This window comes from Orycteropus afer, unplaced genomic scaffold (genome assembly GCF_000298275.1).
Source record: "Orycteropus afer afer isolate SDZICR_OR568_19922 unplaced genomic scaffold, OryAfe1.0 scaffold00065, whole genome shotgun sequence".
In the NCBI taxonomy this organism is placed as follows: domain Eukaryota; kingdom Metazoa; phylum Chordata; class Mammalia; order Tubulidentata; family Orycteropodidae; genus Orycteropus; species Orycteropus afer.
The window spans coordinates 9,173,011-9,237,280 of record NW_006921652.1 but is presented as its reverse complement, the minus strand read 5'-3'; the positions used below and the strand labels follow the sequence as shown (position 1 = coordinate 9,237,280).

At 38.2% G+C, this 64,270-nt stretch overlaps 2 protein-coding genes and 1 non-coding gene across 3 annotated transcripts in view; 2 read left to right on the top strand and 1 right to left on the bottom strand.

Moving 5' to 3' along the window:
• The window catches only part of PCYOX1 (prenylcysteine oxidase 1), a 47,212-nt gene extending 45,794 nt beyond the window's left edge, over positions 1–1,418 (bottom strand). The window contains exon 1 of the mRNA XM_007940104.2: positions 1,307–1,418. Within this exon, the coding sequence (XP_007938295.1) occupies positions 1,307–1,418 (112 nt within the window). The remainder of the gene's footprint in view (positions 1–1,306) is intronic.
• Positions 1,419–14,917: 13,499 nt separating this feature from the next.
• Positions 14,918–14,988, top strand: TRNAG-CCC. The gene has a single exon. It is a non-coding gene; the product is annotated as a tRNA-Gly (tRNA).
• Positions 14,989–26,041: 11,053 nt separating this feature from the next.
• Positions 26,042–45,850, top strand: TIA1 (TIA1 cytotoxic granule associated RNA binding protein). Its single transcript, XM_007940102.2, has 12 exons — positions 26,042–26,131; positions 28,934–29,032; positions 29,675–29,729; positions 29,902–29,934; positions 31,152–31,239; positions 34,354–34,429; positions 40,684–40,792; positions 41,180–41,275; positions 41,393–41,477; positions 41,877–42,000; positions 44,465–44,610; positions 45,724–45,850. The coding sequence occupies exons 1-12, from the start codon at positions 26,120–26,122 to the stop codon at positions 45,848–45,850; spliced, it is 1,050 nt and encodes a 349-aa protein (XP_007938293.2). The 5' UTR covers positions 26,042–26,119.
• Positions 45,851–64,270: the final 18,420 nt, after the last annotated feature.

The window sequence follows — 64,270 nt, the reverse complement described above, 5'->3', positions numbered from 1 at the left end:
TCCTACTTCCGTAGTGATACTGCCTCGGAAACCCAAGGAGGGGTCACTATGAGTCGGGGCCGACTCGATGGCAAATAACAACAACAACAACAACTTCTGTAAAGATTTATTTACAGCCTCAGAAACCCAATGGGGGTTGCTAGGAGTCTCAATCAACTAGATGGCAGCAAGTTTTTTTTTTCTTTTTGGTTGAGGCCCAAGAGGAAGGAGCTCTGGTGGTGTAGTGGTTAAGGCACTTGGCTGCTAATCAAAAGGTCAGTGGTTATAACCCACCAGCGGCTCCACAGAAGAAAGATGGGGTAATCTGCTTCCATAAAGATTTACAACCTTAGAAGCCCAATGGGAGGTCACTATGAGTTAGAATAGACTCTTGGCAGAGTTTGGTTTTGAGAGGGCCAAGAGGAGGGCAAGTGAAACTTGCAACACTTTATGGAGGCAGACATCTACTCCAGACAAAAGTGGAAGTAGATTAATTTATAAATTGATATTAATCAGACCTTTCCTTTGCCAGATGCCCAAAGATTCTCAGTCCTCTGTTGACAGGGCACCAAAAAGCCTTCTTTATGCCCTACTCAAGCAGATAGAAGAGGCTGGGCCTATCCAACAATCATTTTAAATAAAGTACCCTCCATTTTTGCCTAGATTTATTCTCACTTATTGATGCAGATAGGTTAATGAATCCAAAGAATACAGCATTTGGGGGAGTGAGGGGGAGGCCCAGGGACCTAAAAACCCAGAAAACTAGAAAGAGAATGGATTCTTTTGGCATCTGTAGTGTCATGTGCAGAGGAATTGTACAAACCAGGGGCCTCTGACAGTAGAGCTGAATGGGAGAAGGGGGTTCAGCCCATGAAGGGAAACAACCAGAGTCTGCCTGTTCAGACTGCACAGTGTGCTGTGTCATCCGCCAATTGGGAGAGGCCTGTAGCTCCACGACGAACTAGAAGACTAGTCCCCCAAAAGGCAGACTACAGGAAGAAGGTGAGAGGGGCCCCGGCGTCCCCGGAGCCCCAGACCTCCGAGACAGGGGCTGCGGGGGACACTTGGCAGTCACTCCGCCCTCCTGCCCCAGCCCTTAAGCGGCCCATTCCTCAAGTGGTTGTATGCTGCCAGGACACGGTCCCATACCTGGGTGACCGAAAGCGGCCCAAAAGCACAAACAGGAAAAAGCGCGACCTGCGCGGAGAGCTCGGCCTTCGGCCTGGCTCCGTGTCGCACCTGTGGGGCCTGGGTGCACCACATAAGAACTGCCCGGCGTGGAGCGCACTCCAGCACCCTCTTACCCCTCTACAGCCTGCTCGCCTACCGATCTTATCTGGCGGGGGCCGCGGCTCGGCGCTCCCGGGGCACACGCAGCTACAGAGCAGCAGCCACAGCCCCAGAAGCGAGGAGAACAGTTCCGCAGTGGTTGATCCCATAGTCTTCCCAAGCATAGCACCCCACCCCGCGCGCCCTACACTCAGCCAGGCGCTGCACGATTGCGCACTCCGCCTGCCCCGCCCCCGGGCTGGGCTCGCCCCTCTGGCCCCGCCCAGGTCCTTCCCACGCCTCCAGGGTTCCCCCTGCCGCCCCGCCGAGCCCTGGACCCCTCGTTCCCTAAAGCCCACTCTCCTCTTTAGAATCACTGGCCCCTTATGATACTCCGCACCTTGATCGACTCTGTCCCCCAAGCCTGCCCCGCCCCTCCGAAGCCCACTCTGCTTCAGGGAGCGATCAAAGGCACATGAGGAGACACCCTAGCTCTCCTCTCTCCCACCCATCTATTGCGGTGGAACATCTTATTTCTTCACTAGTGCCCTCACCTGTCCCTTCAGTCTCTATCTCTTAGATAATTCATACTGCCGGTGGCTGGCAGAAACAGCTGCTGTTGTTGTTAGGTGCCATGGAGTTGGTTCCACTCACAGCGACCTTATGTACAACAGAAGGAAACATTGGGCGGTCCTGAGGCAGCCTCACAATCTTTGCTATAGGTGGGCCCATCCTTGCAGCCACTGTATCAATCCATCTCGTTGAGAGTCTTCCCCTTTTTCACTGACCCTCCACTTTACCAAGCATAATATCTTTCTCCAGGGAATGGTCCCTTCTGACAACATGACCAAAGTAGGTGAGAGGAAGTCTGGCCATTCTCTCCTCTAAGGAGCATTCCTGGCTGCACTTCTTCCAGGACAGATTTGTTAGTTCTTCTGGCAGTCCATGGTACTTTCAGTTTTCTTCACCAACACCACAACTCAAAAGCATCAACTCTTCTTAGATCTTCCTTACCCATTGTCCAGCTCTCTTATGCATATGAGGTGACTGAAAATACCATGGTTTGGGTTAGGCACACCTTAGTCTTCAAAGAGATATCTTTGTACTTCAGCACTTTAAACAGGAATGAGGGACATCATTGCTGATGTCAGATAGATTTTGGCTGAAAGCAGATGTTCTGGTTACCTAGTGCTGCTCTGACAAGAAATTATACCACAAATGGGATGGCCTTAACAAACAGGAGTTTATTATCTTGCAGTTTGGAGGCTTGAAGTCCAAGTTCAAGGTGCCAGGCTCTAGGGGCTGGGTGAAAGCCCCTCAACCTTGGGGTCCAGCTCTGCATCCTGCTCCCAGCCCACTGGAGCTAGAGACGTTTCTTCACTCAGACAACTGCTGGCTGCTGAGGCTGAGAAGCCCAGGTTGACAAGTAAAAAGGCACAGCCCCGATGTTACCAAACCACACAGCAGGCCATTAACTTAAGTCCATTGTAAGTCCCAAGGTCAGCAGAGCATAGCAGGCTGCTGAGCAACGAGAAGGCTACATGCAGGGTCCAAGCGTGCCATAAGCTAGAGACCATTCCCAAGGCTTCTCCTTATATACAGGAAGCAGACTACATCCTAAAGGCAGCTACTCGGTTGCTTGTGATAGATCCCACCATGGAGTTTATTGCCAATCTCATCACGGGGAATAACTACCACCAGCTGCCCAGGCACTCAGCCAGGCCCAGCCAAGTTGACACGAAAACATAACCACCACAGTTCCACCCTTTGTCAACTTGGCACCTGTACAGATCTTCAATGAGTGGTATCTGTATAGATCTCCACTGGGTGGCTCCAGTCCCCTAGTTCCTGAATGGTGACCTCACCCCCTTGGCCTGGCAGCCCCGTTCCTCTCCCTCTTGGGCATGGCAGCCCCTCTGACAGATCCCCAAAATGTGGAAACAGGAGTGGAGTGCATCCTTGACCCAAGACCCTGGCAGAGAGACCCCCGGATACGGCATGACAGACAGCAGGAGCAAAGCAAGAGACCGACATGAGAGACAGAAGGAGCAGAGACAAGAGAACCGGCATGAGACAACTACAGCCTTACCGGCCCACAGAGGAGAAAGCGTGATGCCTTTCGGTAGGCGGCTTCCTGGTGGAGTGGGTTGCCTTCAGGAGTTAATTGGTGAAGAGACTGGCACACAATGGAGTAGCAAGTCGGCCGGCCCACGGAGCAAAAAAACCCAGTGCTTTTTGGGCAGGAAGATTCCTAGCAGAGTGGGTTGCCCTCGGGCATTAATCGGCAGAAGCAGAGAGACCAAGGAAATGGAAGCAGAGCGGCCTCAGCCTGAAAGGGTAGGACCATGGCCTTTGGGGGTGGAACGATCACAGCTCCCTACGTTTCAAAGAGCCAGGCCTTCACCAACTTGGTTCTGGAGTGTGGGGCTGCTCATTCATGTGAGCCAGTGGGATGGAGCCATAGCCGCTGCCCAGGAGTGAGGAGGCGGGGCAGGAACTAGGGGACTGGAGCCACCCAGTGGAGATCTGTACAGATACCACCCATTGAAGATCTGTACAGGTGCCAAATTGACAAGGGGTGGCACTGTGGTGGTTATGTTTTTGTGTCAACTTGGCTGGGCCTGGTTGAGTGGCTGGGCAGCTGACAGTAGTTATTCCCCATGATGAGACTGGCAATCAACTCCATGGTGGGATCTACCACAAGCAGCTGAGTAAGCTGACTTTGGGATGTGGTCTGCTTCCTGTACATAAGGAGAAGCCTTGGGAATGGTCTCTAGCTTATGGCACGCTTGGACCCTGCATGTAGGCATGTTGTTGCTCAGCAGCCTGCTACACTCTGCCGACCTTGGGATCAGATGACTATGTTTTGAACAGCCAATCTGTTGAGGGGGTGTTTCCCTGGGGGTGTGGCCTGCTTCCAGTGTGTTTGTGGACATCCTGGGAAAAGAGACAGTCTTCTGTGGATCAGGATTCTGTTGTGCTGCCTACAACTGTCCGTGAGCAAACAATCCACCATTCGGCCTAGAGATCTTGGATTCGTCATTCGTTGGAGTCAATAGCCAGTATACTGCCTGCCAATCTTAAGCTCCTCAGCCCCTGCAGCTGCATGAGTTGGGAATAGATTCCAGCTTGACGTCTGTTTGCCAGCTTCTATAAGTGTATGAGCCATTTTCCTAAGATAAACTTCTCTTTCTCTCTCTATATATAAACTTAACTGGTTTTGTTTCTCTAGAGAACTCAGTCTAACACAACAGAGAGTACCAGAAAGATGTTTACTTGGGTTTTATTGCAAAAGCATTCAATTATGTGGATCATAACAAATTATGGATAACATTGAGAAGGATGGAAATTCCAGACACTTTTTTTTTTTTTTTTTTACCAAACTGGTAGGTAGAGAGGTGCAGATAGATATAGATATATGCGTATATGGCAGTTCAAACCCACCAGCCACTCCTCAGAAGGAAGGCTGGGCAATCTACTTCCATAGTGATACTGCCTCAGAAACCCAAGGAGAGGTCACTGTGAGTCAGGTCCAACTCGACAGCACATGACAACAACAATATATATTACAGTGTTCCCTCCCCTCCCCTCCCACCCCTATAAACCAACAAAGAAAGTTTCCTTCCATATATAAACCTTTCCATGATTTTTTACAATAATGAATTAATATAATATTTGTCCTTCTGTGATCGACTTATTTCACTCAGCATAATGTCCTCCAAGTTCATCCACATTCTGTGGTGTTTTGCAAATCCTACATTATTCTTTAGGGTTGCATTGTATTCCAATGTGTGTATGTACCACACAGAGCTCTCATGGTGTAGTGCCTAAGTCATTTGACTGCTAACCAGAAGGCTGGCAGTTCAAACCCACCAGCCACTCCTCAGAAGGCAGATTAGGCAATCTACTTCTGTAGTGATACTGCCCAGAAACCCAAGGAGGGGTCACTATGAGTCGGATCCAACTCAATGACAGTGAGCTGATTTGTTGACTACGTACCACAATTTGGTTATGTAGTCTTCTGTTGATGAGCACCTATGTTGTTGCCATCTTTTGACTATTGTAAATAGTATTGCAATGAACATGGGTGTGCATATATCTATTCTTGTCCTGGCTCTCACTTCTTTAGAATATACGCCTAGTAATGGGATTGCTGAATAAAATGGTATTTCTAGGACTTCCAGAACACTTAATTGTGCTCATGAGGAACCAGTATATAGACCAGAAGCTGTTGTTCGAATAGAACAAGGGGATACTACATGGTGTAAAACCAGGAAGGGAGGGTGTCAGGGTTGTATCCTTTCACCATACTTATACAATCTATATTCTGCAAATAATCTGAGAAACTGGACTGTATGAAGAAGAGCGTGACATCAGGATTGGAGGAAGACTCATTAACAACCTGTGATATGCAGACGACACAACTTTTCTTGCTCAAAGTGAGGATGACTTTACTTACTGATAAAGATTAAAGACTACAGTCTGCAGTATGGATGACATTTCAACATAAAAGAAACAAAAACCCTCACAAATGGACCAATAAGCAGCATCACATAAATGGAGAAAAGATTAAAGTTGTCAAAAGACTTCATATTACTTGGTTCCACAATCAACACCCACAAAAGCAGGCATAAAAGAAACAGGCTAGTGGGGAAAAAAAAACCCTACTGAGTGATCACTATATTACAATGATTCTTAGATAAGAGGTGAATGGATAAATGGTGGTAGGTGAAAGGAAAGCCAAGGGAGAGTTGGAATGAGAGGTCCAAGGATAAGGAAATGGAAAAGTAGCAACAGGTATGAGTACAAGTACTGTACCCATACCGTGGAACATTATGCAAGCACTGAAAAGAATACAAAAACACAAACTCACTGCCATCCAGTCGGGTCCAACTCATAGCAACCCCTCTTAGGTTTCCGAGGCAGTATCACTACGAAAGTAGATTGCCCAATCTTCCTTCCGAGGATGCCTTAAGCACTCACTATCCCACCAGAGCTTGGGTATGTAATTATCGTCCTGGGAAATCTGGTAGCATAGTGCCTAAGGCATTCGACTGCTAACCAGAAGGCTGGCAGTTCAAACCTACCAGCCACTACTCGGAAGGAAGATTGGGCAATCTACTTCCGTAGAGATAAAGGAAACCCATGGAGCTCTAGGTATGATTCCAATCCACTCGATGGCAGTAAGTTTGGTTTGGTTTGGTAAACTGTTGTCCTAATAATGTTGAGAAAAGCTGTTGGGTGAATGACGAGTATTATATGATTCCATTTCTGTGATGTTGTATGCCCAGAGTTGAATCTGACTCATAGTGACCTCCTGTGAGAGTAGAACTGCCCCATAGGGTTTCTTAGGCTGTAATCTTTATGAGAGCAGATTGTCAAGTCTTTCTACCGTGGAGCTGCTGGTGGGTTTGAAATTCTGTCTTTTTCAGTTAGCAGCCAAGTGCTTAACCATTGTGCCACCAGGTCTGCTTGTAATTATAAATAACCCCTCCTTCCATGAAAAAAGAAAAACTAGTATATGAACATGAGAACTAGCATGGATAATAAGAAAGTGAGTTGGATAAAAAAGGCTAAACTTGGAGAAAGGGAGTAGAAGAGTCAGGATAAAAAGCATTCATTCCTTGGACAAATAATTTATTGAGTTCCTCCTAAGTGGCAAGCAATGTTATAGATGCTTCAGAAAAATCAATAAACCAAACAGATTTTTAAAAATTCTACTCTGATGAGGATGACATCCTAGAGGAAGATAGATATAATTAAATAGGTAAATAATTTTTTTTTTTTTTTTTTAAGTAAAACATCTTAAATGTGTTGCCATTTTAAATAAGGAGGTCAGAGAAGCCCTCCTTGAGCATGTGGGACTTGAGCAAAAGCTTGCAGGAAGTGAGCCATGTGAATTTCTGGGGGAAGTGCCTTTCAAGCAAAGAGAATGTTTAGCATATTTGAGGAACAGCAAAAAGGCTGCCTGTGGCTTTTACCTTCCATTTTCCAAACTATATTATGTCTACAATCCCTCAGTGCATTAAGCCTAATGGTTATTGTTATGTGCCTTCCAGCCAGTTCCAACTTATAGTTATTCCATGTGACAGAGCAGAACTTCCCCATAGGGTATTCTTAGCTATAATCTTTAGGAAAGCAGATTGCAGGCTTTTCTCCCATACAGCTGCTGGATGGGTTCGAACCACCACCATTTCAGTTAGCAACCATCAGCTGAACCATTGAGCCACTGGTAGGCCTTCAATAGGGTATATGTTGGTGTATTAGAATTGGCTATGTTAGTGACCCTGATGTTGTTATGTGCCATCAAGTCATCTCTGACTTACAGCGACCCCATGCACAGCAGAACAAAACACCGGCCAATCCTGAGCCAGCTCCATGATCCTTGCTATACTTGAGCCTATCGTCACCGTCACCATGTCAATCCACCTTGTTGAGGGCCTTCCCCTCTTTCATTGACCCTCCACCTTACCAAGCGTGACATCCTTCTCCAGGGAATGGTCCCTTCTGACAATATGACCAAAGTATGTGAGACCAAGTCTGGCCCTTCGCCTCCAAGGAGCATTCTGGCTGTACTTCCTCCAGGACAGACCTGTTAGTTCTTTCAGCAGTCTATGGTACTTTCAGCATTCTTTGCCAACACCACAGCTCAAAAGCATCAACTCTTCTTCGGTCTTCCTTATTCATTGTCCAGCTCTCACATACATTATGGGGCAATTGAAAATCCCATGGCTTGTGTCAGACGCACCTTAGTCCTCAGGAGACATCTTTGCTTTTCAGCACTTGAAAGAGGTCCTTTGCAGCTGATTTACCCAGTGTTATAGTCGTCTGATGTCCTAACTGCTGCTTCCATTGGCGTCGATTGTAGAACCAAGCAACGTGAAGTCTTTGACAACCTCAATCTTTTCTCCATTTATTGTGATGCTGCTTATAGGTCCAGTTGTGAGGATTTTTGTTTTCTTTATATGGAGGTGTAATTCATACTGCACATAACAACAACAACAAACAATTCATACTGAAGACTGTATTCTTCAATCTTCATCAATAAGTGTTTCAAGCCATCCTCACTTTCAGTAAGCAAAGTTGTGTCATCAGTGTATCGCAGGTTGTTAATGATTCTTCCTCCAATTCTGATGCCACGTTCTTCTTCATATAGTCCAGCCTCTCAGATTATTTGTTCAGCATACAGTTTGAACAAGTATGGTGAAAGGATACAGCCCTGACACACTCCCTTCTTGATTTCAAACCATGCAGTGTTCCCTTTTTATGTTTGAATGACAGCCACCTGGTCTATGTACAGGTTCCTCATGAGTACAATTAAGTGTTCTGAAATTCCCATTCTTCTCAATGTTATCCACAACTTGTCATGATCCACACAATCAAATGCTTTGTCAATAAAACACAAATAAACATCTTTCTGGTATCCTTTACTTTCAGCCAAGATCCATCTGACATCAGCAATGATATCCCTCGTTCCACGTCCTCTTCTGAAACCAGCTTGTATTTCTGGAATTTCTCTGTCAATATACTGCTGCAACCATTTTTGAAATATCTTCAGTAAGATTTTACTTGCATGCGATACTAATTATATTGTTTGATAATTTCCTCATTCTTTGGGATCACCTTTCTTTGGAATGGATACAAATATGGATCTCTTCCAGTCAGTTGGCCAGGTAGCTGTCTTCCAAATCTCTTGGCATAACCGAGTGAGTGCCTCCAGAGGGGCATCCAAATGTTGAAACATCTCAATGGGTATTCCATCAATTTCTGGAGCCTTGTTCCTCACCAGTTCCCTCAGCGCAGCTTCAACCTCTTCCCTCAATATCATTGATTCTTGATCATATGCCACCTCCTGAAATGGATGAAGATCGACCGGTTCTTTTTGGTACTCTGTGGTACTCCGTATTCCTTCCATCTTCTTTTGATGCTTCCTGCATCATTCGATATTTTGCCCCTAGAATCTTTCAATATTGTAACTCAAGGCTTAAATTTTTTCCTCAGTTCTTTCAGCTTAAGAAATGCTGAGCGTGTTCTTCTCTTTTGGTTTTCTAACTCTAGATCTTTGCACATTTCATTATAGTAATTGGCTTTGTCTGCTCAAGATGCTCTTTGAAATCTTCTGTTCAGCTCTTTTATCTTGTCATTTCTTCCATTTGCTTTAGCTACTCTTCACTCAATGGTAAGTTTCAGAGTTTCTTCTGACATCCATTTTGGTCTTTCTTTCTTGTCTTTTTAACGACCTCTTGCTTTCTTCATGGATAATGTTCTTGATGTCATCCCACAATTCTGGTTTTCAGTCACTGGTGTTCAATGCATCAAATCTATTCTTTGGATGGTCCCTAAATTCAGGAGGGATATATTCAAGGTCATATTTTGGCTCTTGTGGACTTGTTTTAATTTTCTTCAAGTTGAACTTTCATATGAGCAGCTGATGGTCTGTTCCACAATCAGTTCCTGGCCTGGTTTTGGCTGAAGATAATGAGCTTTTCCATCTCCTCTTGCCACAGATGTAGTCAGTCTGATTCCTGTGTACCCTATCTGGTGAAGTCCACTTGTACAGCTGCAGTTTGTGTTGTTGAAAAAAGGTATTTGTAATGAATAAGTCGTTTGTCTTACAAAATTCTATCATGAGATCTCCAGCGTTATTTCTGTCACCAAGGCCAAATTTTCCAACTACCAGTGATTCTTCTTTGTTTCCAATTTTTGCATTCCAATCACCAGTGATAAGCAACACATCTTGAGTGTATGTTCAGTCAATTTCAGACTGCAGAAGTTGATAAAAATCTTCAATTTCCTCGTCTTTGGTGGTTGGTGCATAAATTTGAATAATAGTCATGTTAACTGTTCTTCCTTGTAGGTGTGTGGATATTATCCTATCACTGATAGCATTGTACTTCAGGACAGATCTTGAAACATCTTTTGTGATGATGAATGCCAGGCCATTCCTCTTCAATTTGTCATTCCTGGCATAGTGGATCATATGGTTGTCTAATTCAAAATGGCCAAAACTGCTCCATTTCAGCTCACTAATGCCTAGGATATCAATCTTTATGTGTTCCATTTCATTTTTGACAACTTCCAATTTTCTTAGATTCATATTTCATACATTCCATGTTCCAATTATTAATGGATGTTTGCAGCTGTTTCTCTTCAATTTGAATTGTGCCACATCAGCACATGGAGGTCCTGAAAGACTTACTTTATTCATATCATTAAGGTTCATTCTACTCTGATGAGGCAGCTCTTTCCCAGTCCTATTTTGAGTGCCTTCCAACCTACAGGGCTAGTCTTCCTGCACTGTGTTGGACAATGTTCCCAAGCTATTCATAAAGTTGCCCATTAATGAATCAGACAGTGTTTCTCTACTATTCATAAGATTTTCCCTGGTCAATTTTTGAGAAGTGGATGGCCTCCTCCTTCTTCCTAGTCTGTCTTAGTCTGTAAACTGCATTGAAACCTGTGCACCATGTGCAACTCTGCTGGCGTGTGAAACACCAGTGGCACAGCCTCAAGCTCACAGCAACGTATAAGCCTCATAGGATGACAAACTGACAGACAAGTTTGTCTCCCTTAGCTGTTGGAAACCTCTGCACCCTCCTCTTACCTAATTCCTACCTGAAACCTGCCACTCTGTTGTCCCCAGCCACTCCTAGTTCCTCCCAAGCTCTAGAGGGCTTAGGGCCTACCCTTGCCTACTGCCCCTTTTAACTGGATAGCCTGCTGCTCCTGAGGTCCCTGAGGCCACTCCTGGTCTCTCCCTTTTCTGGCTCTAGGGGGCTATTTAGAAATGTCCTATTTGGAAACTTTTTCTTCTGCTACTGAAACTTTGGGAAAGAATTTATTGAAAGGATAACTGATGAAACAGCATAAAAAATATTCAAAGTGGGAGGACATCAAAGACTTTCCCATTCTACAACCTTGCCCTTTCAAAAATCATGCTGCCCTTGAAACTAAAAAAGAGTTTTAGAAAATCATGTTGTTGTTGTTGTTATGTGCCGTCGAGTCAGACCCAACTCATAGCAACCCCTCCTTGAGTTTCTGAGGCAGTATCACTACAGAAGTAGATTGCCCAGCCTTCCTTCCGAGGAGTGGCTGGTGGGTATTATGGAGGGGGGAATTTTACCATAAAGAGGAAGTATGATAATAAGGTAATAAATTAATATTTATTTAAAGGAGTATTGTTCAAAAAAGCAGTCTCCATAAACTTTCAGATCTGTAATTCTGCTACTGCCACCATACATCTTTTCTCTTCTTTTAAACTGCCTTGAAGAAAAGCAATCTCATACTTTCTTACTACCTCATATCTTGTTTTTTTTCTTTTTCAAATGGTCTAGATGATTAAAAAAATAAATAAATAAATGAGAAAAATATTTACCACTCATGTGACAGACAAGATTGTGGTTAAAATTATAAATGTACAGAGTTTCACAAATTGGTAAGAAAAGGTACAAAAAAAAAGCTCATGAATAGGAAATTCACAAAAGAGAGAGTGCTAACAGACAAAAAAACATATGAAGAGATGTTCAAGCCCAGTAGATTAAAGGAGTGAAAATTAAAATGAGGAGCTAACATTTTTTCATGTATGGTATTGGCAAAAATTAAAAAGACTGATAACACCTTTTTTTTCTTTTTTCAAATTATAAGAGCTTGTTTTACATTGAACGGTACATGTACATTTAGTTTCACTTCTCATTTACCATGTCCAATCCTAACACAGCTTCTTCCCCTCCTTACCCAGTAACCCACCTCTTGTGCCCCTCATATTTATGCAATCCTGTTTGTCCTGCATTTTGCCAATTTGAATGTTGGTCCTCTGGTGCCCTGTGGTCTATTGCTCTAAGGGATGTATTAGTGCTGTGGTTATGTTGTGTGTCAACTTGGCTGGGCCTGGTTGAGTGGCTGGGCAGCTGGTGGTAGTTAATCCCCATGAGGAGACTGGCAATCAACTCCATGGTGGGATTTACCACAAGCATCTGAGTGGCTGCCTTTGGGATGTGGTCTGCTTCCTGTATATAAGGAGAAGGCTTGGGAATAGTTTCTAGCTTATGGTACCTTGAACCCTGCATGTAGCCATGTCATTGTTCAGCAGCCTACCATGCTCTGCCGACCTTGGGACTTACACTGGACTTGAATTAATGGCCTGCCGTGTGGTTTGGTAACATCGGGACTGTGCCTTGTTACTTGTCAACCTTGGGTTTGGCAGCCTCAGCAGCAAGCAGCTGTTGAGTGAAGAAAAGCCTCTAGCTTCAGTGGGCCGGGAGCTGGAGGCAGAGCTGAAGCCCAAGGCTGAAGAGTTTTCACCCAGTCCCTAGAGCCTGACACTTTGAATTTGGACTTCTAGCCTCCCAAACTCCTATTTGTTAAGGCCATCCCATTTGTGTTATGTTTCTTGTTACAGCAGCACTAGGTAACCAGAACAATTACCAAAGAGTATGTGAGTGTGTCATCCTGGGTTGAGTGGTCTGCATGTACATCTTGTTAACTATTGGGCTGAGAGCCAGCCCTGGGACTGAGTTTTATTCCAGGCACCGAATTTACTCCAGGGCCACAGTATTGGGGGTCTCATCAGACTCCATCTGACCACTAATTCTGGTCATTATTGAGTTTTTGGATTTTGTTCCACGTTTTCCCTCCCACTCTATCCAGGATCTCCAGATTTGATCCTTTCCTGAGTGGTTGGCATTGGTAGCCAGACACCATCTAGTTCTTCTGGTCTCTAGGGCCATCGTGTCCTAGGGCTTATTGCTTCCAAATGCCCTTGTTTTATTTTTTTTGCATTCTTCTTAGCTTCTGAAGACTCATTACATCGTAATGCAGAAGAAAATTGGGATGAGGGGTGGGTCTTGGGGACTGACTTTCAAACGTTGTTGATGGAAGTGTGCACTACTACAGCCTTTTTAGAAAACAGTATCTATAAAGATTAGCATTTAATTCAGCAATCCCACATTTGGAAATCTATCCTGCAGAAATAAAAGAATCAATTCTTAAGAATGTATGTACCAGGATACTTATTGCAACATTGTACTGGTGGAAAAAAAAAAATGGAGTAACCTGCATAATATCAATATCTATACCACTGATGGTTAATTACCATTTACTATGGACTAAATTATGATACATTCATTCTGAACCATTCTGCAACAACTGAAAAGCAATAAATTAGATCTGAATCAGTTGAACTGAAGAATATCTATAATGTAAATTTTAGTGAGTAAAGTTAAGTTGTAAAGTCGAATCTATGCCATGATCACAAAATAAAAAATCCCAAGTACCTACACGTTTATGCATAAAGATATGGAGGCTTATAGACTAACCTGTTAATATTAATTACCTCAAGAGTTTAGAAGAAGGGAATTATTGATCTTTTCCTATGTATCTGTATCATTTGACTTGACACTATAAGCATGTATAATATTACTTTTGTAACTTAAATAATTTGATAAAAATTTTGAAGCTTCAAGGAATACATGTGCTATATTCATGCAATGGCATTTTATTCAGCAATAAAAAAGAATTAAGTACTGATACATGCTACAACATGCATGAACTGAAAGCATTATGCTAAGTGAAAGAAATCAGTAACAAAAGATCACATATTGCATGATTCCATTTATACTAAACGTCCAGCATAGACAAATCAATAGAGACAGAAAGATTAGGGATCTTTAGGTAGAATGGAATGGAGAATGAGGAGTGATTACTAAGTGGTAAGGATTTTCTTTTGTTGGTGATAAAAATGTTCTAAAATTGCTTGTGGTGTTGGTTGCACAACTCTGTACATCAATATACTAAATATCACTAAAATATACTAAATATCACTAAACTATAAACTTTAAATGAATGAATTGTACAGAATGTGAATTATATCTCAATAAAGATTTTTTTAAAAAATACTATCCATTAATAATAATAAATTAGCATTTATTTTATCTTTGAATATTATAGTAAGAATGTGCCACAAATCTAAAGACAATTTTAAAAAATAGAAATTAAAAAACGTATCATAATCTAAAAGAACTGCTTTGAAAGGGACAATCACGTTTTTGTTTTTAATTAAAGCAAAGAGTTTTATTGAAGGAACGAACATCATGTTTTTGGAGGTGCAAATTCTTCTGTGTTTGACAATAGTATTTTACATTAACTTTAAAAAAATGCAATGAGAAATCCATAGTAAGTACACTGAACAAAATTTCAGAACACTATTTTTTCTGCTCCCTGAAAGAGGACTGAAATTAATATATTTTCTGATTCGTTTGCTTTTAAGATTCTTGTGATCTATTTGCATTAAATAATTATTTCTTAAATGCTTTGTATGTTGCATATTCCAAAGAAATCCAAGTATCAACAAAAATCCAGCAAAGATCTGTAAATATCTTCCTGGATCTCAAATATATAATTAAAAAGAGCAAAATCTTATGAAGACCTTTCAGTAAAACATTATGGTATTTTCTGTACAAAGAAGGTAGAAACATCCATTCAATTGTGTTGGGATGAGAAAAAACAAATTGTTTCTTATATTAATGAAAAATAACACATTATAGGCTATCAAGAATTTATTTTTAATGAATGAAAGAAAAGTATATATACATATATCAACGTTAATCTTTCTAAGTAAACATTTGCCTGTATTTTTACCTCTAGAGGACTTTGGAAAGCCTATTCCGCAAAAGCGCCGCTGGTGTAGTGGTATCATGCAAGATTCCCATTCTTGCGACCCGGGTTCGATTCCCGGGCGGCGCACGAGGTCTTTTCTTGTTACCCCTTACGATAACGTAACACGAAGTTTCCCAATTCTCCCTTTACCTACTGGTAGTTAGAACTTTTCATTTCTCTGCCAATTTCTATTTCATTATAACACTTGAAAAATTATAAAATTGAAGTTGGAAGACAAGTTTACACAAGCCCTGCAATAGTTAACACTCGCGCCTGCGCACTCTGAAACATCCCTGGCGTCTACTGGAAGAGCGGCTGCGCAACAAGTGAACCTATGGATTGAGGTGCTGTCTGGCGGCCGGGAGGTTGAGAGTGCAAGGTTATTCTGCGCCTGCGCGACTCGGGTCACTTGGCTGGCCGCTCCAAGGCTCCCGGCTCTCCGCCATCTTGTATTGGGGCTTCATTGTTCGCGCTGGGCCGGGCGTTTTAGTGTAATTGCCGCCAAAGAAGGAGGCGGAGTAACCTCCGGTCAGCCGAGAAACCCCGCTATTCCGCAGCCATAGCCACTCAAAAGGTTTCGGAGGTAGTAAAGGGTAGGGACCTGGACCTGGAGGCCCCGCCGCGACAGCAACAGCCATGGAGGACGAGATGCCCAAGACTCTGTGAGTCTGGGGCAGCGATGAGGGGAGAGGGATGGGGGTCGTTCGGGAGTGAGCCTTCGGCCGGGCGCCGCTCCCCAACCTATTGTTCTTCATGAACGCAGCGATATCATGGTTTCTCTCTCGTTGAAACACATCTGGATACTTACGGACCGAGACCTGGGCTATGAGAGGGCAAAGTGAAGGGAGAGAGGGTTCACCCTTTAGATAAGTACCTTCGCTTCAACTACACCATAGCTTGGCTTTTGGCCACACCTCGGGCCTGATGTAGTTTCGGGCCAGGCGAAAGGACTTTTTCATTTAAACCTCCTTTAAGAACTCCGTGAATGTTTTGTCCCCATGCTTTCCTTCTCTTTTTCCCGCCCTGCCTCTTGATCAACATCTTTATCTTTAAAACCTTCTTAATTTTATTTTTCTTTTCTTCTGAGGCTCTTTCCTTCTTGTTGATAAAGTGTTTTTTTTTTTTCCTTGAGGTTACTTGTACTTATTTTCAGTGAGGTAAACTTTATTCTCTCAGTTGCCAACTGGGAAAAAGGCCAAATATTTAACTATTCTTCGGCTTTCCTTTTGTAGCATACCCTTCTCCCCTACCAAGGAAACCCAAGGATTATGAAACTGCTTTTTAAGAATGGAAATCTCAACTGAGGGGAAGTGGACTTAATGCATTTTTTATCATCTCTTGCTGGTCGTGATTGACATGTTACTGAACCAGCGGGCAGTTTTTATGAAGCAACAGTTGATAATTACCTGAACATTTTTAGTGAAGGCTAAGAATTTTTGGAGGTAATGTTAAATGATCTCATCTTGCGATATTTTCTTTGTCCTGTAACTTCCCACTGCATTCTCTTTTGTTTTTCAAAGCTGAGGTGATTCTGCCTTTGTTGCTTTTCTCAAAAAGAAGAAAAAGGCCAATAAGTTCTTGACGTGGCTCTTTGTTTTACTCCAGGAATGCTGGCAGTTTGAGAAATGTATGCGTTAAAAATATAATTTTAGCTTTCTTTTTGTAACGTTCTAGATATTGTAGCTGTTATGAAGTACAATGTAATCGTTACTTTTTCATTTCCATAAAGTTTCAATTTTAAGTTAATATTTGTAATCTGAGAAAAGGCACACGTTTCTTTAGTTTATCTGATAATTTGCTAGTTACCTTGAAATATCTTTTTACTAAGATGCAGTGAATGACCTTTGTTTACTGAAAGATTTTCTCTGTAGGTGATTAAAAATAAATAAAACAAAACTCATTGCCATGGAGTCAGTTCCTACTCACAGACCTATAGTGCAGGGTAGAACTGCCCTTGAAGGGTGTCCCACAACTGTAATCTTAATAGAAGTAAGTGGTCACATTTTTCTCCTGCTTTGCAGAAGGGCTGTGAGTTTGAACCAGTGACTTTTTGGTTTGCAGTCAAGCATTTAACCAGTGCACCACCAGGACTACTGTAGATGAGTACTCCCTAAAAACATGAAGCTTATTGCTTTTTCCCACTTGCTTCTGGCTAGAAGTTTGATAGCAGTATATTGGGTTAAGCACTGCTCAACTTTTGTAACATTTTTCAAGATTATTATATTCTGAAATTTTTTAATTTCTGAAACTCCCAAAAACGTTTGGAAACTTAACCAAATAGTATGTTGATTTGGGAATATCAAATAATGGAGACAACTTCAGCTTTCTAAGGCCAGTCTACAAAAGCAGGTAGTTAAATGATACTAGCAGGGTACCAATCACTGCAGCAGAAATAAAGTTTTATCCAACAAATAGTTATGGGTACTTATTATGTGCTAGCCTCTGTGTTAAGTGCTTTACTTGTTCATTTCATCCTCATTAGAACTCTGAGGTACAGTTACTCCATTTCACAGCTGAGGAAAAGGTACGTTTAGAGTTTTTGTAACTCACCCAAGATCATAGACCTTTTTGTTCTTCATCCTGCGACTCTACTGTCCTCATCTCCTATTGCACTTATGACTAATTTTGCCTGGTATCCCTCACTAGGGTATCCCATTCAGGTTCTCTTTTCCCTAGAGTATTCCATGCTCTAAAATTTCCTATTATCCCCTCTCCTGCTTCTACGTCCCTTAACCAAAACTCCCATTCTTGCAGTTGGGCTAGTCTTGATTAGATGTAAATAGCTGCTGATCCCTAAGGAATGAATAGTCTTAATCAGTGTTTTTACTTTCAATGTAAAATGTTTGTTACAATACCTTTGGAAGTCAGGGGCTTTTTTCTATAGTCTCAGCACCTAACACAGTGTCTGGCCCATGTTAAGTGATCAATAAATTTGTTTTAAAAACCTGTACAATTTTAGCAGCGAATTAATAGTTTACTCATTCTTGAGGGTAAGATAACAGTCTGAATCTCAGTCCAATCTGTGTACCTAAGTGGCTCAGAGAAAATACCCTTATTTGTCACATATGAGTGTCCAAGTATCATTATCACCTTGTAAATTAGAGATTGTTAGTATTCAATTTCATGTCAGCAGTACTCTGGAAACATATGGTGAGAAGAAAAATAGAAAAAGAAATTCATAAAGAAAGATTATTTTGAGGAATAATGTAAAATTCAGGAGCTCTGGTGGCATAGAGCCTAAGGCATTTGACTGCTAACCAGAAGGCTGGCGGTTCAAACCCACCAGCCACTCCTTGGAAGGAAGGTTGGTCGATCTACTTCGCTGAGTTCAAACATTTGTAGTGAATGGTTGGGTGATGTATACATACTGCTATACTCATGTATAAATTAGAATTTTCCATTAATAATAAAAATTAAAACAGGTATAGTGAGACAGAATTGGCCTTTGGTCACTTTGAAGTCATTATATTAGTTAATTAAAAGCTACACACTAGACTGAAAAAATATTGCTGGTGTTAATTAATGGAGGTTAATTCTCCAAAGTCCAGGCATCCTTAACATACTCTGTGTAATTTATTCTCAAATACTTAATGTGTATGCACTCGTTTTTGTACAGTTATACGATTTATGAGATCTGATGGTTCAATGGTTAAATACCTGGCTGCTAACCAAAATGTCAGCAGTGGTTCAAACCTACAGCTGTTCCGCAGAACAATGTGGCAGTCGTTCTGTAAAGATTTTCAGCCTTGGAAACCGTATGGGGAAGTTCTGCCCTGTCCTGTAGGATCACTGAGTCTCATCCAACTCAACAGCAATGGGTTTCGGTTTGGGTTATACAATTACTGTATAGCTTTCAAGTTTGCTAAGAACATGAATCTGTAAATTGTAGACCATCTTTTGAAGCCTGCTACTAAATAAGTGTTGTGTGCTAATGTAGACCTGGGAGCTCTGGTGGCATAGTGCTTAAGGCATTTGCTAACCAGAAGGCTGGCAGTTCAAACCCACCAGCCACTCCTTGGAAGGAAGGTTGGTCAATCTACTTCACTGAATTCAGACATTTGTAGTGAATGGTTGGGTGATGTATACATACTGCTATACTCATGTATATGTTATACTCACTCTTCGGAAGGAAGAGTGGGCAATCTACTCTCTACTTTGTAGAGATACCACCTCAGAAACCCCAGGAGGGGTCGTCGGGTCTGACTCAACGGCACATAACAACAACCCATCCCGTTCCCCTCCATACACCTTTGGCCTAGTAATTTGTACGAAATGGCACTTATCTGTGTGTTGATTGTATTGAATTTGCCTTTTCACTGTTATGAAATTATTAGATTGAAGGCAAACTTGACTAAATATTTATTATACCCTCCCTTCACTTACTGAATATTTCAGTATCCAACATTTGTGTTTATAACAATAGTAAAAAATCTGACTATTTTGCACATTAGCTACATTTATCTGGCAGTAACAAAGGCTGAGGTGCAAAGCAAGAGTAATGCTGGCTGTGATGTTTAAGATTGTGTGAGCCGTGATTTTCAGTGATTTGGCATCTACGTAAAGATGTCATCCTCCATTCTGTGATCTGATGTGGTCGTCCTCCATTTTCACATAACACCAATTTTCACATGATGACTTGATCTCTGGAATCTAACCACATCAATAAGTGAAGAGGGGGGTGTATTGGATAATATTTATTCTGTTTACAAATATCTATTAGCAACTATTGCTAATTAAGAACATGCTGGAAGCATTCATTTGAACAGTATTTGAGAGCATAACACCTGACTGTCACAGCTCTAGGTGCTAGGGATACAGCAGTAAATATAACAGACCTTTTAAGAGCTGACATTCCAGAGGAAGAGAGAGTGAACAAATAAGTGTGTTAGATGGTGATAAATGCTATAGAAAAAAATAATTCCAGGTATAGAAGATGGAGGAACATTAGTGTATATAGAATTAGTAAAGAAGGCCATTTTTTGATGCCTGACATTTATGTAGAAGACTGAGGTGGAGGGTCATGCATATTTCTGAAGGAGGAGTATGCTAGAAAGAGCAAGTGCAAAGGACCTGAGGGGAGATAACCGGAGAAGGGGAATAAAAGATGAAGTCAGACTGATGAGAGAATGATAAGGAAGTAGGTAATACCAGGTCATACAGAGTTCTGGTGGTGTAGTGCCTAAGGCATTTGACAGCTAACCAGAAGCGTGGTGGTTCAAACCCACCGACCACTCCTCAGAAACAATACAGGCAATCTACTTCCATGGAATTACTGCCTCAGAAACCCAAGGAGGGCTTGCTATGAGTTGAGACCAGCTTCATCGCAGTCAGTCTGGTCTGGTCTGACAGGGCCATAGGCGGCCTTTGTGTTTTAACTAAGTAGAAATGGAAACCATAGCGTTTTAAGTAGAAAAGTGATACTACTCTCCTTAAGCTTAAAGGGAACAGAAACAAGTAGACTAGTCAAGATGTTTTGACAATAATCCAGGTGAGAGATTATAACAGGATTATATTGGTGGAGGTGAGAAGTAAGTGGATGCTGGGTATGTTTTGAAAATACACCAACAGGAATTACCATTGGATCAGATGTAGGATGTGATAATGAAGTCAGCAATCAGTATTTTACTTGCAAAGGTTTAATATCAAGAGAATGAAAATTAAAACAAGTCCATGAGAGCCAAAGTACTACCTTGAGTATATCCCACCTGAATTTAGAGACCATCTCAAGAAGAGATTTGGCATTGAACGCTAATGACTGAAGACCAAACAAATTGTGGGATGACATCACATCATTAAAAGACAAGACCAAAATGGATATCAGAAGAGACTTTGAAACTTGCTCTTGAACATAAGAGTAGCTAAAGCAAATAGAAGAAATGATGACTTAAAAAAAGCTGAGAGGCCAGGTTAAGAAGACAAAGTAAATTACTATAATTAAAGGGTTGTAAAGACCTGAAGTTAGAAAACCAAAAGGGAAGAACTTTCTTGGCATTTCTCAAGCAGAAAGAACTGAAGAAAAAAAGCAAGTCTCAAGTTACAATATTGAAGGATTCTATGGGCAAAATATTGAACAACACAGGAAGCTTCAAAAGAGATGGAAGGAATATAGAGTCTCTGTACCAAAAAGAATTAGTCAATGTTCAGCTGTGTTAGAAGGTTAGCATATGATCAAGAACTAATGATATTGAAGGAAGGAGTCCAAGCTTCACTGAAGGGATTGGTGAAAAAACAAGAATCCAGAAATTGAAATGTTTCAACAAATGGATGCGACACTGGAAGTGCTCCCTCATCTATGCCAAGAAATTTGGCCAGCCAACTGGAAGAGATTTATATTTGTGCTCATTCTAAAGAAAGGTGATCCAACAGAATAAGGCTGATGGTTCAAACCCACCAGCCACTCTTCAGCAGAAAGGTTGGGCAATCTACTTCCGTAGTGATACCGCCTCGGAAACCCAAGGAGGGGTCGTTGTGAGTTGAGTCTGACTCGATGGCACATAACAACAACATCATTCATATCAAGTGCAAGTAAAATTTTGCTGAATATCATTCAAAAATGATGGCAGCAGCACCTGTAACAGGGAACTGCCAGAAATTCAAGCCAGATTCAGAAAAGGATGTTGAATAAGGAATACCATTGCTGATGTCAGACAATTTTTGTCTGAAAGTAGAGAATACCAGAAAGATGTTTACAGGTGTTTTACTTACTATGCAGAGTCATTTCAGTTCTGTGGATCATAACAAATTATGGGTAACATTGCAAAGAATGGGAATTCCAGAACACTTAATTTTGTTCATAAAGAACTTGTACATAGAACAATAGGCAGTCATTTAAACAGAACAAGGGGATACCGTGTGGTTTAAAATCAAGAAAGGTGTATGTCAGGGTTGTATCCTTTCGTTATACTTATTCAGTCTGTATGCTAAGCAAATAATCTGAAAAGCCAGACTATAGGAAGAAAAAGGTGGCATTAGGATTAGAGGAAGACTTGTTAACCACTTGCAGAATTGTAATAAGGAAAAAGAGACTCCAGATTCGAACAAGTTCAATAGAGACACTTTTTACTAAGTCTTGCACAGGACAAAGACTGTCATCCAGGATGAGGGAAATCATCAGCATGTACACAGTACAGAAAGCTAAAGGGAGTCTGCTGAGTCATGGCCATGATTGAAAACAAAGGGATTCACCACAAAATCGTGTTTGGTGGGGATCAATTCATCACTGTTGCAGGTGGGACTACAGAAGTGGGAATAGGATCATAATTGGGATATGCACATAATTGAAGATTCAGAAGGGCTACAAGATTGGTTCTGGGGTTTGACCACCTGGCTATGTGGTGGTCCAGATATGACTCATGACCGTGCAGCCTGAGTCACAGCCACAACGTGGCTACAAGATAATACCAGGACCCCAGTCTTAATTTAAATTAGATGAGGACACACCCAGGCAAGTTCCTTGTTCTTTGTATGAGCATAATCTATTTTCAGTCACAGACTTCCTGAGGGCCAACTGCCTGTCCTTAGGTTTGTCCTAGAACTTGTCAGTGCATAGCCATGATTTTAGTCTGAAGGTCAGAAAGAACTTCTGAACTTATGTCAAGACTCAAAATGGAAGTAGGTCTCCCACTGTAGACCACAGCCTTCCACAAACCCGGGTACTTTAGAATTTAAGCTCTAGCATAGTGCCTAAGACACTTGACTACTAACCAGAAGGCTGGCAGTAATCCACCAGCCACTCCTCGGAAGGAAGGTTGGGAAATCTACTTCCGTAGTGATACTGCCTTGGAAACCCAAGGAGGGGTCACTATGAGTCGACCAACTCTACGGCACATAACAACAACAATACAGTATGCAAATGACACAACCTTGCTTGCTGAAAGCAAAGGACATAAAGCACTTACTGATGAAAGACCAAACATTACAGCCTCCAGTATGGATTATACTTCAACATAAAGAAAACAAAAATCCTAACAATTGGACCAGTAAGCAACATCATCGTAAACAGAGAAAAGATTGATGTTGTCAAGGATTTCATTTTAAAGTGTAAAAAGCAAAGATGACACTTTGAGGACTAAGGTGCATATAACGCAAGCCATGGTATTTTCAATCATTTGATGTGCATGTGAAAGCTGGACAATGAATAAGAAAGACCAGAGAAGAATTGATGGCTTTGAATTATTACATTGGTGAAGAATATTAAATATACCATGGACACCATAAGAAGGAACAAACCTGTGAGGATGGTGAGACTTCATCTCATGTAGTCGGGGCATGTTATCAGGAGGGACCACTCTCTGGAGAAGTATATCATGCGTAATAAAGTAGAAGGTCAGTAAAAAAGAGGAAGACCTTCAAAGAGATAGATCGACACAATGGCTGCAACAGTGGGCCCAAACAGCAACGATTGTGAGGATGATGCAGGATCAGGCAGTATTTTGTTCTACATAAGAGTCTCACCATGAGTTGGAACTGAGTAAATGGTGCCTATCAACCACTAATAATAAGATATAGCAAAGAATTTGTAGGCATATGCTAAAACTACTAGTTCATTGATTAAAACCAATAATTAATGTTTTAAGGCAATGCAAATATTCTTTTTCTCCTTAAAGTTTTATCAGCTTATGTTAGTTAGCATCAGTGGATGGATTTTGCCTGCAGCAATTTTTTTTTTAGGCATTTTCTTCATTTGGGGTAGTGCAAGATGCTCGAAGTTCATCCATGCTCATTTTGTATATTCCCTGCACCAGCACCAGAATGAGCATTTTTTTTTCCCAAGGAGCATGCATAGAAACTTTTTCCATTCTTAATTTACAGAGTGGTTTCTGGAATGTGAGAAATTTGATTCTTGTTCCTGTGCCTTTGTTCTTCCCTTTCCTGGAGTTGTAAATATCCAACCTGTAATATTCTATCTGTTACCCTAGAGCAAACCTTTTAAGATCTACCTAGGTCACATCCTAATTCACATTCTGTAAGGGTAGATGAGAACCTTGAATTTGCAACTGATCTTAATTTTCCAATTTCCATAAGTTAACTATCCCCAAGTTACCATAACTATCTTGTATTCATGAATACTTTTATATTATCCAACCAGCCAAGGTCAGACTAAGTCATATTTTCTCTTGCCCTCCCTAGAACCTGGACACACATAAATGCTCAAACGTTTAAGATTACTCCATGGTCAAGTACCTTATAAAATAAAAGGTCTACTGGATAAACAGCTTTGTGAGCAGTCCTGTGGTCAGTAACATTGAATGTGAATCACAAAGTAATACTTAATTTTCTTCAGAAATTTATACTAGCATAGATTGTAGGACTTTAATAATTGAAGATTGGTGGGTAGATTAAGCAGACACACTAAAGCATCTGCTTCTTCCTTTCCATGCTTTTCTAGCTTCTGACTTCAGCATATTACACAGATTGTTCTGGCTCGGATCATGAGTGAAACATTCCTCTTGCTAAGTCAAATAGACATTTGGATCCTCTTTTTATGTGACCTTTCAGCAACAATTGTCATATATTGACAATTCTCATATATTGACAAAAGCAGCAATTCTCATACATCATTCTCTCCTCACTGAAGTAGTCATCCTTTTGCTTCCCTGGCACTATATTCACTTTATTTCTACCCACTTTTGAACACCGTTTCTTGTTCACTCTTTTTGCTCTTTCCTTCTAGTCGGTGTATGTTTTTCTAATAAAATTTTTCAAAAAAAAAACCTCGAAAACCAAACTCACTGCAGTTGAGTTGGTCCCAACTCATAGTGACCCCTCAGGTTTCCAAGGCAGTATGTCTGTGGAAGTAGATTGCCTAGTCTTCTGAAGTGGCTGGTGGGTTAGAACCCCCAGCCTTCTGGTTAGCAGTCAAATGCCTTGGGCACTATGCCACCAGACCTCCCATTTTTTAAAGAGATCCTAAATTTTTCAAAGGAATAATTAATTGAACATGAATATACTCACCACCATGTCAACAGTTGTTAATATTTTGCTGTATTTATTTGAGCTATGTATTTTCCTACCTGAACCATTTCGACCCATATTACACATAGCCCAATACTTCACTTCTAAGTGCTTACATGTATTTCTCTGAAAAACATTTTTCTTTATAACCTCAATAACATTATCACCCCTGATAAATTAACTATAATTCTATAATATCATCTGATTTGCAGTCCATATTAAGATTTATTTATTTGTCTCAAAAATGTTTTTATATCCATCATCCAGGATCTAGTTAAGGTCATTCATTATATTTGGTTGTCAATGTCTTTTAAGTCCATTTAATCAAAAACAGCCCTTTTCCTTCTTTTTTAACCTTTTTTTTTTTTAAATCTGGACTTTAATTTTTTTTAAGAGTTCAAACACATTATTTTATAAAATGCCCTACATTTGGGTTTGTGTGATTGTTTTATATGCCAGTAGTCTGTAAACTTAGATCTAAATTTAAGCTTGATTAGAGTCAAGTTAGACTTCTTATTTGAATACTTCTCGTACTTCATATTGTACATATAATGTCTCATTGTCCCTCTGTAAAATGATTTAAAGTTTGATCACTGAGTCATAGTGGTACAGGCAGAGCTTCCCATTTTTAAAATGGAGTTTTTTCTTTGCAATCAGTAAGTAATCTGTGAAATAACTTTGGTACCATGTGAATATCCATTTCCACACCAACCTTTCACCAAATGGTTTTAACATCTGTTAATGATCTTTGCACTTACCATCAGTGTGTACTGTATTTGCAGATAACATCTTTTTTATCTGTTTTGAAAGACATTTTGAAGTATTTGCAAACTTTCATAAGGTATTCCCAACTAGTATTTGTTGTTGTTGTTGTTATGTGCCGTCGAGTCAGCCCTGACTCATAGCGACCCCTCCTTGGGTTTCCGAGGCAGTATCACTACGGAAGTAGGATTGCCCAACCTTCCTTCCGAGGAGTGGCTGGTGGGTTTGAACCGCCAGCCGTCTGGTTAGCAGGCAAGTGTCTTAGCCACTATGCTACCAGAGCTCCCCCCAACTAGTATAGCTTAAGCCAAAGACCTGCTTAATCCCAAAATTTCATGTTTCAGTGAACAACCTTAGAAACCATTGATGTAAAATAAACAAATTTAAATTAGTAAATTATTTTTCTTTGTGTTTCAGATACGTCGGTAACCTTTCCAGAGATGTGACAGAAGCTCTAATTCTCCAGCTCTTTAGCCAAATTGGACCTTGTAAAAACTGCAAAATGATTATGGATGTAAGGGTACTTTACTTACTTAACTTTCTTCTTTTTTTATATACATAACTCAGTGCTTTTATTTCCAGGAACTCTTAGTTTGTAAAATCTAAATTCATAGAGACTTTAGTGAATTTATAATGAATCAGTTTGGGTCACTGAGTCTGTTTTACTAAATAAAGGAAAAGAGAAGGGACCTAGTCATTCATAGAGCACGTGAGAACTATAGGTAAGTTGTTATTTTAAGGTATATTAAGGCATCAGTTGTTTATTTTATATATGGTATAAATTGATTGGTTAATCTAGAAATCACTTATTTTACATGCATTATCACAAATCTCTACAGAAATATTGTAAAGCAAATGTTACTCCCATTTCATATATGAAGAAATGAGGTAAAGCAAAGATTTACATCCAGGTGGATCTATCTAAACATAAATCCTCTGCATTGGTTTGTGTGCTGCCAGTCTCTCTCCCTGTCTTGTTCATTTTAGGTAATATCCCTGAGAAAAAGGTCACGAGATTAATCATTAATGGCTGCCATACCTACAGAAAAGACTAGTTAGGTTAGCCTATGCCACTTTTTATAAATTTTGGTTTTTAATCACATTCAGAGACTTCTGTTAGCAGTTTCTTCAAATTCAAATCTAAATGCCAGTCTGTTTACACTTTTGGAGTGATAATCACATTTATGAATTTTGTATTCCCTTAGAAGGTAAAAGCTGATAATGTATGTGGTTAGATTCTTCTTATTTAAAAAACTGATTTTTTTTTTCTGGGTACAAATTAAGTAAAATGAAAATTCTTTTTTGTTCATTTGCTAGGCTCATACATGCAAGCTTCTTTTTCTAACCATACTCAAAGATACCTGTCCGCACTGATCGTTGTTACAGAATTCCTACTAAGTGTATCATTAGTTTTGAATTGTTCAATTTTTAAAGTATTTTTATATTCTGTTTTCTAAATAACAGGATAGTCCTCAAATCATGAATTTTATGGTTGCTGCCTCCTTGCTATAAAATTCTTAAAAATCTTTGAAAGTGACATTTTAAAATTATTAATTGTACATGAAACAAAATAATATATTCCTTTATTCTACTAGCTTTCCAGTCTTATGAATTAGTTTCTTTTAATAATTTGCTTATGAGATTGTGGAAAGAAAGAATTATAAATGGACTAGAAGTTAATTGGTATTTTACTCTTATAAGTGTAAAGTACTTGGTGAGTTTTTTTTCTTCTTGTTTAGTGTACAGTAAAACTTCCAGGCTTCACTTATCATACAACCTCAACTACCTGGAACACTTGCAGAAAAAGAGAATTTTTAAAAAAACTAAGCAGGCAAAAATGTTGTTAGATAGTCTATATTCTAAAGCCTATTCTAAAACTTTACTTACTAGAGAAGCTCTTTAGTTATCAGAGCCTTATTACCTATATTTCAGAAATAGAAGCAACAAGGAGGTATACATTTGTAGCAATATAAATAATAAATGATAGGGAAGGGAAAGAAAAATTTAAAAATTGTAAAAAGACTTTAACAGCAAGACCTGAAAACACAAGGGTCTAATCAAACCTCATTTCTGTGGCTTAAAAAAAAAATCGTACTTACTCCTCACTTATTGACATGGTTAGATTCTGTTTTGGTTATCTCTAGTACTGCTCTAACAGATACACCCAAAAATGGGTTAGCTTTAATAAACAGGAGTTTATTTTCTCACAATAGGAGGCTAGAAGTCTGAGTTCAAAGTGCCAGGATCTTGGAGCTGGGTGAAAGCCCCTTGGCCTTGGGCTTCAGCTCTGCCTCTTGCTCCCAGCCCATTGAAGCTTCACTCAGGCGGCTGCTGGCTGCTGAGGCTGACAAACCCCAGGTCAACAAGTAAAAAGGCACAACCCTGATACTACCAAACCATATGGCAGACCACTAATTCAATACTATTAACAGTTCCAAGATCGGCAGACAACATGGCAGGCTGCTGAACAACGACTTGGCTACATGCAGGAGTCAAGTGTGCCAAAAGCTACAGAACATTCTTAAATCTTCTCCTTACATACTGAGAGCAGACCACATCCCTATGGCAGCTACTCAGCTGCTCACAGTAGATTCTACCATGGAGTTGATTACCAGTCTCATCATGGGGAATACTACATCCAGCTGCCCAGCCGTTCAAAACCAGGCCCTGCCAACGTGACACATAACCTTAGCTACTACAGGTTCCAAAGACCAGGTTGCAAAAATTGGAGTTCCATTGGAAAATGAAGGATAACCACATCAGCTCACAAAATGGAGGTGACTTCATCATTACATAACTCCCAGATTACATCATTATATAATTGCCAAACCACTAAGAATCATGGCCTAGCCAAGTTGACATGTAACCTTAGCCATCACAGCCAGCATTACTCTGCCTGGCACCTTGGTGTTCATTACTAGCAGATGTACATTGTAAATGTGCAAAATAATTGGATGGTAGGTTTGTGGGTTTTTTTTTTTTTTTAATACTATTGTTGGAAATGCAGAATGTCAGACTACAAGGTAATAAGTAAGGAGTAGGTGTTTGTGATAATGGGGGGAAATATAAATATATATCCATCCATAATTAGGACACTTAGTCATTAGTAAAGGATTATATTGTATATAATAGTATAGTATAATTAGTTGAAGAAGATAGCCTTAAATAATAGTAATTCATTTTTTTTTTAAGTTTACATCTTTGTCTAAAAATTTACTTATGGAATACCTGAGATGTTGTATAAAACTTTTACAAAAATTTTGACAAATTGGTAATATAAAACTTAAAAATGACTTTTGTGGTTTTTCTCCAATAGACAGCTGGAAATGATCCATATTGTTTTGTGGAGTTCTATGAGCATCGTCATGCAGCTGCAGCACTAGCTGCTATGAATGGACGGAAGATAATGGGTAAGGTAAGCTGTCATAATTGAAGAAGGTGACTTGTACTGGAAACTTTTAAGTTATGTACAGTTTCATTTCCTTTTTAGAAGGATTACATTTACTTCACACTTCAAAGGGCAATTACTTGTATTTAATATAGAGAGAATGAGCTACAACTTTAAAAGGATAGAGGCCTGTGTTCGTGTTATTATTTTCAGTGGTGCAGTACACATGATAAATACTAAAATATTTGTTTATTCAAGCTTGGATGAAACCGCTAGGAGTGTTGGATGCTAATAGAAGCATTAAAAAAGAAAAAAATTACTTTAGGTTAGGAAAGATTAATTGCAGGTTAATAGAACAGTGTATAAATTGTCAACATTACTTGTATAAGTTAAAGGATTAGTATTGGAATTCTGCCCAGAATTGTTGTCTCCTTGTGTTTCATCTTAAACACCTTCCTGTGTGATCCTAGATGTAAATCTAGTAATACCTGAGTTTGAGCTTTATTTCTTTGTTTTATTGCTATTTTTTTTTTAATTGTGATTTGGGTGAAAATTTATAGAGCAAATTCACTTCGACACAGCAGTTCACATACACTTTCTCTCAAGACGTTGACCACAATTTTGAGCTTTATTTTTATGGAGTATAAATGTAGAAATATTTTTTTTTAGGAAGTCAAAGTGAATTGGGCAACAACTCCCAGCAGCCAAAAGAAAGATACAAGCAGTAAGTATATTTTATACTTTTTGAACATTTGTTTTTATTTTCCACAGTAGTTTTATTGTAAAGCATATAAACATCATACATATTTGCAGTAATGTTTTGATCGTTATCCTAAGATATGATTTAATGTGTTTGTGTTAATAAATTTAAGAACAAATCTAATCTTTGTCATCAGGTAGTACCGTTGTCAGCACACAGCGTTCACAAGGTAATTGTATCTTCTTAAACATAAAATGAAATCTCTTGAAAAGGGTATTCACTAACCACCTGAAGTTTTTTTGTTTGATATTGGGGGGAGGGGGAGGGAAGGGGTCGTATTTCTATTTGTCTCTCTGGCAATATTTTTCCCCCTTCTTCCCAGTGTTGACTGAGTGTGGCTTGTCCACTACTTTGGTGCTATTTCAAGCTCTCTGACCCCCTTGATAGCAGCTGATGTCTTAGAAATACTTTCATCAACTAAAGGGCAAGATACCCTGCTTCCTTGAGGTCACGATCTGTGCTTCATACCCAGATCTTCAGAATGCTTGAGTTGCTCCTGAAACTGTGTTTCCCAAATGGCAACCCAATATGTTGCTTAAGGCCTGCCAAATAGGGGTAACTTTTTTTTCCAAATATACTTTATCAAAATTTATATAAATGTCCATTTTGAAGTGTTGGTCCAACTATTTTTAAGTGTTTCTGGGTTTTTTGAGAATTGTCTTAAAAAACTTCAGATATGGGATCGTATTTCTCTCCAATGCTTTTTTAATGACTCTGATATAAAGTGAAGGGATTACTGTTTTCATTCTGTTGCCTTCAGTCTTAGTTCACTTGCACATGGATTCACATAAACTGAATGGTGTAATGTCTGGGCAACCAAAACTGTTGGCTTTTGAGAAAACTGTCAAATACTTTAACATCAAACTGTTGCAATGCAAGGTATTTCTTTGATTGTTCTTCACAAAATATGGTTAAACCAAGTGTATCATGTAGCTAGCTTCAGTAAATTGTCTTAACTGAGGCCAATCTAGTCAACATAACTCACAGTACCACTATTTTATTATAATTTGTAAAGCCTTAATATAGTGGTAAGCTGAATAAACGTAAATAATTACTATTAGAATGGTAACTAAATCATTACATTTTTTACAGTACTTAAACTTGTTATATGTTATTATTTTATATTCTTAGACCAGTATAATTGGCTGTCAGAAATATAACTGTCATTTTCAAGTTAGGTATATCACAGTGTTTTTAGGAGAATCTTTACGTATTGTCACCTTAATTATGTTTAAAATTGATAGGATTTATATAGATATAGGATAGTGTTTATTTATACTATAATCCAAAAATTATTTTAAGAATACTTTATTGAATTGATTCTCGTATTTTTTAAATTCTAAAGTTCTATTTTTCTTTTCACTTCCCCTTCCTTCCCTTTGTAAGATCATTTCCATGTCTTTGTTGGTGATCTCAGTCCAGAAATTACAACTGAAGATATAAAAGCTGCTTTTGCACCATTTGGAAGAATATCGTAAGTAACAGAAGATAAATTTAAAATTATTTTAATTGGAAACAATCCTATATAGAAGTACTTTGAAAATTGTGAATTTTGAGCATTAATTTTAACATTGAATATAATGTATTATATTGTTTAGAGGCTATATAGGTAAATAACAGCATAAGATTATTTTCCCATTGATGAATAAATTTTTGGTCTTTAATTACTTTTAAATCCTTTTTCAATTAGCATTAGCTTCAAAGAAAGAAATTTGTCATTGTACATATACATATGGTTTTTTATATAGGTGTCTTGCTAGCTTGGTTATAATCTTTAGTATACTTGTGCTGTAACTAAGGAATTTAGACCTTTGGGCACTGCTATGATACCATGCATTTTGTGTTAATATATTTGAAAAAAAAAGAAAGAAAACTTAACAATTCAGTTATTAAGTGACCTTTTTTACCTACTTTTTTTTTTTTTTTTTAACTGTTCACAACAGTCAAGTCTTAATATTCTGTGAAGTACCATCTTGCTTGCATTTGTTATTAATTATACATTTTAGGCCCTTTGTAAATAGCTCACTCAAGGTGCAGTTTGTCATAAAAGAACTGTATTTTAAAAAGCATCTCATAGTAGAGTTAGAATAAATTGTTGATTTAGCAATAGTTTTTTAGGGTTTCTGGTTGCTTTCTAATTTTTGTTCAACTGGAACAGTAGTGAAAAGGAATGCTAGGTGTAGTTTGGTTTGATGAACAATCACCAGAGATGAGAGGGTGAGGAGTGTGGAAAGTAATTGCCAGTAGTATTAGTGGTGAATTTTGGGGGTTTTCATTTGAAGAGTTGTAGTTCATTGGTAAGAAGATAAAGAAACATAGTGACCAAAAAATGGCTATAAATAAGGGGCCAGCTTCAAAGGCATTCATAAGATTAGGGATTATAAATGGACTATTACTCTGTTAGATGACATTTTTCTTTGTGACAATTGATTAGGAAAATAAGGATGGTTTTAATTTCTTGATTATTCCTCTTAATCTTTCTCAAGTTTTCAATAATATTTAGCTTGCTTTCAGATACCTAGACTAGACAGTCTAAAACCTTTGGTTTCTCAAGGGCTTACAGATCACTGTATGCACAATTTTGTGTACACTTTTATTCTGGTGTGGAAAATCCCTCTTAAGTTTCATTTGCTTGTCAGATTAATCATAGGATTAAGAACACTGATCTAGATCTTTTATTATTTCTTCCTCAGAGAATCTTTGACAGAGAAATGAGTAACAGTTGATTATATTTCAAAGCTAACATTTCCTGAGACTTGACTTTAAGAAGACAAAACTTTTCTAACTTTGTTAATAGATTAAGTAGCTGTTTTCTCAAATGCTTTCATTTTGATTGAAGTAGCATTTCTGAAAAAGCACAGGAATTTAAATTTAGGATTAGTTAAAATTGTTTTAACAGTTGGTGAGTTTAAGGTAAATGATATTCAAATTTTAGTAATTCTGTTACTTTTAATTATGAATCAGTGATTTCTTTTTGGTAAATAAGTTGGAATATTTTTAGTCTATAGATTTTCTTATGGTCCTCTATGATTATTGATGTGCATAGTATTTTTTCTTGGTAAGGCCTTTCTTTGAGTTTTATAGTTTTCATTTGAGGTTATGTATAAGATCTGAGCTTTAGACTATCCAATGAGAGCCTTCCTAAATTTAAAATGATTCATTTGGCAGTTGATAGCACATTTCCTTGATTTTTTTTTTTTTTCCCAGTTCTCATGAGTTATTCCTTGTAGAGTTTGTAGAGTGCCTGTAACAGTGCTTGGTTTATAGAAGGTGTGCAACAACAACTGTGGATGGCCTATTAAAATATTTAGTATAAAAATTATTATAGTACTTTTTTTCCATAGTTTATACAATTGAAACTTCCTATTCCTTGAGTTTAGGATAATATGGCAGATTTTTGATGTAGAAGTGAATCAGCTACCAAGTTAAATGCATGTGTATGTACCATACAGATAATTTAGTAAATACATATTGAGAAGTGACTTGCATTCCTTACCCCTTTTCACTACCACCTCTTTGTCATGTTGACCCTAAAAACTTAACAAATCACTCCTAAATTGATCTAAAATATAGTTATGTATACTTTAATATAAAATTACATTGCATGGTTTTCTGACTTGGGTTTTTGTTGTGAAAGTGCCTGTTTTGTTCATGTGTCCTGAAAGAACAAGCATTGTGACATACCTGGCTAACTTAAAAGCAGATTGCCTGTGAAGCACAATTTGAGTCCAATTTTTTGAGGTATGGAGTTTTAGCTATCATGGCTGGGTTTTTACTCAATCTCAAATAATAGGGCTCTGGTTATTTTGCAGAGTATCTCTGAAGAATGGACAGAATTGCCCTGGCTAACTACAAGCTACGGTTCACAGTGGATAAATGTTGGCGTGCTTTTTTACTTTCTGACTCTTTAAAATTTTGCTTTTATATCTTGTAGTTTCCAATCAATCTTATATGATTGCTATTATAAAATTCAGTATAAAATCTTTTGTTGTAAAGTTAAAAGCTAAAGTGTGTGTCTAGTATTTTTCTTCACTGATTTAACATTTCTGAAAATATCAAGTTCTCAGAATTATCAGTTTACCCATAGTCCAAAAGGGGGGTATGAATTAATCTGAGAATATGAAGTAATTAAATTAATTTAGGGAATTATACCTTTTTCATTCTTTTAGTTCCCAGTTTTCTATTTTAATTTTTTAATGATTAGGTAGAATATAGTGTCAAGTAGCAGGTGTAAAATTGCATGGTTAAAGAAAGCCATTTATTTAGTATACCTTGTGAACCCTGTAAGTGGTTAAATAATTCATGTGAATAGCTGCTTTTACCATGCTTAAAGCTTAAAAACATTTTAAAGCAGGAGGAAATTTCTGTGTAATATATGCATATATATTTAAGAAGTTAGTGATTTGCATGTTTATAAAATTAAGCCTCATTTGCTAATACATAATAAATTTTATAGAATAAACAGTGAATTTGCACTAAAGGGTCACTTTAATGAAGGTGAAACATGAAAATGAGTTGTGTTTGAAATTCTCAGTTACATCCAGAGAAACGTTTGCAAATCTAAACTTCTCATTGTTTCTGATTTCAGAGATGCCCGAGTGGTTAAAGACATGGCAACAGGAAAGTCTAAGGGATATGGCTTTGTCTCCTTTTTCAACAAATGGGTGAGCTCCATAAGAACTGTATGTGTAGTGCTTTTAAGAGTGAAGAATGCAAATACTTAGTTTTAATTGGTAATCTTTCTTCCATCTGTGGTTTGTTCATTTCGTTGATGATTAGTAGTCTCTTATTATTTGGTAATTTATTTAGTACCTGATGCATGCAAAGTACTAATAAACTATTTTGGGAATATAGGAAATAAAGGGTTAAAATTATTAGCCAAAGGTAGATTTTAAAATCTCATTTGTGGGTTTAATACATTATCTCCCTGTTTTATATTGCAACAGTAACTTAAAAGTAGCTAATAAAAAATGTTCTGACATGTGGGGACATTCTTTTTATTTATCTTTTAATTATATGTTAATATATTTGAAAAATTCATACAGTTTTTTTTTCTTCAACAAATACTTATTGAACACTGATTTTCATGGGCTTGAAATTTCTGTTTTTTGCAGAGAATAGGAAGGATGGTGCAGTTTGTCAAATGGAGATGTGAGGATAGTGTATATAAAGAAGGAAATGACTCACATTTATTGTAACCACTAGATAAAATCTTTGGGATATCTTCCAAATAATGCAATGCAGCTGTTATTAAAAAAAGAAATGAGAGGTGCTATAATATTGATTATGGAAAGAGCTCCATAGTGTGTGTATCATTAGGTGAAGGGTAATTTGTGTGAAAAGGAAGGGAACATATTTGTATGACATACATACATGTAGTGTGTGTAAGGTTTCCTTTTTCCCTTGCAAGGATAAATAAGAAACGTGTGATAGTTTCCTGCTTGAGGAAGGGGTGTGATGAGAACTAGATATATGAAGGCCAGAGAGGGATGCTTCTATCACTATGTTGTGCTTTTGATGTTTGGACTTAGTAAATGTATTATCGATTCAAATAATTAAACAAAAATTTAACTCTTTTAGTATGATAACTAAAGGTTCAAAATAATCACAGAGATAACACACTTTCAGAAATGTTAGGGTTTGTGGCAGGAAAATTTGTAAGCACTAATCTTGGAATAAACACCAAGGTTTCATTAATCTTGGGTTTTATTGTGTTACCTTTGTGCTATGATTTTTGTTGTTTGCCATTGCATCTGTTGCAATTCATAGCAACCTTTTATGACAGATTAGAACTGCCTCATAAGACTACCTAGGCTTCATTCAGTCTTTATGGAAGTCACTGGTGGGTTTGAACTGCAGACTTTCTGGTTAGCAAACAAACGCTTAACTGTTGGTTCCACCTGGGCTCCTTAAGTTATGACTAGTGGTTGTCAATATTATGTGTAAAAACACTGTACCTTTAGTGCTAGAGAGCCTTAGAATGAGCCTTTAAAAGTTTTTGATGGTAGGTATTTTAGAAAGACATTTCTTATTTAGTAAATGGAGAGAGAGATGGATTCATTGATTGTATATGTGTATGGAAATACGTAGTTTCTTGATGACTCCAGGTCAGATACATGAACATCAATTATTGTAATATGCTATGATGTAGTCATTCTTTCTGGGAGTTTTGTTTTATAAAGCACATGTATTTGCAGCAATGCAAATGACACCATACAATCATGTTTTTTTCTAGTTCATGTGTCTTTGTGAATTGCAACTAATGTCTAGTGTTCCTCACTATGAACTTTTATTATCCGGATATTTGCTACAACATTCTGTAACCATTTTTGCTCCAAATTCACTATCCAAATAAGAAATCTGTTCTAAAAATGTTTACATGGCTCGCAAGTCCAGGCAAGGGAATGTAGACTTCACTACAAGTCTTGTCACATCTTGTGATCATATTGTTTAAATGTGTAGTCCACTGTCACTATCACCTTCCTTATACAAAGTAAAAATATCTTCTAAGAAAGTGGAAAATCTGTGAAGAGAGTAGATAAGCCTAAGAGGTTGTTAAACAATCTGTGTATTAAAAGAAAAGTTGGAAATGATACATTTTGAGAGGTGAAAAGATGTAAACTTGACCACATGTGTGTCCTATATGCTGTTCATAGCATTTTTTTCCCTGTGAGATAAGTAAATAAAAACTATGGGAGTATAGTTAGTTCTGAAAGCTTTACTGTAATAATTCAATCACAGCTTATTTTGGAAAGGTGAAAAACTACCTTGTACAGTGGTATGATAGCCACAATTAATGTGAGTTCTTTGGAGGATTGATACATAGGTTTCCAGATTGTTTTAGTGCTATTTGGAGAAATGGGTTAGGGTTTTTGGATGGGCTGGAAACCCATTTTTCCCATTTGAAATTTTTGAATATAGGTTCCTGTTATATAAAAAAATCACACTGAATGCATATTTAATATGAACTAGAGTCACATAGCAAAGGATATCTGGGTATAGTCTCTAGAGTCAACCAGAGATGGATTTGAATCCTGACAACTATCAGTAAGTAATTTCTTTTTCCCAAGTTTACATATCAACTTCTCTGAAATTTGTGATAAGTAATTGGCACTTTCTGGTGTGCAGTGCTACAGCCCTGTTAATGATAACCTCTGACCCTCTTGCTTCTCTCCTGTGTTGCACATACTAAGACAAAACCATACTGGTTGAACTCAGTTTCTTTGCCCACTTTGAAGTAATTAAATATTACTAGAGAAAAGTCATACAAGTGCATCAGCTATTTTCACTTTTGATTTAATGGTCACACACTTTAGAAGAGTACTCAGTACTGTCCTTGCAAACCTGTTGCTGTAATGAGTTTGAATTGGTAAGATCTGTTTCATACTCCCTGTTGTCTCCTCAAGTATCTCTCACTTCTTTTTCCTTCATTATACTGAGCTGACAACCTTATCTCTTGCTTCATTGAGAAAATACAAAAAAAAAAAAAAGAAAACCAGCCTCAACTGCCATAGAGTTGATTCCAACTCATAGCAACCACTCCTTGGGTTTCCGAGGCAGTATCTCTATGCAAGTAGATTGCCCAGTCTTCTTCCGAGGAGTGGCTGGTGGGTTTGAACCTCCAGCCTTCTAGTTAGCAGTCAAATGCCTCAGCCACTATACCACCATCACCATAATCAATTTTAGAACATTTTCATCACTCCTCACAAAACCCAACCTATTAACAGTCACTACCTTTTCCCCTGTAACCTTCAGCACCTGGGCAACTACTAATCTATTTTCTGTCTAGAGATTTGCCTGTTCTGAAGAGTTCTATAAATCAATCAATGTTATGTGTTGTGATTATTCTTGCTATAGTATGTCATCCATCTCTTCCTCTTCACTGGATCATTCCCATCAACCAAAAAAATACGTTGTAGTAGCTCTCTAAACCACCGCCCCCCCCCAAAAAAAAAACCCACTGTTCTCAAGTCGGTTCCAACTCATAGTGACCCCCACTGGATTTCCAAGGCTATAAATCTTCACAGAAGTAGATTGCCCCATCTTCTTTCCACGGATTGGGTTTGAACCACCAGCCTTTTGGTTCGCAGTCAATTGCCTTAGGCACATATCACCAGAGCTCTTTCGTCTCTCTCTAATATCTCTTAATTAAGACTACAGTTAATCCCAAATCCTCCAGCTATATCCCCATTTCTCTGCTATAATTCAGAATTAGACTTCTCTAAAGAGTTGTTTACATAGGTTTCCACCACTTCATCTCCCATTCACAACCACCACTACCCAAATACCCCATAAAAAGGTTTTTGTGAGTGTGTCATAATGTTTGTTTCCTAGGACTACCATAACAAATTACCATATAGATTTCTGTAGTATTAAGCTAGAAATTTATCCTTACAGCTCTGGAGGCTAGAAATCTAAAATAAAGGTGTCTGCAGGACCATGCTTCCTCTGAAGACTCTTGGGAAGAAATCTTCTTGCCTCTTCTTAGCTTCTGGTTGTTGCCAGCAGTCCTTGACGTTCTTTAGCTTTCTAGCCATATATCATTTCTGTCTCCCACTTCACGTGGCCCTCTTCCCTCGGTGTGTCTCGGTGTGGTCTAATTAATGGATTTAGGGCCTGCCTAATGCAATATGACTTTAATTATGACTGTAAAGACCCTCTTTCCAAATAAGGTCACATTCACAGGTACTGGGTGGTTAGGATTTCAATACATATTTTGGTGGGATACAGTGCAACTCAACAAAAGTAGTGTAACATCTCACAGAGTTCAAACTGGTTGGTGTAGTAAACAATCTTTGTTTTATGAATACACATTTCCTTTTTAGGCATCTCAAGAATAACTTTTAGCCTTGAATTTGCCTTCATTCCTTTAGTGGTAAGCTAAGCCCACATTTCAAATATACAAACCAAGCTATATCCCCATTTACTTTTCAGCCCACTCTAAGCTGGTTTTTGTTCTCATTTTCGTATTAGCATTAATCTTTTCAAAAGATACAAGCAGTTTATGATCAGCTGCTAACCTAGATAGAGGTTGGTGGTTTGAAACCCACCCATTAGCTCTGTGGAAGGAAAGGCCTGCTGGTGATCTGCTTCTGTAAAGTTTACAGCCAAGAACATCCTGTGGAGCAGTCACACATGGGGTTGCCTGAGTCAGGAGCATGCTTGGCTATCCCTAATGACTCTTTTCAATGTCATCAGTGATCTCTATTTTACTGACCTCTGCTTCCTTGACTCCCTGTAGTCTGCTTCTGTGGATTTCGTCATCCCTCACTGGCTACTCTTCCATAGTCCTCTTAACTAACAATAAATAATTCCTTTACTCAGTTTTCAAATTTTGCTTTTTTTCTGGGCTCTAACCCATGCCTCCTTTTCTCTCTCTAGTCTTTCTTCTTGAGTCTGAATTGTGTAGTCTTACTTCTCTGTACACCATACTTATTACCAAATGATCTCCATTTAGGTATCTCATAGACATCTCCTACTTAACCTCTTGTTTTAGTTTTCTAGTGCTGCTGTAGCAGAATTTCCACAGTGGTTGGGCTTAATGATCAGAAATACATTCTCTTACAATGTCGGAGTCTAGAAATCCACGTTCGGGGCACCACTTTCAGGAGGTGCTTGCTTGCTTTTTTGCCACACTGGTGGAAAATCCTTACCTCAGCTTCTCTAGCATTCTTTGCATTTCTTAGAGATTTCCCTGTTGCATCTGTCTTTCCCCTATTCATGCTTGTGTACTTCGATGCCTAATCTGCTCTTTATATCTCAAAAGTGATTGGCCTAATGCACACATTATACTGATAATGGTCTCATTAACTTAAAACTCTTCCCAAATGGGATAGCAACCACAGGTATATAGGGGTTAGGATTTAAAACACATATTTTAGGAGGACACAATTCCATTTATACATGTCTTAAATGGAGTTCTTTGTTTCTTTCCCAAACCCATTCCCTTCCTGCTTCCCAGTCTTTCTCCCCATTTCAGTGAATGACAGCACTGTCCTCCCAACTAACTCTTCCTTTAGATTATATCCACGGCTACTACAGTAGTCCTGGCCATTAACTTTTCTGGCTACAATATTGCAGTAACCTCATAAAGCATCTTTATCTTTTTACTGTTTGTCCTAAATCATTCTCCTCCTAGCCTTAAGCCTGGTCGCCATCTTCTTCTTTTTATTAAAGAAGACTTTCTTAAAATATAGATCATAATAATCTCTTACTCTGACACCCTTCCTTTGCTCACTTGATTCCACTGAAACTAATCTTTCTCATTCTTTTAGATTCATACCAAACTCTTTCCTACCTTAGCACCTTTGCTGTTCTTTTCCCTCTACCATTGTTTTGACTTGGCTGTCTCTAACTCCTCTCAATCTTAGCTTACATGTCATTTTAGAGAGATCTGCCCTAATCATGCTGTCTAAAGTAGTTCCCCACACCTCCTTATATTCTCTATCTCAGCCTATTGTTTCCACCATGCCACTTAGCACAATTTACAATTACTTTTTTTGTCCCCCCACAAAAATATAAGACCCATGGCAGGAGACGATGTCTGTCTTATTCACCAGTGTAACTCTAGCACATAATCTGGTGTCTAGATTATAATTCTTGCTTAGGACCTATTTGTTGGATGAGTGAGTTACCAGATACTGTCATCTGAGTGGATACATGAACTTCATGAATTACTTCCTGAGGGCTTTTGAACTTAGGGCTTTCTCAGGTGATTACCATTCCCAGAATCTGATACCCAAATAAAATTTAAAAGCACCATTGGCATTTTAGGAATGCTGTCGTATATTGTGTATTTCTTAAAGCATTTTCTTTCAGAGAACATTTGTGAAAAGCAACCATGCATTTTCTCTACTGCTGAAAGTTGTTTAACATCAACTAATAGTGGCTTTTTTGTTTCTAATGTTGTGCGCAACAGGATGCTGAAAACGCCATTCAACAGATGGGTGGCCAGTGGCTTGGTGGAAGACAAATCAGAACTAACTGGGCAACCCGAAAGCCTCCAGCTCCAAAGAGTACATATGAGTGTAGGTGTATTGGAGAAGAAAAGGAAATGTGGAATTTTGGAGAAAAATACACTAGATTTTAAATGTTAGAGCTGTTCCCGGAGACTTATTGCAGAAATAGATGAGAAGCAAATCAAGACTACTGTTCAAAAATGTACTTAGTTTTCATTTTTGTAATTATAACAAATGATATCCTCTCTAATGTCAAGTCTCCTCTTAAAAAATAGAGAATCTGGGTACTTTTTTCAGATATCATTGGGGGAGGTTTAATATTAAATGTGATACATTATGTAAGCAATTTAGTAAAGGTAAATATTATTAACGTTATAATAGTGTAGTAAAAGCTACTTTTCTCTTTCCAAGTATTTTATTTAATGAATTGAAAATACAAACTTTATCTCTCCCCAGCAAATACCAAACAGCTATCATATGATGAGGTTGTAAATCAGTCTAGTCCAAGCAACTGTACTGTATATTGTGGAGGTGTTACTTCTGGGCTAACAGGTATGGGAGCTTTACCTGTGTGGTGTCTTGAGATAATTTTTGGACTAGAAGCGTGATACATGTAGGACTTTTGTATAGCTTAATATGGGGTTTTTTTGTTTCTTTTTTACCTAACAGAACAACTAATGCGTCAGACTTTTTCACCATTTGGACAAATAATGGAAATTCGAGTCTTTCCAGATAAAGGATATTCATTTATTCGGTAGGGGTATTTAGAGTTGTTGTTTTTTTTTTTTTTTTCATCTTTTTTCCCAAATAATGTTTGACTATTTAACTTAGTGCTTTTCTTAAAAATTTACCTTGTTTATGAAGAAATGGAAATTTCTCTGATATTTAGCATATTTGTTGCTATTTCCTTTCATTGTTGTTGCTCCTTTCTTTGAACACAAGGCCAGCCAAACCCATCCTTTATTAAAATAAGTTTCTCCAGAACAAGAAGATCTTTGAAAAAAAAATAGTGAAGGAAATATGCCATTTTATTAATTCTTTTATGTGAGCTGCTTGTTTTTACCTCAGGTTCAGTTTGATTTTTAAAAACAGATTTTATTCATAAATATTTAAGAGAATTTGTGTCAGTAATTCTTAACATTGTCTTCAATAGGTTCAATTCCCATGAAAGTGCAGCACATGCAATTGTTTCTGTTAATGGTACTACCATTGAAGGTCATGTTGTGAAATGTTATTGGGGCAAAGAGACTCTTGATATGATAAATCCCGTGCAACAGGTAAGAAAGTCCTTAATTTTAAGAAATAATTACTGAGCTAATAATGAAGCTTACTTTTAAATGAAAATTGTAGATAATCCTTGCTGATAAATTTCTAGCTAAAATTGTAGCATATAAGGGGCTCTTCCTACATGTATTATAGTTCCAGAGTTGGTACTGGGAAATTAGGGTACTGCTCTAACAGACACCTAAAATATGGAAGTAGGAGTGGAATGCATCCTTGAACCCAACATCCTTACCGAGAGACTGGCATTTGGACTTCTGGACTGTTAAGAGTTCTCTAGTGTTGCTGTAACAGAAAAGCCACAAGCGGATGGCTTCAACAAACAGAAATTTCTGGTACAGTTGAGGAGACTAGAAGTCCAAATGCAGAGTATTAGCTCTAGTGGAAGACTAGGCTAGAAGTCCGAGTTCAACGTGCCAGTTCTAGGTGCTGAGTGGAGGCCCCTCGACCTTGGACCTCAGCTCTACCTTTCAGGCCCAGTAGAGCAAGCTGGAGGCATCTCCTGACTCACACAGTTGCAGGGGCTGATGAACAAGATTGACAGGCGACATAGCAGATTGTTGGCTCATAGGCAACGAATGTAATAATCCCAAAATCTACAGGCAGCATAACAGGCCACTGGTTCAAGTCTAGAAAATGGAGGTAATGAATGTGACCGCCTCATTTGACTCATGCTCACACAGTGGATTTTTTAAATGCTCTGACAAACCTAACAGTGTATTAAATCTTCTTCTAATACTTGGTAGATTTATTCACATACTAGTTGGAGAACTTTAACTTTGAACAAGCATGCTTGACTCAACTGAAACAAAAATGGAGCTAAAAATACATTCAGAGCCATGGCATTTTCTTTTAGATCTTGCTGCTTTTGTTTTTCCAGGCAGCTTTAGTGGTTCAAACTTGTTCCCACAAAAATTTCTATGAGGAAGTTGTAAATGGAGCATGGAGGTAGAGTAAGAAAATGCTAAATTGTACAGGTTTCTCACATAAATGAATTAAATATAGTAATAAGTAATCTTTTTATTTTCCCTATCTAAAGGAAACAGCCATGTGGATAGTCTTAATATTATTAGGACATAACTGCTGCCTGACAAAGGGTGTGTGTTTATTTAGTTAGTTAGTTTTCATTGTAATTTGGGTGAAAGTTTACATAGCAAATTCATTTTCCATACGGCAGTTGATACACATTTTGTTTCATGATGTTGTCGTTGTTGTTATGTGCCGTCGAGTTGGCCCCGACTCATAGCGACCCCTCCTTGGGTTTCCGAGGCAGTATCACTACGGAAGTAGGATTGCCCAACCTTCCTTCCGAGGAGTGGCTGGTGGGTTTGAACCGCCAGCCGTCTGGTTAGCAGGCAAGTGTCTTAGCCACTATGCTACCAGAGCTCCCTTGTTTATGATACTGACTGCAATCCCCACAGTGTAACAGCTCTCTTCCCACTTCCTCCTTGTAGTTACTACTTCCCTGTATCCTCCTTTCCTATGGATTCCTACTCTGAGCTATCACCCTGTGCAAATACTGCCCTTCTGTTCTCCCGTGATTGATTATTCTAAGGAGTATATCTACTTGGTGAAAATGTTCACCTTGTATTATATGCCTGGGAGCTCTGGTGGCTTAGTGCCTAAGGCATGTGACTGCTAACCAGAAGGCTGGCAGTTCAAACCCACCAGCCACTCCTCAGAAGGAAGGTTGGGCAGCCTACTTCTGTGGCAATACTGCCTCGGAAACCCAAGGAGGGACCACTATGAGTTGGATCCAACTCGATAGCAGTGAGTTTGGGTTTTTTGGTTTGGTATTATTATATGCCTGTTGTTTGGCTGGAAGCCATGGGAGTGAGTTCAATTCCAGACCTGAAGGATAACTAGGGGCTGTAGTCTCAGGGGTCTCACCAGGCTCTTAAACTTGGTCATTTTTATGATTTTGAGTTTTGTTGTACATTGTTTTCCCACTCTATCCAGGATCTCCTGTACCAATACCCCTCTGAGTGGTTGACAGTGGTAGCCAGGCACCATCTGCTGCTTCAGGTCTCATGGTCAACTAGTCCCTTGGACTAATTGTTTCCATGCATCTTTGGTTTTTTTCATTCTTTGCTCTGGACAAGGAGAAGACCCATTGTTGCATCTAGATGCCCGAGTCCATGCTTTTAAGACCCTAGTCACTACTCACCAAAGTAGGATGTAGAACAGTGTTTTTGTGTAATATGTTATGTCACTTGAGCACGATGTCCCCTGCGACCATCATCCCTAGCAAAGGGTATGCGTTTAGAGCATCATGTAGAGTTTTAACAGTATAGCCTCACTTTTTTTTTTTCTAACAGTCATTTATTAAACTTGTTTATCCTGTCATTTTAATTCTAATGATGGCTCTCTTATCTTATGGCTGTATATTTATGGACTTCTACAACTATTTCTGAACAAATATCTTCAAATAATACTCACTTACAAAATTTTATTTAACAGCAGAATCAAATTGGATATCCACAAGCTTATGGCCAGTGGGGCCAGTGGTACGGAAATGCACAACAAATTGGCCAGTATATGCCTAATGGTTGGCAAGTACCTGCATATGGAATGTATGGCCAGGCATGGAACCAGCAGGGATTTAAGTAAGCACATTTGTTCTTTTCTTTATTGACCTTAGAAAATGTCTTTTAACTTAGAATAAAATTTTAAGTAATTAGTAGGTATTGTGGCCCTCTGTCTAAAGCATAGATTTTAGCCTTTGAAGGCTAAAATATAAATAAAATAAAAAATAAAGTATAGAATAGTTTTTAATTAAATGTTTCTCTGTGAAATTTTGTCTGGAAATATGTTGTCTTGAGGTAAGACCAGCATCATACAAATTTTGGTCATGTTTGGTAATGAATCACTAATTTTTTAGTAAGAACGTAACAATTTAATAATTGATATGATTTTTACTGACATACGGTCACTTAGTAAGCTTTTCTTAGATACAGTTATTTTGATGCCAGTTTTATCCAATATGCTTTTTCTGTGCAGAAGCACTTACTAATACGTTGTTTTGTGGCTAGCTTCCTTGTTGTTGTTATTTGCCGTCGAGTCGGCCCTGACTCATAGCGACCCCTCCTTGGGTTTCCGAGGCAGTTATCACTACGGAAGTAGGATTGCCCAACCCTCCTTCCGAGGAGTGGCTGGTGGGTTTGAACCGCTAGCCTTCTGGTTAGCAGTCAAGTGCCTTAGGCACTATGCTACCAGAGCTCCTAGCTTCCTTACACATCCTGAATTAATCAATTTTACTTAAATTTCTGAAGAACTAGAAAACAAAAATTTTTGGTTATAAAAGAATTGTTATATGTAATATTGACAAAAATCTGTGTGCTTACATATTCTAAAATTGTTTCATTTTCTTCTTTGAGTAGTATAAAACTAGTCCTAATCATATCAACATATGTCCTATCCAGATGGGCAGTTTTCCTTTCAGAGATGAGAAGTGGGTTTTTCTGAGTTCAAAGGGGATAAATATTTCTAGGTTAAGAGTTAGCTGTAATTCCTAAAAAAAAAATTAAACATATGGGGATGCTTATTTTTAAGGTAAAAAACTTTTACATTTGTTTTTCTCTGGTATAACAATTGTTCTTATATTTGAGTTTAAGAAAAAGTATATTTGCTATTTCCCATGTGTCTGTTACTTGTTTTGGGCATTACACTTTAATCAATGGATTTCCCCTTCCCTCTGCTTCTTTCACATTCTCTATCAGTCAGACGCAGTCTTCTGCACCATGGATGGGTCCAAATTACGGAGTGCAGCCCCCTCAAGGGCAGAACGGCAGCATGTTGCCTAACCAGCCTGCTGGGTATCGAGTGGCAGGTTATGAAACTCAATGAGAAAGGACTCCAGAATCTAAAGCCAGTGGCTTGAGGCTACAGGGAGTGTAGTAAAGCCGTTGTTTACTTAAAGATTTATCAAATCAGTCAGTGCAAATGTCAGATACAATGTATTTATTTAAAAGATTCATTTTTTTAATCATGAAATCACTTATCATCCACATTGTTTTAAAAAAAAAACAAAACAAGATGCTGGATGTCTGCCAATTTTTGCCTTCATTACCTTTTTTGATAAAGTTTCTCAGATCCTTGTTTCAAATACAAATGCAGGGATTGCTGCCACTTTTTAAAATTAAGAGGCAGAAAATTGCACAATGTTGAACTTTTTTCCACTAAAGTAGTGTGCAGTTCTAGTATGCATTCCTGATATGATTTAAAACATGTAATATAAAGGTGTAAAAAAAAAAAGGAAAACCAAAACTGTGCAGAGTCTAGAAGTTCTTTGTTAGCTTCAGCTTATGCACAATTTTGTTTTAGGTTTTTAAAAAATAGGCATTGTTTGAGCTGTCCCATCTCTACTTTTATCTCTTTGGGGTTTTAAAATATAAATTATTAGTTTACATCATTTTTGTATCTACATTTTTTCACAAATTTGTCTTGCCTTATTAAAGTTCTGTAAAATATACTTAAATGGGAAAAAAATGATGTTCACTTAAATTGAAAACTTTTCTCAGATGGATTGATAATTACATTCATTTTGTGTTTTATATGAGAAGGTGCCTCAAGAATTCCCTGTTGGATTTGTTGAAAAGGATTTTTATCTTCTATGATAAACTTTGCGTGTACCAGGAAATAGAAAAACAAAAACTTATTACTAAAGAAAATCTCTGAAATGTGATAAGTTCTTATGAACCCATGTTAATTTCATGTGTCAAGTTCTACATTTATGTGTATTATTTCATTATGTAAAATGTTTTAGCAATTTAATATTTTGCACAATTAGCGAACTTTGTATGTCATTTCCTTCTTAAAGGTATCATGCAGAGTTGACATGAGATTTATAAGGTTTTAAGTTGTTTGCATGTGAATATCAAATACACACTTTGGTAGTCTTTGAATACAAAGTCATCTGCTCTTGTTTTTCAAGAATTTTGAGGCAAAATTGTATGTAAAGGAATATTAATTTGCCATTTTCTAGTTAGATTTGCTCAAAAAGAGTAAATCAACTTAATTGTGATATGTAAAAAATGATAGCTGTGAAACTGTAGAATATCCTTATGTCAGGCTTGGGGTTCATTGTGAACTCTTAATATTAGCCTAAAGGACCAGCCAGGCAAAGCATTTTTTAAACGTTCAGAGGCCAAAAACCAAACAAAGAAAACATTTAAAATCCTACCTCCTTTAAAGAGCCTTCAAAGAGAAGAATCCTCAGTGCAATCATTATTTTTATTTTTTAGGTACCTGTTTTCCTGGAGTTCCCAGTTTTATCATTTTGGGGTAGCTCCAAGCATTAAGAGGTTTAATCTTTGATGGCATTGTTCTAGTTTTGACATTTTTCAGAGTCTTTTAGAAGAGTTGTGGGAGATTTTGTTTTCAATGAAGGTTGTCACAAACCTTCTTTGACTCATAAAGGGCAAAGACTCCCAAGTATGCATAATTAGATGGGTGGATTGTTTTTTGCTTTTTTTTTTTTAACCCTTAGACCTTCAGAGAATTCCCAGAATTTTATTTAGGAACAGAAAAGGCCTGTGAAGTCTTGTTTCTTGGCCTGTATCTTCCAGGTAGGAGCAAATGACTCTAAACTGGTCTCTAAGCCAATACACTTCTAAACCAGAGCCCAGGAAAGACAGCTCATAAGTGTATAAATGCTCTGGAGCTCAATTCTATGCAGTTGTGCGGATGTTTCATTAAGTCACTGTGTATTTTTAAGTGTTGGTACATTAAAGTTGCTTTATGGAAGACAAGTAAATTTTTTAAATACTTGGAAATTTTATTTCCTTGTTAACTTTTACAGATCAGGGCATGCAACCAAAAGCAGCTTAAATGAAATATTCTGAAAAAAAATAAATAAAATATCAGGAAGCTATTTTTAGATTCTTCTGGCTTATCTTTCTATTTTAGGACCCTCATTATTTTCTCTTATTAAAAAATATTTTTTATTTCCTGAACATCTTATGGACTGCAGGGTAAATTATTTGGGCATAAATAATTTAAGCAAAAGTATAATTTTCCTTTTATTTTGACTGTCTCAAGTAATAACACTTTTTATTAGCCAGTATATTTTCATACTGCACAAATCTTAAAATGTACAGTAACTACTTTTTGAGAAGAAAGTGGTGTCATTACTCATGATGAAAAGGTTACTACTGAACAAATTGACATTTCAGGAACATTGCTAACTTCTATTTAAATCTTAGCAAAATATCACTTAAGGATTTTTCAGTCAAAAAAATCATACTGGTGTTAGTATCAGGTAAGAAAATTAAAGTTTCTAAAACTGTTTCACTATCTGCAATATGCGTTCAGATTTTACTTTAAAATACATCTGGTACTGTAAAGAACCTGACGTGATTCACTCTTAATGAGTCATTAATCCAGTATTCTTTACCCTGACTATTTGGATATTAAAGTTCCTTTATGTTTTCTATAGCCTGTGGGATCTTGTAGTGATTATTGTGTGTGAGAATTTTTGTTTGTTTGTTTGTTTTTGGGCTAGCCATATTGTTACATCAACTCAGGGATTTTTTTGTTTCTTTTAAAATCTTTTTCTAGGAACTGTGGTTTGCATTGGGTGATTGTTTAATACCACAAAGAATTGACATTTTGAAGCTATAACTAGTTATGAAGCAAGGATCTTATTTGATATTATCTCATTGTTGAGTGAAATTCATTCTAGTTTTATTCTTTTGTTCCCGTGTTTGCTCATCTTCTTTTTGTATATTTCCTAGAGTTTATTTATGCCCTTTCAGAAGGCAATTGATAAAAGCTACAAAGGGAGGTAGGTTTTACAAACTGCTATAAAATGCTTTTGAGGCTACAGTTAAATTGGAAAAATAAATGTGTTTCTAGTGAATACAAAAAGCAGCATCTTTCAATGAGAGAGCAATGATTTCTAAAAACAAGGTCATTTTGTATTTGGGGGTTTGTTGCATTTTATTTCAACCACTGTATTTTGATAGTTGTGTTTTTAGCACTTGGTATTTTTGCCAAGATTGACCAGTAGTTAAAATATGGGAAGCATGTCTAAACTTAAAGGCTGATGTTATTCTAAAAATAAGAAAAACTAAACTCTGACTTATGGTCACTCAGCCAGTAGGCTGACATGAATTCCTGTACAGAAAGGAAATTAAGTAGAATTTTGCCTATTGGGTAAATAAGATCCCTAAGTCTTTGTCTTTATTTATTTGTTTTTCTCTCCCTTCCCTTTCCACTCCTGATAAATTTCAAAGAACAATTCTTTTCTGTATATAACTATAATATATGTGTGTGTGTGTGTGTGTGTATAGTATATAATTATTTTCTTTTTACAGTAGTATTTTCATAAAATAATTGTCCTTTCATAGACGGACTGATTTCATTCAGCATAATGGTCCTTCTCTTTAATCATCTGTAGAATACCAACAGCCAGTCTTATATCTACCAGGCAGAATGGTAGAGGATCCTTCCTTGGATAAACTAAATCACTCCCAAGAGAATAAACTAATAAATTTGTAGATTCCTACCCAAAACCAATACTGAAGTATACCAGTTAATACATCCTGCCCATATACACACCTATTCCAAATTAAAAAAAAAAAAACACACACATCAAGTCGATCCCAACTCATAGCGACCCCCATTGGGTTTCCAAACCTGTAAATCTTTACAGAAGCAGACTGCCTCATCTTTCTTCTGTGGAGTAGCTGGTGTGGGCTTGAACCACTGACCTTTTGGTTATCAGCCAAATGCCTTAACCACACAACCAGAGCTCCTCAAATGGGTTTTTAGTGCTTTGCTTTTAAAAACGGACAGCTAAAGATCACCAGAATTTTTTTTTTTTTTTGGAAAAGAAAAAATACACACACACACACATATCTTTGATCATGAAAGGTAGATCTAAACAAAAAGCTACTGGCAAGAAGTAGAAAATACTGCCTTCAAGAATGTATAGCAAATACCCTAAAGAAGTGAGAGCCATAACAAGAACAGATATATGCACGCCGATGTTCATCGCAGCACTATTTACAATAGCCAAAACTTGCAAACAACCTAGATGTCCAACAACTGAGGAATGGATAACCAAACTTTGGTACATTCACACAATGGAATACTATGCAACGCTAAAGAATAATGTAGAATCTGCAAAACACCGCATAATGTGGATGAACTTGGAGGACATTATGCTGAGTGAAATAAGTCAGTCACAAAAGGACAAATATTGTATTAGTCCGTTATTGTAAAAGTTAAGGAAAGGTTTATCTATTGGAGGTAATTTTCTTTGTTGGTTACCAGGGGTGGGAGGGGAGGGGAGGGAATGCTGTTAGATAGATAGAGATAAATATTGATTTGGGTGAAGAGAAGGGCAATGTACCAAATGTGAGTGACCAATATGGCAGCATTGAGGATGAGAAAGACATAGAGAGTTACATGGGCAGTACAGACAACAAATATGAACCTTTTTGCATATACAGTACTGAGTTGTCAGTGAAAGCAAACATGGGTATATGGACAGATAGATAGGTGAACAAGCTAAACAATTAGGTATGTCTAAATTGGGAGTGTATCCAAGATCATATATAGGGTTGGCACAGAGTGGGCCTATAAGTTCATGTGAATGATCAGAATTCCCAGGTGTATAGTAGAGCTGACAAGGGGCAAGGTTATGGTCATTGCTTGGTCACAGCCAGCTACCCAGAGGGACCGAGTAGTTGATCCTGCGGGCTTGGGACCATAGTCGCAGGGGACATCAAGCTCAATTGGCATAACATATTATATAAAACATTGTTCCACCTACTACTTTGGCGAGTAGCGACTGGGATCTTAAAAGCTAGCAAGCTGCCATCTAGATGCAACAACGGGTCTCTCCAGAAGAAAGAAGAAAACCAAAATTAATGGAAACAATCAGTCCTAGCGACTGGTACACCATCCGATCTGCAACCTATACAACTATGAGACCAGAAGAACTAGATGGTGCCCAGCTACCACTGCCATCCACTTGGAAGGGAAGTAGGAGATCCTGCATAGAGAGGGAGAACAATGTGGAACAAAAGTCAAAATCATTTGGAGGCAAAAAAAAAAAAGAAGGTTGGGACCAGTTTTGCTGGTCCAATAGAGCCTGGTGTAACCACTGAGACTATGGCCCCTAGCTGCCCTTCAGGTCTGGAATTGAACCCATAACTGTGGTTTCCAGCCAAACAAAGTACAGGCATGTGAGTTAAACATTTACCTCAAGTAGACACATGCCCTGGAGAGAACAATCATGGGAGAAGGAAGGGCTGCTTATGCACAGGGAGATAGCTCAGGGTGCAGAAGAGTATGAAGGGATGGACACTGGGAGGAGGTAACAATGGGGAGGAAGTGGGAGGGGAGCTGTTGCATTGTAAATTTTGGTCAATGACATGAGACAAAGTATATGTGAACTGCTGTATGAAAAGTGAATTTACTCTGTAAATCTTCACCCAAATCCAAATAAAATTTAAAAAAAAAAAATGTATATAGGATGTCTAGTAACAATAAAACTGAAATGAAGGAAAAAAAAAAGAATGTATAGCAAGATACTAGTAAAATACCATAAGAAACTAAAAATATAAATAAATTCAGTTAGATAGTAAAAGCTAAGGAAATGCTCTAGAACAGAAATCAAAAGTGGAGGCATGGGGGGAAGATCAGGAGGTTTAATATCCAACCAGTTGAAGTTCCAGGGAGAGAACAAGAAATAAAAGAGGTGGAATTGATTAGGAAAACATTGAAAAGAAATTTACCTGACAAAATGCTGAGACTCAAGAGTGGGAAAAAAAAGGCTGTTGTCACAAAATTTAAGAATACAGTCATGTGCCATATAACATTTGTTTGGGTAGCATTTGGCCACATAAATGTCCATGGTCCCATAATACAGTTTAGAAATCTCAGTTGGAGAACTGGACATAACAAATGGGGCAACTTGCCACACACAGCATAGTATATCTCATGTCTCGTATATATGAAGCAATTGCACTGCCAGGCATTTTAATTGTACAGTATATATATAACCTATAATAAAGATGTCCTGATAGTCATAATAGGAGCTCTGGTGGCATAGTGCCTAAGGCATTTGACTGCTAACAGAAGGCTGGCGGTTCAAACCCACCTTCCACTCTTTGGAAGGAAGATGGGGCAATCTACTTCCATAGTGATACTGCCTCGGAAACCCAAGGAGGGGTCGCTATGAGTCCGATCCGACTCAATGGCAAAACACAACAACAACGACAGTCGTAATAAACGCCTGTAAGTGCTTGTGTACATACTATACTATACTTTCTATCTAAAAAGTTTGCTGTATAAGTGTTTGCTTCAACTCATAACACAGCATCCACTCTCATGTATTACACACCCTGTAGCATTATCTCTCTTTAATTTTCTTTTGAAAATATTACCCTGAAGTGCATCATGGCTTCCAAATGCAGCAGTACTGATGCTAGTGAGAGCAGCAGCAAGAAACAATTTGGAAGTGAAAGGAAAGATTACTAACATGAAGGTGGAAAACCAGTGAATGTGATTTGGGTATGTCACACTCAACAGTCAAAATAATCGAAAACAAATTGTTCAAGCTGTTAAAAGATAGGGCCCACTGAAAGCTATGAGGCTAATGAGAATGTGAAAGGGACCTATATCAGATATGGAGGAATTGCTAATGACATGGATTGAGGACGCTCAACACATTGACCATCACTGTTAATAAGGCATAATAAAGCTTGTTCAATATGCTTAAAGAGAAAGCAGGAACAGACTACAATATGGGCAGTGTCCAAATCACTGTATCGTAGACATTAATTGACACATGACTGTAAGATAAACCAAATCCATTACTGTCGAGTTGATCTGACTCAACCCCATATGTTATATGTTAGAATTGTGCCTTAGGATTTTCTTAGTTTTAATCTTTACAGAAGATCTCTAGGCCTACCACAGCACCACTGGGTGTGCTTGAACCAACATTTAGGTTTGTAGTGAAGTACAAACCATTTGTGCTACCCAGGAACTTAAGAGTAATACTTGTCATAGATTCTCAATTGCAACTAGGGAAGCTAGGAATCAAAGGGCATAATGCTTTTGAAAGTTTGAATTATACATCCAGTTACATTCAAAGGTGACAATAAAATAAAGGCCTTTTTAAGCATGGGAATTACCAGAATATTTTGTTCCCATTTACTTGGTCTCAAAAATCTACTGGATACACTTCATCAAAACATGAGAAAAATCAAGAAAAAAATATGATGGAGAGTCTAGAAACAGGATCCAATACGAGAACTAAAGGGAAGTATTAGGATAACGTGAAGCAGATTAAGCAGCCAGTCCTCAATTGGTGGAGACTAGATTGCACAGATTACCTGACAAGTTAGGGTATGTATAGTGGGACATTTTATAGAGCTGTGGAAGATGTAAGACTTAAATGTTAGAAGGGTAGCAGGCAAATTAAAATGTACAATGTATTAGGGGAAAAAAAAGTAGGAGAAAATGTTTCCTCCTAAACCAAATACATGTACTAAGATTATGTAATGTAATCATAGTAATAAAAACACTAAAATTGCATTCATGAGAGGAATTCTATTGACAGAATCCTCATCCGCCATAATAGTTAATACTAATCCCCTTGATTAATCAAAACTGCACATTAGAAATATGGAGATAAATTAGAAATTAAAAAGTTTTCTGCCTTAATTTCCTCATTTATAAAACAGAAATAGTACATAGAGGATTGTAAGATTGAGAGACCATGTATAAAACAGACTTCCTGACAGAACATTTTAAAAATGTTAGCTATAAGTACAGTCTCAAGGGAATTACTCAGCAGCCCTTTTCTGGGTATATGAATTACGTGGATTTTTCAGTCATTAGTTTATCATCTCTCATTTAATCAGTTAAAATGCTTATCAAAGAACAAGCAGTACTCATGAAAACTCTATGCAGAATTTAAGGCAGAAAGATGATTTTGTGAATTCTGTCCTATACTCAGTTCCAGTTAGTTGTGGTGGTTTTTTTTTTTTTTTTAAACATGAGATAACTTGGTAAGGGATCAGAAGATGGAAAAAATGCAAAAAAAAATTTGAAGTGGCATCTCAGCCTTCCATAAGGCACTCTAGTGGCGTAGTGCCTAAGGCATTTGACTGCTAACCAGAAGGCTGGGAGTTCTAGCCCACCAGCCACTCCTCGGAAGGAAGGTTGGGCAGTCTACTTCATTAGAGATACCACCTCAGAAACCCAAGGGGGGGGGGTCACTATGAGTCAGAATTGGCTCGACGACAATGAGTTTTTTCAAACTTTGCGTAAGAGGTGAAGTACTGATGATGGCAGCTCAAGAGATGGATTTTCTGTTTTCAAAGGGACAGAATGAATGGTCAGCAACTTTAATTCCTGTGCTTACAGGAAACTGACTAGAAAAAGGTAAATATCTTTTGTTAGGTTTCTCTAAAAGCTGTCAAATGCCCTTAAATCCTTCCATAAATCTCAAGATGCCTTTGAAAATTACCCGAAGAATTTCTGACTTCCATAACCAGTGCTTTCTACCTATCTTGTTGCACTACAAATAAAATAATATAGGGGTTTGGAAGTAGGGACCTTGTGGCATTCTGAATTCCACAGAGTAAATTGAAGGTCCTGGAATAGTGGTTTTCCAGTGTTAAATGCTTTACTGTTAGAGGCAAAGTATTCAGTTACATTACAAATTAACTCAGATACTTAGGAGGGTAATGCTTTGGATTCTATGATTATTGGCCTTTGGTTAATTAGGATCCCCTAGAGTTTGATTCCAAGATTTGGAAATGGAAGGTTGTGGCTTCTAGTTTTTTTTTTTTTTTTTTTTTTTTAAACAAAAGAACGGCATGCCTATTTCTGGGTGTAGGGGTTATTAACATGTCCATTTCCATTCTTCATATTTTGGGCTAGGTGGACAGCTTACAAAAGTGTAGCATATTTGTATTTCATCAAAATTCTGTCTTTGTGGAGGTACAAATAAAGGTTAATACGTTAAACTGTATTATCTGTCAGTAATAAACACTATGGGTGGATACATAGGTAGACAGGTGAGAAGATCAGGTATGAGTAGGTGAACAGAAATTTACCTATGACCATATACTAGATTTGGCAGATGATATTCCTACATATATATTTGTATGCTATAAAAATGTCCATATATGTTATAGAGCTAACAGGACAAAGTTAGGATAACTTTTTAGCCACAACCAAGCATCTTGGAGTGAGTCACTGGACCTGCAGGCTTGGGGGCCATGGTTGAAGGTGACATCAAGCTCACTTGGCACAACATAGTACACAGAAACTTCTGCATTCTGCTTTGGTGAGTAGCTACGGGGGTCTTCAAAGAATACGTTTGGCCATCTAAGATGCAACTGCTGGTCTCTTCTCATCTGGAGCAAAGAAGAGTGAAGAAAATCAAAGACATATGGAAACAACTGGACTGCGGGAACCTCAGCCTACATGACCCTGAAACCAGAATAAATAGATGGTGCCTGGCTATGAATGCCAACACTCAAGGATCAAAATTTTTTTAAAAAAGACCAGGATTATTGGTCACAGAGACTGGTGGAACCCCCAAGACTATGGCCCCTAGCATCCCTTCAGGCCTAGAATTGGACTCACTACCATGAGTTAGCTGTCATCCAAACAATAGGCAGGCCTAGAGCTGAACAACTAACTACACCAGGGAGATGCACTCCTTAGAACAGTCAACCACAGGATGACATCAGAAGGATAGCATTTGCACAGGGAAAAAACTAGGTAGGCAGGAATGCATAGGTAAGAAGAACATTGGGAAAGGGTAACTGGGGATGAGGGGATGAGAGCTGTTACACTGTGGGGATTGTAATTGGTGTTGTGAAACTAAATGTTTATAAACTGTTGAGTGTAAAATGAATCTGCTTTGTAATATTACACACAAACCACAATTAAATTTTTTTTAAAAAAACCCATCTTTGTGAAATACCATTTTAATTTATCAGCATCCCTTCAGAAGATTAAACTCAGCAAGTATCACTGTGTCATGTTTCCAGATGAATTCCCAACACTTAACACAGTGCCTAGGAACTCTGGTAGCACAGTGGTTAAAGCACTTGGTACCTAACCAAAAGGTTGGTAGTAGGAACCCTCCAGCTTCTCCACAGAAAATGAGGTCACCTTCTTCCATGTAGATTTACAGCCTTGGAAACCCTATGGGGCAAATCTATGCACTAAAGGGTCACTATGAGTTGGATTCAACTTGACGGCAGTGGCTTCCATTTGAGTTATACACATGGACCTCATTGTTATATAGGGTCCATATAAGTCAAACGGAAGATTGAGCAGTCTACTTCTGTAGAGATACCACCTCAGAAACCCAAGGAGGGGTCACTGTGAGTTAGAAAATGACTTGATGGCAGTGAGTTTGGGGTTTTTTTAATGTAAGTCAAAAACCACAGCAGTGAGTTTGGTTTGGGTGAGCAGTACCTCTAACTGCCCATCTTTAAAATGTTTACCCTTCTGTTGTAATTTAATTTCTTGCATTCCATTTTCCATGCAAACAATTTCAAACCAGTGCAGCCTGGTTTAGTCATGGCCAATGAAGTGACACCAGAACGGACCCTAATTTTTTAAATATGGGTGAACTGGAATGGGGAAAATGAGTCGAACCCCTGCAAAACCTTAATCTACATCTTATTAAACAATGGCAGTGGGCACGATGCATAGTGTCATAGTTCAGGTTCTGTGTCACTTTGGCTGGGCTATGATTCCAAGTGTTTTAGCAGTTATGATGTAGTCATTATCCATGATGAGAACTGATACAGTAAAATCACCTCTGTGATGACATCTACTATGAGCATCCAATCAGTTAAGAAGTTTTCTTCAGAGTGTGGCCTGCTTCCGATATAAATGAGCAAAGCTTTGGCAAAATTCACTGGCTTTTTCCTCAAGATCTTGGATCTGGCTTATCATCATCTGGACTTAATTAGCAGCCTGCAGAGCTGTCTGCCAGTCAGGTTTGTCAGCCCCTACAGCTACATGAGTCAAGAGAAACTTCCAGCTTGATGTCTGACCCATGGTCTTGGGACGTGCAAGCCTCTACAACTGTGTAAGCCGTTTCCTTGATAGAAATCTCTCTCTCTCCATATATCTCCAGATGACAGCTGCCTATCCCACTTTGAATGTGTGTCACTCCCTACAGTCCTGGCAGTAATCTAATGTCTGCACCAGGATCCTGAAAGGGCTCACTACTACTTTTTCAAGTCTCCCATTCCAAAACACATAGCAATTAGGGATCAAAATAGTGAAAAATTTTAAATACATGAAAATTGAAGAAAATGAAAATAATATCAAAACTTGGGGCACACAGATAAAGTGGCACTTTGAAATGAAAGTATAGTCTTAAAATACTTATACATGAGCTAAGTTTCTAACTTAAGAACTTAGAAAAGAAATGATAAAAAAAGTAGAAGGAAAAGAGTAATGAAGAGTATGGTACTGACAAAACAATTGGCAAATAAATCAATGGAACAAAATTAAGACCCAGAAGTAGACACACAAATACAGTCAACTGATCTTTGGCAAAGGAACAATGGCAATCTGATGAAGAAAGAACAGTCTTTTCAGTGATAATGGAACTGGACATCTACATGCAAAAAAAAAAAAAAGAATCTAGACACAGAGCTTACATCTTCCACTAAAAATTAACTCAGATTGGACCATGGTTCTAAATATAAAAAGCAGAACTATAAAACTTATAGAATATAACGTGGTGAGAAAATCTAGGTGACTTCGGGTTTGTCAATGAGTTTTTAGGTACAACATACAAAACATGAAAGAGAAAAATGGTAAGTAGGAATTCATTTATAATTAAAATCATTTGCTTTGCAAAAAAAAAAAAAAAATTAGAATGAAAAGGCAAGTCACAGACTGGGAAAAAAAAAAAAAAAAACTTGCAAATCATGTAAAGCTTGTATCCAAAATATAAAGAGGACTAATTCAGAGCAGTTCTAGTGGCATAATCATGAGGCTGCTAACCAAAAAGTTGGCAGTTCAAAACCCACCAGCCACTCAGCGGGAGAAAAATAAGGCAATCTGTTTCACTAAAGATTTACAGCCTTGGAAACCCTATGGGGCACTCATGTTCTTGTTCTGTAGGGTCGCTTTGAGTCAGAATTGATTCGATGGCAGTGGTTCAGTCTTAAAACTCAATAATAATTACCTGTGGCTTCCAGCCAAACAATAGACAGGCATATGAGTTGAACATTTACCTGAGGTAGATACACTCCTTGGAGAGAACAAATCATGGGAGAAAGAAGGGCTGTGTATGCACAGGGAGACAGCTCAGGGGGCAGGAGTGCATGCAGGGATGGACACGGAAGAGGTAACTATGGGGAGGAAGTGGGAAGGGAGCTGTTGCATTGTGGTAAATTGTGGTCAGTGTCAATGAGACAGTGTATGTGAACTGCTGTATGGAAAGTGAGTTTGCTTTGTAAACTTTCACCCAAATCACAGTTTAAAAAAAAAATAACAAAACTCAACAACAGTAACTCAAAAAGTTAGTAAAATATCTGAAGAAATGGCTCACCATAGATATACACATGACATGAAAAGATGCTCAACATCTTATTAAGGAATTGCAAATTAAAATAAATGAGATTTTCTGCACTTAATAAATACGGGTAAAATTCAAAACAGTCACCACCCAACTGCTGGTGAGGATGTGGAGCAACAGAACACTCATTCACTGCTGGTGAGAATGCAAAAGGGCATAGTAACTTTGGAAGATTGTTTGGCAGTTTCTTACAAAGCTAAACTTATACCCACATACGAATCTGCACCAGGAATGTTTAGCAGCTTTATTCATAATTGCTACCAATTGGAAGCAACAAAGATGTCCTTCAACGGATGAATGGATAAACAAATTGGTACATCCATGCTGCTATTGTTAGATGTCGTTGAATCGGTTCTGATTCATACCAACCCTGTGTACAACAAAAGAAACATTGCCCAGTGCTGCCATCCTCACAGTCTGTGTCATCAGTCTCATTCAGGGTTTTCCCCTTTTTCGCTGACCCTCTACCAAGCATGATATCTTTCTCCAGGGACTGGTCCCTTCTGACATGACCAAAGTATGTGAGACAAAGTCTGGCCTTGCCTCTAAGGAGCATTCTGGCAGTACTTCTTCCAAGACAAATTTGTTCATTCTTTCGGCAGTCCATGTTTAGTATCTTTGCCACCACCACAATTAAATGCATCAGCTTTTCTTCAGTCTTCTTTATTCATTGTCCAGCTTTCACATACATATGAGGCGACTGAAAATACCATGGTGTGGGTCAGGTGCACCTTGGTGTTCAGAGTGACAACTTTGCTCTTCAACACTTAAGAGGAGGTCTTCTGCAGCAGATTTACCCACTGCAATATCTTGTCTGATTTCTTGACTGCTGCTTCCATGGCCACTGATTATGAATAGTAGTAAAATTAAATCCCTGACAACTTCCATCTTTTCTCCACTGATCATGATGTTGCTTACTGGCCCAGTTTTAAGAATTTTTGTTTTCTGTATGTTGAGTTGTAATACATACTATAGGTTGTACTCTTTGATCTTCATCAGTAAGATCTTCAAATTATCTTCACTTTCAGCAAGCAAGGTTGTGTCATATTTGTGTTACGTGTTAATGAGTTTCCCTCCAATCCTGATGACACGTTCTTCTTCATATAGTCCAGTTTCTCAGATTATATGTTTAGCATATAGAACAAATAAGTACAATGAAAGGATACAACCCTGACACACACCTTTTCTGATTTTAAACTATTCAATATCCCCTTGTTTTGTTCGAACAACTGCCTCTTGGTCCATGTACAGATTCTTTATGAGCATAACTCAGTGTTCTGGGATTCCCATTCTTCACAATGTTTTCCATGATTTGTTATGATCTACACAGTTGAATACCTTTGTCTAAAAAAATGAAACACAGGTAAACATCTTTCTGGTATTCTTTCCTTTCACCCAAGATCCATCTGACATCAGCAATGATCCTTTGTTCCATTCCCTTTTCTGGTTTCTGGCAGCTCCCTGTCAATGTAGTGCTGCAAACATTTTTGAATTATTTTCAGCAAAATTTTACTTGGGTGTAGTATTACTGACATGGTTCAATAATTTCCACATTCTGTTGGATCTCCTTTCTTTGGAATGGACACAGATATGGATCTCTTCCAGTCAGTTGGCCAGAGAATCATCTTCCAGATTTCTTGGTGAGTGAGCACCTCCAACACTGCATCTGTTTGTTGAAACATCGCGGTGGATATTCTGTCAATTCCTGGAGCATTGTTTTTCTTTTGCCAATTCCTTCAGGGCAGCTTTGACTTCTTCATTCAATGCCATTGGTTCTTGAACATATGCTATCTCCTGAAATTGTTGGACATTGACCAATTCTCTTTCATACTGTGACTCTGTGTATTCCTTCCATCTTCTTTCAGTGCTTCCTGCATTGTTCAGTATTTTGCCCATAGCATCTTTTAATATTGCAACTTGAGACTTGAATTTTTTTTTTTTTTCAGTTTTTTCAGCTTGAGAAATGACAACATGGTTTTCTAATTCTAGGTCTTTCTACATTTCATTATAGTATTTTACTTTGTCTTCTCTAGCTGCTCTTTGAACTCTTCTGTTCAGCTCTTTTATTTTGTCATTTCCTCCATTCCCTTTAGCCACACTCTGTTCAAGAGCAAGTTTCAGAGTCTCTTCTGACATCCATTTTGGTCTTTTCCTCCTTTCCTGTCTTTTTTATGATCTTTTACTTTCTTCATGTATAATATTCTTAATGTCATCCCACAGCTTGTTGGGTCTTTAGTTATTGGTGTTCAATGCCTCAAATCTTTTCTTCAGATAGTCTCTAAATTCAGGTGGGATGCATTCAAGGTTGTATTTTGGCTCCCATGGACTTGTTTTAATTTTTTTCAGCTTCAACTTGAACTTGTATATAAGCAGTTGATGGTCTGTTCCACAGTCAGCTCCTGTCCTTGTTTTCTGACTAATGATACTGAGCATCTCCACTGCCTTTTTCCACATAAGTAGTTGATATGATTCCTGTATATCCCATCTGGCAAGGTCCATGTGTAAAGTTGCCATATATGTGTTTGAAAAAAGGTATTTGCAATGAGTAAGTCATTGGCCTTGCAAAATTCTATCATGAGATCTCCAGTGTCATTTCTGTCACCAAGACCATATTTTCCAACTACCAATGCTTCTTTGTTTCCAGCCTTTGTGTTCCAGTCACCAGTAATCATCAATACATCTTGATTGCATGTTTGATCAATTTCAAACTGCAGAATTTGGTAATATCTTCAGTTTCTTCATCTTTGGCTTTAGTGGTTGGTGTGTAAATTTGAATAATAATAGTGCTAACAGGCCTTCCTTGTAGGCATATGGATATTATCCTATCACTGATAGGACTGTACTTCAGAATAGACCTCAAAATGTTCTTTTTGATGATTAATGCAATGACATTCCTCTTCAGTTTGTCATTCCTGGCATAGTAGACCGTATGATTAAAAATGACCAACACCAGTCCATTTCACCTCACTAACGTTTAGGATAGTGATCTTTATGCATCCCATTTCATTTTGACAACTTCCAATTTGCTAGATTCATATTTTATGTATTCTACATTCTGGTTATTAATGAATGTTTGCAGCTGTTTCTTCTTATTTTGAATCATGCCACATCAGCAAATGAAGGTCCTGAAAGCTTTATTCCAGCCATGTCATTATGGTTGACTCCAGTTTGAGGAGGCAGCTCCTCCTTAGGCATATTTTGAGTGGCTTCCAACCTGAAGGGGCTCATCTTTCAGCACTACATCAGACAATGTTTCACGCTATTCATAAAGTTTTCAGTAGCCAAGGTTTTCAGAAGTGGGTTGCTCCATTCTTCTTTGTCTGTCTTAGTCTGGAAACTCTGCTGAAACCTGTCCACCATGGGTGATCCTGCTGGTATTTGAAATACCAGTGACATAGCTTCCACTATCACAGCCACAAGCAAGCCACCAGTATGACAAACTGGTAAGAGACAAGGGGTACATCTATACAATGGAATATTATTCAGTTAAAAAAAAAAAAAAGTTTAAGCCATGAAAAGGCACAGAAGAACCTTAAATGCACATTCCAAACAATTCAGTCTAAAAAGGCTACATACTGTATGGCTCCAGCTATATGACATTCTGGAAACAGCAGAATTACAGAGACAGTAATAAGTGGTTGTCAGGTGTTGAGGGAAAGGGGGGCAAGGATGAACAGGTAGAGGTCTGGGCTTTTTAGGGCAGTGAAACTACTGGGTATGTATAATAACATTAGGAAATGGGAGGATAGCAGATTGTACACATAAGGGATAGACGACAGATGCTAATACCAGCCAATGTGTCCATAATACTGTACTGCCATTAACACCAAACACTAGGCTATACAGATAAACACACAAACACCTGAGATAATCAGAGGGGGTCAGTGAACAGAAGTATACTCTAGACCAAGGATAGATTCAGCTGAGGCTAATCTTGCACAGGGACCAGTGATACAAAATACCTGCAGTCCTTACAGAAACAATAGAAAACAGATGTGAAGTAATCCATCACAGACAGCCAGACACTGTGGGAGAGAGAGAGAGCCAACAGATCTACTGCGTCAGGACCATAGTACTGGGGGACGCCATACTCAAATGGCACAACAAAATACATAAGAGCATTGCTCCACATCCTACAGTGATGAGTAGCATCTGGGGCCTTGAAAGCTTTCAAGCGGCCATCTAAGATGCAGCTTACAGTCTCCTAGCATCAGAAGTGAAGAAAGATGAACACACAAAAAGAAAAAACAAGGGCATTTAGAAGCAATCATCCCTAGGACACGACCCTTGAGACCAGAAGAAATAGATGGTGGCCAGCTACCAATGCCAACCACTCAGGAAAGGATAAAGTCTGGAGATCCTGGATAGAGTGGGAGGGAAAACATGGAACAAAACCCAAAAACTCAATAATGACCAAAATTACTGGTCAGATGAAATCTGGTGAGTCTCCCAATACTATGGCCCTGGAATATATTCTGCATCTGGAATAAAACTCACCCCCAGGAGTGGGCTTTCAGCCCGTTAGTTAACAAGATGTACACACAGACCACTCATTTCAGGATGACACACCCACACACTCAATGGTAATACATCCCTTAGAGCAAAAGACCATGGTACACTAGAGGACCAACATTCAAAGTAAGGAAATGCAGGACAAACAGGAGTGCATGAATGTGAGGGGCACAAGGGGAGGGTTAGAGGGTAAGGAGGGGAAGAGTCTAGCTTAGGATTGGACATGGTGAATGGGGAATGAAACCAAATGTATATGTTACGTTGAATGTAAAACAACCTCTTACAAATTAAAAAAAAAAATAAACTATTGGGTATGTTACTGTAGTGGTGGACACATGACATTATATATTTGTCAAAATCCATAGTGCTTAAAACACATTATGAACCCTATGTAAACTATGCACTTTAGTTAATGATGTATCAATACTGGTCATCAATTGTAACAAATGTATTACAAGGATGCAAGATGATAGAAATAGGAAAAACTGTTCAGGGGGAAAGGTGTAACTGGGAATTCTCTACTTTCTGTACAATTTTTCTGTGAAACTAAAACTCTAAAAATATAGTCTAATACAAAAAGAAAGTGATAGGGAGGAAATAATAAAATAGGAATAAATGTACAATTGACCAGTAGACTCCAACAACATACCAAGAAAATCATTCATTATGACTAAGTGGGGTTCATATCAGGTATGCAAGGATGGTTCAACATTAGAAAAACAATCAATGTCATCCACCACATAAATAAAGAAAAATAACCCATGATCATATCAATTGATGCAGAAAAGGTATTGGATAAAATCCAACACCCATTCCTAATCAAAACTCAGCAAAATAGAAATAGAAGGGACATTTCTCAACATAATAAAGGGCATCTATGCAAAACCAATAGCCAACATTATTCTTAATGGAGAGAGACTGAAACCATTCCCCTTGCAAACAGGAACCAGACAAGCATGCCCTCTAATCACCACTTCTATTCAACATTGTACTGGAATTCCTAGCCAGGGCAATAAGGCAAGAAAGGGAAATCAAAGGCATCCAGATTGGTAAGGAAGAAGTCAAACTATCTCTATTTGCTGATGATATGATCCTATACCTAGAAAACCCAAGAGACTCAGTCAAAAACCTGCCGGAACTAATTGAGAGATTTAGCATCATGGCAG

What these genes read in the sequence shown, in the direction of transcription:
- TIA1 (XM_007940102.2), top strand. An exon ending in CCAAAAGAAAGATACAAGCA is followed by an intron (nt 29,730 to 29,901) that starts GTAAGTATATTT and finishes CTTTGTCATCAG; the next exon opens with GTAGTACCGTTGTCAGCACA. An exon ending in TGGAACCAGCAGGGATTTAA is followed by an intron (nt 44,611 to 45,723) that starts GTAAGCACATTT and finishes ATTCTCTATCAG; the next exon opens with TCAGACGCAGTCTTCTGCAC.